Raw genomic sequence first — 72089 nt, forward strand, 5'->3', positions numbered from 1 at the left:
AAGTACTTTTGGATCATGAGTGCAATTGGCTGAATAGACCGGGGTTAATCGGAGGGGGACAGGTTTGCCTGTGCCCACTAAAGCAGAGCCCCTGGCAGCCACTTGCTCCCACAATCCTAAATCGCTGCCATACCCCAGGCCTGACTCCACTGTCTCAGGACAGACTTTACCAAGATACAATTTGTTGAAAATTCTGTTATGTGGGTTTTGTGACTGAAATCTTCAGGCTTTCTCAGAGTTGGGATGGACTACCTCCCTCACTTGTCAATACACATGGAAGCACTGGCAGCCACTCCCATGAACCAACTCCAGTGCCACCCTGTAAGCTCTATTATCGGCCTGTCTTCAGAGACCCATAAATAAATTTTGAAAGAGATCAAAAGCCACAGTTAAATTCGAATCCACACATAGCAGAACAGACTGGGGTAAATCAGAGGGAAGGCAGGTTGGCCTGTGTGCACTCAATCAGAGCCCCCAGCAGCCACCAGCTTTCACAATCCAAAATCACCACCATACCCCTGGACTGACTCCACTGTCTCAGGACGGACCTCGGTTACCTGCTAAAAATTTTGGTATGCAGGTTTTGAGACTGAAATCCCCAGACTTTCTTGGGGTAGATATGGGCTACCTCTCCTCAATTCCCTATACTTCCAGAAGCCTAGGCAGTCACATCCACACTCCAAAGCTGCCACCCAATTGAAAAGCTACCCTAGCCTTACCATCCCCGTAAAAATACCAAATGCCCTGAACAAACACCATGACCTCTTAGCACCTGTATTGCAAACCATAATGCATAAAAGGAAAAGGAGGGAGATCAGGAAGAAAAGTGCCTCCCTTAGAGGGAGGCTGAGGGGGGTGAGGGGGTGGGGAAACAAGGACATTGATGGTAGGAAATTACACTGTAGAGGGATGGGTGCTGGATCATTTTATGACTGAAACCCAATTATTAACAGCTTTGTTATGATCTATCTCATGGATATTCAATTTAAAAGAATTTGATAAAGAAGTAACATGGAGTTCATGAATAGTTCAATCAGCTAAATCAATGGCTGAATAAATAGCAGTATTCCTACATTTAAAAAATGCTTACATATGCTCTTATAAGGGTTTTTGAGATGATTGATTATGTTTATATGTAAATGAGGTTTGTAAAATAACCAATCAGATCTCTTATCCACTTATAAGGACTTGCAAGATGGTCTCATACACCCTTGTATAATTAAGGTTTGTAAGATGATGAAGCAGATTTCTTTTAAAGTTTGGTTCCTCCCCTACCAAAAAAAAAAAAAGAAAAAAATTAGGGGCTGGAGTGATAGCACAGCGGGTAGGGCGTTTGCCTTGCACGCGGCCGACCTGGGTTCTAATCCCAGCACCCCATATGGTCCCCTGAGCACCGCCAGGGGTAATTCCTGAGTGAAGAGCCAGGAGTAAGCCCTGTGCATCGCTGGGTGTGACCCAAAAACCAAAAAAATAAAAAAAGAAGTTTGGTTCCTGTTGGGGACTGCTCAGGACCCTGAACAAAAGAGGACCCCGAAACCTTTACCCTGGACAAACTGGAAAATTCCATTACTAGCTTTGCATGACCTGAGGCAAAGGTGCCCTTGTGACAAAGGAAATAGCCAAACTCAAGAGGTAAAAGTAGTCCAGGGCAGTTAACTAAGAGACGCCATAAAGCCCTAAAGTAGAATGCTCCTGCCAGATAAACCCTTGCCTTCCTCTCCCCACTATTTCTCAATCTACTCTTGAAGAATGTTGTAAGCCCACCTAATACACCCCGAACCTTTCCTTATTTGGTCTGAGAAGACACTTCCCTGATGATTGACAACTTATGTACCAACCCCCTGCTAAGAAAAGTATAAAACCAGCGTGGCAGTTAATAAAGTTGCCATTGATCGGCATGTGTCGTCTTGGGCCCCCTGTTTACTAACCTCACTAGTCTTATTTCAGGTCGGGACCCTCACAGAATCCACCCAATTAGGAGCGCTTTCCACTGTTGTATCTCCGCGGGCCGGAGAGATCTCTGGGGGAACACGCAGGTTCCTCCTTTCTTATGTAGTCCCTTCCTTCTCATTTCCTTTGTAATACAGGCTGGAGTCTCACAATGGTGGTGCGCAAGGGAACATGCAGTGCCAAGAATTGAACGCATTCAGCTACACGCATCACAAGTGCTCTGACCCATGTACCATCTCTCTAGCCCCTGGATTTCTGATTTCTTAAAGAAGATTGTTCCATTTTGAGATATAGTTCACCAATTTTGGGGGCTTGCTCAGCTTTTTTCTTAGAACTTCCCACACCTTGGAGAAAGACACAGGGGACACTTGCTCCAGTCTTTAAAAGAACAGGCCCAAGAAAACCGCCAGAACAAGAATGTCAGTCACTTCATCAGATTCATGATTCACTTTTAAAGTGGTTCATAACACTCCATTCTTCTTTTGGTGCTAAATGAATGATACATTTATTTTGTCATAAAGTAAAAAACTTCCAATAAGACCGTATTGTTATTTTGTACAGTTGGCTTAGGTTTTCATGGCATGGTCCCTGTAACAAAGGATAAAAATTAGTGTATTTTTGATATTCCAGAAAATAGTTGGGTTTAATTCTTCTTAACAATTTAAAATTATACCTTTAATTGATAGCAGAGCCTGGCAAGCTACCAATGGCATATTTGATATGCCAAAAATGGTAACAACAAGTCTACAATACGGAGACATTACTGGTGCCCGCTCAAGCAAATCAATGAACAACAGGATAACAGTGCTACAGTGCAGTGCTACCTTTTATTGAGGTTGCAAGAAGGGAAAATATTTGATTTTCCTTAACAGACAACAGTGTGTAAGCTTAATATTGGTTAAGAATATAGTTATGACACTCTTGGTATGCCTTCCTCAACACTGAGTTACAACAGCAGTTATTAAGGATTGAAGGTATAATTTATTCCAACAGCATAGTCTTCATTTGGGTGATTACTTCTCATTTATCAGTCAATTTTTTACATTCCCCCCAAAATTATTTTATAGGTATTGGTATAATAAACATGCAGAAGACAGGAAAGCATGTCTGTAATATACCAAATATTTTTAATGAAAAAGAACATTGCATATATTCTTGTCTATGTAACCCTACATCCATCCCAGACTATCTGTGAGAAATTGAATTTGGGTACTCTACAAATATATATGAAACAAAACAATTTCCTAAAGTAGTGTTTTGTGGGCTGGAGTGATAGCACAGCCGTTGGGCATTAGCCTTTCACGCGGCTGACCCAAGTTCAATTCCTCTGCTCCTCTCCTAGAGCATGGCAAGCTACCAAGAGTATGGAGCCCGTGCCGCAGAGCCTGACAAGCGACCCGTGTGTATTGGATATGCCAAAAACAGTAACAATAAGTCTCTCAATGAGAGACGTTACTGGTGCCCACTCAAACAAATCAATGAGCAAGGGGATGACAGTGACAGTGACAGTGTTTTGTAGTTTTCTTTGTACAGTTCTTTCACCTCTTTAGTTAAGCTGATTCCAAGGTATTTGATTTTTGAAGGCATTATTGTGAACACGACTGTTTTTTTTTTAATGTCTCTTTCTTCTCTTTCATTATTTGTATGGAAAGCCATGAACTTTTGGGTGTTGATTTTGTAATCTGCAACTTTACTATAGAAACCAATTGTTTCTAGGAGTTTTTCTGTAGATTTTTTAGGATTTTCTAAATATAGTGTCATGTCATCTGCAAATAGTGATAAGTTGACCTCTTCCTTGCCTATCTGGATGCCCTTGATATCTTTTTCTTATCTAACTGCCATGACAAGTACATCCACAATATAGTACTGGATTATATACATATATATGCTATATATTCTATATACTGAGTATTTGTATTCAATATAGAATACGAGTAGGAGAGTGGGCAACCTTGTTTTGTACCCAATTTCAGAGGCAAGGTTTTTAGTTTTTACCGACTGAGAATAATGCCTGCTGTGGGCTTGTGGTAGATGGAATTGACCATACTGAGAAAATCTCCTTCAATTACCATTTTGTTGAGAATTTTTATCATGAATGGGTGCTGGATCTTGTCAATGCTTTCTCTGCAATTATTGATATTATTATATGGCTTTTATCTATTCTTTTATTGATATGTTATATTATGTTAATTGACTTGCAAATGTTAAAGCATCCTGGTATCCCTGGAATGAGTCCTACTTGGTCCTCGTGTTTGATCTTATTGATGAGTCATTGGATCCTGTATGCTAAGATTTTGCTGAGGATCTCTGCATCTGTGTTCATCAGGGATATAGGCTTATAATTATCTTTTCTGATGGTGTCTCTCTTTGCTTTTGGTATCAGGGTGATATTTGCCTCAGAGAAACATGAAATAAAAGAGGGGACAAGAAAATGGAGATATATCCCCCTGCTTATAGGTAGGGAGGATTAACATTGTCAAAATGACAATATTCCACAAAGCATTATACAGATTCAATATTGTCCCTATAAGGATACCCATGACAGTTATCAAAGAAATAGACAAAACACTCCCAAAATTTATATAGAACAATAAACCCCCCAAGAATAGCTAAAGCAATCCTTTATTCGTGGGGGAAAAAGAAAATGGGTTGCATCACCTTCCTTAACTTCAAACTCTACTACAAAGCAATAGTAATTAAAACAGCATGGTATTGGAGTAGAAACAGACAAGCAAACCACTGGGATAGAGTTGAATATCCTGACACAGATCCTCAAATATACGATCACTTATTATTTGATAAAGGAGCAAAAAATGTGAAGTGCGGTAAGGAAAGCCACTTCAACAAGTGGTGCTGAGATAACTCTATAGCTACATGCAAAAAAAAAATGAACTCAGACTGTGTCCAATGCCAGGTACAAAAGTCAGACCAAAATTAATGAAAGACCCCAATATCACACCTGATTCCACAAGGTACCTGGAGGGAAATGTAGGCAGAACCCTCCATGACATTGAAGATAAAAGTATCTTTAAGGGTGAAACACCATTGACCAAGCAAATGGAAACATACATAAACAAATGGAACTACATTAAACTAAGAAGCTTCTGCACCTCCAAAGAAATGGAGGTGCTTCTGCACCTCCAAAGAAATACAGAGACAGCCCATAGAATGGGAAGAATTATTTAACTAATACCCATCAGATAAGGGGTTACTTTCCAAGACATATAAGACTCTGGTAGAACTTTAAAAGAAAAAACCTCCAACCCCATCAAAAAAATGCAGAGAGGAAATATAGAGAAACTACCACAAAAAAAGAAATACAAATGGCCTAAGGCACATGAAAAAATGCTCCATATAGCTAATCATCAGGGAGATGCAAATCAAAACAACAATGAGATATCATACACCACAGAGACTGGCACACATCAAAAAGAAGAAAAACAACCAGTGCTGGTATGAATGCAGGGAGAAAGGGACTCTTCTTCATTGATAGTGGGATTGCTGACTGGTCCAACTTTATGGAAAACAACACAGGCATTCCCTAAAAAACTATAAATGGGCTTTCATATGAACCAGCAATACCACTCCTGGGAATATACCCCAGGCGTGCAAAAAAAAAAAAACAGTAGAAATGACACCTGCACTTGTATGTTCATTGAAGCACTGTTCACAATAACCAGAATATGAAAACAATCTGAGTACCTGAGAACAGATGACTCATTAAAGAGACTTTGGTACATCTACATAATGGACTACTTTGTAGCTGTTAGAAAAAATGAAGTCATAAAATTTGCTTATAAGTGGAAGGACATGGAGAGTATCTTGCTAAGTGAAATGAGTCAGAAAGAGAGGGAGACATAGAATGCCTGGACTCATTTGTGGAATATAAAATAAAATAGTATGAGACTAACACCCCAGGACAGTAGAGACAAGGGCCAGAAAGCTTGGTCCTTGGTTGGAAGCCTGCCTCAATTGATGGGGTAGAAGGCAGTTGGGATAGACAAGGGACCACTATGTCATTGGTGGTTGGAGGAATCACTTGGGATGTGTGATGAGTGCTGAAAGTAGACAAAGAATCAACCATGATGACATCTCAGTATCTGTATTGTAGATCATAATGCCCCAAAGTAGATAAAGAGTAAAAAGGAAAGTACCTGCCATAGAGGCAGGGGGTGGGATGTGTGGGAGTAATCAGAGGAATAATGGAGACACTGCTGGTGGGAAAGCTACACTGGGAAGGGATGGCTATTCGATCACTGTATGACTGAACCTCAATCATGCAAGCTTTGTAACTATTTCACGGTGATTCAATAAAAAAAAAATTTAAAAACTAAGAACAATTTACAAAATCCAGTGCCAGGGTTTTAAGATAAAAATGTTATCTATATCTTTATGACAGAAAATTACAGAATTTAACTTATCAGAATCATATAGGATCACAAAACTTGTGGATATCTCTAAAGGATGCTACCATGTGATATGACTGACAGACATATAGAAAAGAAAAGAAGATATCCGTATGGAAATAAAATTTATAAACTAGCAACTTATTGTGAATGAAGATAGTTTAAAGTTTCCAACTATTAACATAACTATATACTTTATATTAAAGTAGCAAAGAACTCTTATGAAAAATGAAACCACAGAGAATAAGCTTGAGCAAGATGCCATAGGTCAATTAAAATAGCCTTGATATAGAGTCGCCTGTATGATTTTTACTGATTTACTAGTATGAGAATTAACAAAGATGTTAAATATGCTAAAGCATTTAAAAATGCCTTCATATCTGTGTGTAAACAATATGAAGATCATTCCCTCAAAGGCTTTGCTTTCCAACGAGTTTCCTGAATGCCTCCTTCACATCCTTGTTCCTCAGGCTATAGATGAATGGGTTAAGCATAGAGGTCATAACTGAGTAGAACACTGAAATCACCTTATCTCCCTCATTCATTTTCTTGGAATTTGGTCTCATATAGGTAAATATTGTTGATCCATAGAAAAAGATAACAACAATAAAATGAGAACCACAGGTAGAAAAGACCTTGAGTCTTCCATCCCCAGACTGGATTCGAATTACAGTGATAATAATATTCCAGTAGGAGAAGAGAATGAGAGATACAGACCAAGGATTATTAGCACGCCCATTGCAAAGATGGCCATCTCAGCTTTGTAGGTTTCTTCTGAAGCCAACTTTAGGAGTGCAGGTGGTTCACAAAAATAATGATTAATTACATTCTGGCCATGGTATGAGACACTTAATGTAAATGATGTGTCAACTAGAGATACAAGTATTCCAGTGGCCCAAGACCCTATAGCTAGCTGGACACATACCCTATGGGTCATGATGGTGGGGTAGTGAAGGGGTTTGCAGACAGCAATATAGCGATCATAGGACATCACTGCTAGGAGAGAACTCTCTGTACACCCAGCTACCAGGAAAACAATGATCTGAATTGAGCACCCAACAAAAGAAATGGCCTTTCTTATTACCAACATATGAACTAACATCTGGGGAACAATTGTTGTAGAAAAACAGAGATCAGTAAATGACAGATTTTTAAGAAAAAAGTACATTGGTGTATGAAGTCTAGAGTCAATGTGAATTAAGACCATGATGAGCATATTTCCAAACACAGTCAGTAGGTAGATGTTGAGAAATAGAACAAACAGCGGGATCTGCATATGCTGGTCTGAAGAAAGGCCCAGCAAAATGAATTCAGTCATATAGGTTTTGTTTTCTGCACCCATTGTTGTCTAATTCCCCTCCCCCCACATCAGAATAATTAGAACAATGAAAAGTTGATTATCATAGAGATCTGAGTGCAGAAAGTGAAGATCTCATTCTATTTACAAATAGAATAGACTTTAAAGTACTTGAAAATAATCACTGCACTTAATTTCTTAAAGATTCCACTCCTGTTGGAAGTATCTAAAAGTAGATTATGTAAAGGTGAAAAATATAAAGTCTTATCTTCAATAAGAAGACTCAGCTCCGTTTTTCTTCTTTTTTTGAACACTTTATATATGCTAAAATATAGAGTCACAGTTCATTTCTGAATTTTTCACTGGATCAGAGAATCAAGGCTTGATGCAATATTAATAATAAACTTTCAGACAAGGTTTTCATCATAGAGCTGAGACTGTGGAGACAAAATTCAACAAAGACAACATACATACTGTGGTTGTAGGAAAGACCATTTCAGAATTTAGCAGCTTTTTAAATAGTTGCAATGCATTACTTAGTATAATATTGTTCAACCTTACTCATGCTGCAGTTTGGAACACAATATCCAGTCACGAAGGGTAGATGAATCAGTATGACAGTATGAAATTAGGCACTGCTAGGACAAGGCATACTATCTCGAATATTCAACACAGTCTATCCTTCCTGGACTTCAGAGTTATTGCTATGCTTCAGAACAAAGGAATAATAGCTGATCTAAGTCAACAAGTTTTAAATGAGTTAGGAAAACTAATAATGTCTTGGAACAATGAATGAACTGATTTCTCTGAGAATGAAACAATATTAGAATGAAATTGTACTATCCTTGGACTTTCTGCTAAGCAGAGATGTCACAACTGAAAGTCAATCTGACTGTCAGGGCCATCCTGAGATAGGAGAAAATCAAAGATAACATACTCAAGAAGATTGGTTTTCCACATAGTCTGTTCCTGAAGCTGAAGTATAGGGAAAATGTCATTAGATTACACTGGAAGTGACCTTCCAAATCTTCCATATAAATGACACAGGAGTTTCCAAACACCACTTCACTTCAAGACCACTGGTTTCAGTGATATCTTCATGAGAAAATTTCCAGTCTATATATAATTTAAAATGGGATTAAACCTAAACATAGAGATATCAAGATTATGCACTTAGTGGGAATAGGAAGGCAGAATCATGAACTATAGAAAGAGAATTGATAAAATTAAATAGTAAATAACCTCTTCCCTTGATTGAATGCATAGCAAATATATAAGTAGTTCATTAAAAAAAATGTATCAGGAAAATATTCACTTTCTAGTTGTTTTTTGAAACTGACTTATAATACATTAGTAGATTATTAATAGATTTTAATATGTGAACCTAGAACTTACTAAACTGAAAAAGAGAAAAAATTGTCTGATAATCATGTAAGTGTGCTGCTCAGGAAATATTTTTTCAATTTTATTTAAGTGTGTGTACTATCATAGTTACAATATGAACTACACTCTTTTTTTCTGGCTTTTTTGGTCACACCCAGCGGTGTTCAGGGTTGACTCCTGGCTCTGCACTCAGGAATCACTCCTTGGCGATGCTTAGGGGACTACATGGGATTCTGGGAATCGAACCCGGGTCGGCCTCAGCCGCGTGCAAGGTAAACACCCTAACCACTGTACTATCACTCCAGCCCTGAACTACACTCTTTTGAAGAATCATATGAAAGCTATTTAAAAGAATACTGCTGTATGGAGTTCTTTGGAATCAAAACATAATAATGTACTATTAACACACTTGTTATAATTTTATATGCATTTTGTTAATTATGAAATGCATGCATTGAGCTATTCATTTTAATGTGTACATTTTTTGTGGTAACAAATATGCATAATGATACACTTTAAATGCTAAACAATTTAAATTTAATTATTTAATAATCAAAATAAAATTATATGAGTATTTGTTAATAATTTTTTTACCTTGACTAGACACAAATTTTACCAGAGAAAAAATCCTCTCAATCTAAATGTCTACATCACATATAGACATATATCGTATATTTCAGGATATACTAACTAACTTGTTTTGAAGTAGAATTTAGCATGTTTCTAAGAAGTCATAAATACTGGCTTTCTCTCTCAAGCCTGTTCTCTAGCATTGTATTTATCTGGCTTGCTCTTCCATGATTTCTCTTAAACAAGTATTACTTCTCTGCCTTCACATCTCTCCAAGTAAGTTTCATTCAATAAAAACCACCTTGATTCCCTCCCCCCCACACACATGCACACAATTTACAAATATCTTTAACTTACAAAGATGTCAAGAAACAGATTAATACTTATTAATGCAAATATTTCTTTAATCCATTCCTCAACTATGATTTTTATAATAGTGGTTATACAACCTATTCCTGCCAGTTACCATTACTATGACATGATTAAGGAAGTCTCTAAAATCAGATGAGAAATAAACTAAATTGGCTAGTCTATTTGTTATCTATAACTTTATAAAAAATGACTCCAAATGATTATAATGGCTTAAATGAACATTTACTGAACTTATAATTTTCAGGTTGTGATTTGAGCTTCTCTAGAACTGAGTCAAGCTCAGCTTTTTAGTTAGACTTGTTCCTTTGTATATATATATAATCAGGACATAGGCCAGTAGGTGGCTTTTGCTCAAACATTAATTCAGTAGCATTTGAATTAGGAATCCTTCTCTACAAAGCATTCATTGTCTAGCATGGTGGTTCTGGCTATTTCTACTGACTTCTCAGGGTTCAAAAATCAGTCATGTATAAAACTAAGCTGTAAAACTATGTATCTGATGATATCAGAGTTACAATAGTCCCACGATAGTCTCTCAAGGTCCCACAGGTCAAAGAATTAATTTTACTTCACAATAAGGAATGGAGCATATTTTTCAGCTAAAGAAATGTACTTCAAAGTTACCTAAGAGGGAACTGGATAAAGAAGATATAAGACGGTATGTCCATTTTCCCAAGGATCATAACAAACTGGAAATGTAATCATAGGTGCTCTCAGTGAGAGCTGTAGTATAATTATTCTTATATAAACTAGAGAGCAGGAAGCATGAAATACTACCTTGGATGATCAGGGATATTTAATTTAGTAAATGATGCTAAACCAAGTATAGAAATACTACTAGTTTTGAAGGAAGTTAGAGAAGGCCCATTTTTATCAGAAACTCCAGTGTTCTATGTATGAACACATGAATTAAGTGTCATAAGGAGAAAGAATAGTCCAAAACAATAAGTCATTACCTACATGATAAAATTAATGAATAAATCATTGAATATATCTAGGGATGAATAGATTCATTCACATACATACACTCAAACACTCCAAAATACTTACCATTCTAAGTTAAAGTTAGCTGGAGTACCACCACCTAGTGTGTTCCCCAGCTAACACAAAATAGTAAGTTTCTGTTTCTGGAGAGACATCTTCTTTCTTACCTGGAGGTCTAGAGTGAGTCTTTCTTTAAGAATAGGTGAAGGGATGTTACACTGACTATAGTACAGTGGAATCCAAAGTGATAGAACTTGGTATTGTATCCTCGTGATTATCTGTCCCCGCTTCTAACCAATGTGCGAGAAATGTACTTTTTCATGAACTTCATTCTAAATTTTGTTTGTTGGATTTTTCTGTATTAGTTAAGAACCTTTTTTTGAAGAAGCAATACTGAACTGAACCTTTTGGAGGAAGATTCTTGAAAGACAAGGCTCTGAGAAGTGATGCAAACAGGACATCTCTAGGGTTTTCCTTGGGCACAGCCCACTCTATTATCTACAAACACAATGAGATGCCATGGGACATTATCTGCAATCATAGATAGAGTTGTGTGAATCTTTCAATACAAACCTTTCTCAAAATAAAATGGCAAGTTTAACAGTTTGTGTAAAACTTAATAATTCATCTATACACTCTTTTTATTTGGAGCATCAAAATCAAGCATGAGCATATATTTGTAGCTTCTTTATTTAAAATCCTCAAAAAGAAAAAAACTCTTAATTTCCTCAATATGGGTTTAAATATTTTGTCTAAGATTATAGTGCGACTGTTAACTATAGTATCTGTTAATAAAAAAGTACTTTGGGATTGATAAAATTACTACAATAATCAGTAATTTTAACTATTTGTCTAATACATAGCATATTATTCTGAGAGATGGTAGGTTAGAAAAAGTAAATGCATCTTTATAAATTTTTCTTTGACCCCAATTACTCTACTGTATCTCTACCCGTTAGTTATTTCTGCTGACTGATTACATCTTCTGACATCATCAGAGTGAAAAGTACTTTTGGATCATGAGTGCAATTGGCTGAATAGACCGGGGTTAATCGGAGGGGGACAGGTTTGCCTGTGCCCACCAAAGCAGAGCCCCTGGCAGCCACTTGCTCCCACAATCCTAAATCGCTGCCGTACCCCAGGCCTGACTCCACTGTCTCAGGACAGACTTTACCAAGATACAATTTGTTGAAAATTCTGTTATGTGGGTTTTGTGACTGAAATCTTCAGGCTTTCTCAGAGTTGGGATGGACTACCTCCCCCACTTGTCAATACACATGGAAGCACTGGCAGCCACTCCCATGAACCAACTCCAGTGCCACCCTGTAAGCTCTATTATCGGCCTGTCTTCAGAGACCCATAAATAAATTTTGAAAGAGATCAAAAGCCACAGTTAAATTCGAATCCACACATAGCAGAACAGACTGGGGTAAATCAGAGGGAAGGCAGGTTGGCCTGTGTGCACTCAATCAGAGCCCCCAGCAGCCACCAGCTTTCACAATCCAAAATCACCACCATACCCCTGGACTGACTCCACTGTCTCAGGACGGACCTCGGTTATCTGCTAAAAATTTTGGTATGCAGGTTTTGCGACTGAAATCCCCAGACTTTCTTGGGATAGATATGGGCTACCTCTCCTCAATTCCCTATACTTCCAGAAGCCTAGGCAGTCACATCCACACCCCAAAGCTGCCACCCAATTGAAAAGCTACCCTAGCCTTACCATCCCCGTAAAAATACCAAATGCCCTGAACAAACACCATGACCTCTTAGCACCTGTATTGCAAACCATAATGCATAAAAGGAAAAGGAGGGAGATCAGGAAGAAAAGTGCCTCCCTTAGAGGGAGGCTGAGGGGGGTGAGGGGGTGGGGAAACAAGGACATTGGTGGTAGGAAATTACACTGTAGAGGGATGGGTGCTGGATCATTTTATGACTGAAACCCAATTATTAACAGCTTTGTTATGATCTATCTCATGGATATTCAATTTAAAAGAATTTGATAAAGAAGTAACATGGAGTTCATGAATAGTTCAATCAGCTAAATCAATGGCTGAATAAATAGCAGTATTCCTACATTTAAAAAATGCTTACATATGCTCTTATAAGGGTTTTTGAGATGATTGATTATGTTTATATGTAAATGAGGTTTGTAAAATAACCAATCAGATCTCTTATCCACTTATAAGGACTTGCAAGATGGTCTCATACACCCTTGTATAATTAAGGTTTGTAAGATGATGAAGCAGATTTCTTTTAAGGTTTGTAAGATGATCCATCAGAAGTTTGGTTCCTCCCCTACCAAAAAAAAAAAAAAGAAAAAAATTAGGGGCTGGAGTGATAGCACAGCGGGTAGGGTGTTTGCCTTGCACGCGGCCGACCTGGGTTCTAATCCCAGCACCCCATATGGTCCCCTGAGCACCGCCAGGGGTGATTCCTGAGTGAAGAGCCAGGAGTAACCCCTGTGCATCGCCGGGTGTGACGCAAAAACCAAAAAAAAATAAATAAAAAGAAGTTTGGTTCCTCCTTTCTTATGTGGTCCCTTCCTTCTCATTTCCTTTGTAATACAGGCTGGAGTCTCACAATGGAGACGTTACTGGTGCCCGGTCAAGCAAATCGATGAACAACGGAAACAACGGAATGACGGTGCTACAGTGCTATAGGCTGGAGAGCCCTATACATGTCCATTTAAGTGCAACCATTTCAACTCCTCCTTCACTACTAATGTTTCTTTATTGATTGATGAAGCCCAGTTGTTCCCCAATTACTACCAGAAGTGAACTCTGAGCACAGAGCAAGAAGCAGCCTTGAGTGTTTCCAGGTGTAACCCCCAAGCCAAAAGTCAAGCAAGCAAAAGTTATATTGTAGAGTTATTTAAGGAGTTAAGCAATATTTATTATCACTAAAGTCATAATTTAACAAATGAGTTAGCATCAGGCAAATAATTATTCAAGTGTTTTATACAAAAACAATGTCATTGCTTAAAAAGTAGCTTACAATTATTGTGATGCTCAACAATATTTGAAGCTTTTAAAAATAAATATTTCTGTACTACCCCATCTTATACGGAGAAACATTTTTAACAATCAGTCTAAGAACCATTTCAAATCATTGAGTGCAAAAGTGTGTCTGCAATATTGCATTAAAAAGGCATAAAATATTGCTCATTTAATAAATTTTATCTTCATTTTTATCAATTGCAATAAATTCTCAAGTATTCATCATTTTTATAATCATGATCAATCAGATAATTATTTAGATTTTAATTTAAAGATCTCTCTACAATCTTGTCTTTTCAATTTCTATATTACTTTTTTCTAATGTCATATTATAAAGAAAAATTCTGTTTGATATTTCTTACATGTAATATTTTATAATTCCACAAACTGTGAAATTTAGAATTTAAAGCCATGTTAGAAATAACATACCATGAAGACTGTATATATCTGTATATCTTTTATGTACTATTTGTTCAGACTATATTTGATGAGTGTATAAAACATCAAAGAAAACTGAGGGACTAATAAAGGGCTTAGGGCACATGTCTTGTATGTACCCAATACACATTCAATCCCTGGCACCACTTGGCCTCTCCAACATGCTATGTCCTAGAGATCTCTGGACTATGCCCGGGTAGCCCAGATAGTCCTTGGCACCATAGAATCTGATCAGCACTGCATCTTCTGACCCTAGCACTGAAATACTACCTTGATTGGCTAAGTACAGCCATGAGTGGTCCTGGGTCCTTTATTCTCTAAGCATTACTTAGGAGACACCCTCTTCCCACAAAAGAATGAAATAAATTACTGCCAGACACTTATTCTTAAATTTATATTTTATTATTTTTTCCCTGTGTGGTAGTCATGGGTGGGGGGAAGGGGGGTGTTTACAAACAGCTATCAGGGGACCCTTAGATGTAACTTGGTTCTTGTTGGGTACTGGTGGTTAAATTTGGGTCCTCAGGCATGCAAAGCATATATGTATCTAACTCTTTGAACTTGATCCCTTTTGTTTACTTGGCACTTCAGTTTTCACTATACACATACAAATGTAAATGCACATATAATTTCATTATTAATTTTTATATTCTTGGAGAGTAGTGACTGTGTTGACTCACCTATCTTCATTCTGTTTCACTCTGTATTTCACTCTTTCCATTTGCCCTCCTATATTGCCCTCTCTCTTTGTTCTTTCTTATCATTCATTTCTCTCTTTCCCTTTTACTTTCCATCTGTATCACTGTATCACTGTCATCCCCTTGCTCATCAATTTGCTCAAGTGGGCACCAGTAAAGTCTCCATTGTGAGACTTATTGTTACTGTTTTTGGCATATTGAATACGCCACGGGTAGTTTGCCAGGCTCTGCCATGAGGGCGAAATACTCTCGGTAGCTTGCCAGGCTCTCCAAGAGAAGCCAAGAAATTGAACCTGGGTTGGCTACGTGCAAAGCGAATGCCCTACCCACTGTACTATCGCTCCAGCTCTCCCTTTACTTTCCTTAAAAAAATATTCTTTCTGTATCCCACCTGTGTATATCAAGGTGTCTTGCTTTCATTGGGCATTGAGAAAACTAGAAAAGAAAACCAGAACTTGAATGGGGGAAAACGTAAAGTAACAAGATGAAAATAAGGAAAGTTTACAAGAAAATCACTCTCTTCTACATCCTTAAAGTTATCATAAGCATTTCCTCCCACAACTGAAAGACTTATTTTGCTATCAATTTCCTGAGAGCCCCTTTTACATCCTTATTCCTCAGACTGTAAATGATGGGATTCAGCATTGGTGTCACCAATGAGTAAAAGACAGAGATTGTTTTATCCCTTTCACTCATTTCCTTGGAGTTTGGCCTCATGTAGGCGAATATCCCTGACCCATAGAAAAGGACAACAACAATGAGGTGGGAGCCGCAAGTGGAGAAAACCTTGAGTCTTCCTTCCCCTGACTGCATCCGAATCACGGTGGAGATAATGCGCCAGTAGGTGACAAGGATCAGGGAAACAGGCGCTAAAAGAATAATCACTCCCATGGCAAAGATGGTCATTTCTGTGCTGTAAGTGTCTGCAGAAGCCAGCTTCAGGAGGGCAGGAGGTTCACAAAAAAAGTGGTTAATGACATTGTGTCCTCGGTAGGGCAGGAGCAAGGTGAAGGTGGTATCCACCGCTGATATAAGTACTCCACTGATCCAGGACCCTAAGGCCATCAGTACACACACCCCATGAGTCATGATGGTGGTGTAGTGCAGGGGTTTGCACACAGCCACATACCGATCATAGGACATAACAGCCAGCAGGGCACACTCTGTACATCCAACCAGAAGCAGAACAACTATCTGTGTTGAGCATCCAATAAAGGAAATGCTTTTCTTTTTTGCCAGGAAGTGGACCATCACCTGGGGGACTGTAGTAGTAGAAAAGCAGAGGTCAGCGAAGGACAAGTTCCTAAGGAAAAAGTACATGGGTGTGTGGAGTTTGGAGTCTATGTGAATGAGCACAATGATGAGCAGATTTCCCAACACAGTTAACACGTAGATGATCAGAAAAATAACAAAGAGCAAGACTTGTGTCCGTGGATCCTGTGACAGGCCCAGGAGGATAAATTCAGTCACATAGGATTGGTTTTCTTCTCCCATGAATCTTTATAACTGGTTATGTCTTTGCACCAAGAAAAAAACATACAGAGGTCAGTTATTAAAAGTATTTAGCACAGCTTCTTAGGAATTACGTTAATAAGTATCTATGGATTTCTGTATCTTCACAGTTTTTAGATGTCTTAAACATAATTATATTTTTTCAATACTTCCACACTTGAAATCATTTCTGATTATTTTCTTCATCAGAAAGAAATCATCAGGAATATCACCAAACCTTGACTGGAATATTTATAGTCCCTAGGAGGCTATAGTAATGATTATGGTGCATATTTTCTTCATGTCGTTTTAGAAAACAAATTGACATAATTTTAAACCAGTTCAATTTCACACTACAAACTCATAACATTTACAAAGTCTAATTATTTTTCATTGTGTTTTCAAAAATACCTTGGGGTCAGAGTGAAAGTGCAGCACGCAGGGTGCTTTCATTGCCTATGGCTTATGAGTCAGTTCATTCCCAGGCATCATATATATAGTCTCGCAAACCCTGTCAGGAGTGATCCCTAACAGAACCAGGTGTAAGTCCTGAGCACTTCTGGGTGTGACCCAAACAAAGAAAATACCAAACAAAAATCCCAAAGAAGCTTCTGCATTGCGAAGGTAAAATAAATATTTTATTTATAGTTATATAAATATGTAAATAGTTCAATATTTTATATTTAGCTTATTTTCCTACCCTTTAAACAACTTTTTTTTGTCACTTATTTTCCAGAATGAGGAGGATGGTCAGAAATATCAGGAAAAATAGTGTTCACACTGTTTAATGCATTCAGAACACTTTTAAAATATGCCAAATGGATCAACATGGAAAGTATCATGTTAAGTGGAATGAGTCAGAAGGAAAGAGACAGACATAGAAAGATCAGACTCATCTGTGGAATATAAAATAACAGAGTGGGAGACTAACACCCAAGAATAATAGAAATAAGGACCTGGAGGTCTGCCTCACAGCTTGGAAACTGGCCTCACATGCTGGGGGAAAAGGCAGCTCAGATAGAGAAGGGAACACCAAGTAGAGGATGTTGGGAGGACCCATTCGGGTTGGAAGATGTGAACTGTAAGTAGACTATAGACCAACATGAAGGCCACTCAATACCTCTGTTGCAAACTACAACACCTAAAAGGAGAGAGAACAAAAGGGAATGCCCTGCTGCAGAGGCAGGGTGGGGTGGGGGGGGATGGGGTGGGGGTGGTGAGAGGGATACTGGGATCATTGGTGGAGGTGAATGGGCACTGGTGAAGGGATGGGTAAACGATCATTGTATGAGTGAAATACAAATACAAAAGTTTATAAGTTTGTAACTGTACATCACAGTGATTCTCTAATAAATATTTTTTTAAAAAATATGCTCTGTTCTACACACATATTTTATATTTCTTTGTGCAAACTCCTTGGGGAAAATGTTAATTGTAAAATTATTGCTAGTTGTTATTAATAGTTTAGTTATTCATTTTCTGTTTTAAATTTTCTATAAATGTTATGATTTGGTTATTATTATGTCCAGTAAGCAGGCAATGGAAAGAAGATTCAGAGAAATTTTCAGAAGGGTTCCTCTAAGATGCCACATTTTTTCTGATTCCTGGAAGTTTTTTTCTTTCTTACTTAAAACTATTCATGTAAAATACTCAGTTTGCCCTATTTTTTGTGTTGAGCCTCTAGTTTCTTGACCTGAACTCAAGTCCATAGGTCTGCTCCACTTTAAATTACTTTGTACTAATCCACTATCACAGCTTTCTGTAAGTGTGTGTGTATGGGGTGGGGGGGGGGGAGTCAGGAATATTTTAACACATATTTTTCATCCTAAGTTCTAATGATTAATGATTGGATACAGAAACTCCACAGACAAAAGAAAATAGGATTGAATGAACAAAGAGAGAGAGAATAGCATTGAATATTAAAGAAAGTTTTGCCATTAGTGACACAATGTATGTACCCAGTCCCAAGTGAAATCTATACTCAGAATAGGTAAACAAAAGCTACATCATCTTCTTTAACATCAAATCTGAAAAAGTTTAATTAATAAAAGAAAGCAGAATGGTGGTAGCCAGAACAAGGGATGGGGGAGGGGCGGCAATATTGGTACAATCACTAAATGGTTAGTGGCAAAAGAATACAATGACTCCGTTTTGCAGATTGATTTCTGATGATCTCTTATACAGCATGGTAATTATAGTTAATAAAACATCTTGGAAATCTGCAAAGAGAATAGATTGTCTGGACAAAAAAGAATAATTAATTGTTTCAGGTGATGGCTGTTAATAGACCTGAAGAAATAATCATCACATAATGTGCACATATCAAAAGCTGTGAATAATATGCACTGTGGGAGGGATGACTGTTTAATTATTGTATGACTGAAACTCAACCATGAAAGCTTTATAACTGAATACCACTCCAATTCATAATAAAGAAATAAATAATAAATAAATAATTCTTTTTTTAAAAAATCTGTGAATAAGTCTGTACATATTCACAAGGAATTATTTGAAGATAAAAACATTGGTGTGAACTACAATACACACGGCAGATTAAGAAGTAATATCTTTAGCATAGAAAGTACAATGATTAATTAGAAGCTAAATTGTAAACATGACAAAAGAAAGGTGTGTATATAAATTTTTAATTCATAATTAATATTTTAACCTCAGTAAAATTATCAAAGGAAAAATCAAAAGTAGATGTCTGCTTATCAGTTGGTATGACTTTTAAAACAATAATGTTTAATGGTAATAAGACTTTTGTTTTATTGAAAATAAAGTTTGTCAACTGCCAAATGAGGGATCTGAGAGGTAATATAGGAATTAAGGCACTTGCCTTGTACTGCAATGTTAGCTTCATGTAGCCCAAAGCAAAGCCAGGAGTGACCACTGAGCACAGCCAGGAATAAGTCCTGTGGTCCCCAACCTCCCAAAATAAATAAGTAAAGGAGGGTTCAATTTATTCAAAGAACAGTGTACTTTAATAAACTAATTTCAATGATTTTATCACGGCATAAATAAATGCAATAATATTTTTTCAAAAACTAATATGGTATTTGATAAATAAAGGACCAGGATGATAACTCAAAGCACTGGAGAACATATCCAGTATATTCAAAGTCCCAGATTAGAGCCCTAATTTTGCGTGGCATCCTGATACTACGAATATGCTGTTGGGGAGGTCCACCCCCTACCCCAAATCAGACTGAGACTTAAGGAAACATGACATTTAAATAATGGAATACTATGTAATATCTAAAAAGTGTAAATATATCTTGTTCTCAAAAAGGTTTTATAATATTTAAGATATAAAATTGAATTATAAAAACAACTGCATGGTGGGGGGCATCCCATATGGTCCCCTGAGAACCGCCAGGAATAATTCCTGAGTGCAGAGCCAGGAGTAACCCCTGTGCATCGCCAGGTGTGACCCAAAAAGCAAAAAAAAAAAAAAAACTGCATGGAAATTCTATTTTAAATTGTATCACTTCAAAATTTATGTATTTTCATACATATGGGATAAATGATCTTTCTACTACATCTATAATTTTAGTCTAAAAACGCTCCTTACCAAGAATATACTTTCTCATAATCAGAAAATAAAGAGTAGGGGCTGGAGCAATAGCACAGCGGGTAGGACGTTTGCCTTGCATGCGGCCTACCCAGGTTTGCTTTCCAGGATCCCATATGGTCCCCTGAGCACCGCCAGGGGTAACTCCTGAGTGCAAGCCAGGAGTAACCCCTATGCATGGCAGAAAGTGAGAAAGAAAGAAAGTGAGAAAGAAAGAAAGAAAGAAAGAAAGAAAGAAAGAAAGAAAGAAAGAAAGAAAGAAAGAAAGAAAGAAAGAAAGAAAGAAAGAAAGAAAGAAAGAAAGAAAGAAAGAAAGAAAGAAAGAAAGAAAGAAAGAAAGAAAGAAAGAAAGAAAGAGAGAAAGTGAGAAAGAAAGAAAGAAAGAAAGAAAGAAAGAAAGAAAGAAAGAAAGAAAGAAAGAAAGAAAGAAAGAAAGAAAGAAAGAAAGAAAGAAAGAAAGAAAGAAAGAAAGGAAGAAAGGAAGGAAGGAAGGAAGGAAAGAAGGAAGGAAGGAAGGAAGGAAGGAAGGAAGGAAGGAAGGAAGGAAGGAAGGAAGGAAGGAAGGAAGGAAGGAAGGAAGAGAGAAAGAGAGAAAGAAAGAGAGAAAGAAAGAAAGAAAAGAAAGAAAGAGAAAAAGAAAGAGTAATCTTACTATATCTGACACCTTCAACTTCTTCACATTCAGTTCATTTTGCCTCTTCCAAGCCTCCAAATTTATATTCTGGAATATTATGGAACACTATAAATATCCTTTAATATGTTACAATTCTTCAAGAGATGCTGCATTAAGCTTTGTAAGTTTTATCTCATTTAATCTTTACAATGATCCCATACCAAACATATTCTTTAATTCAAGAAATGACTTTTTCTCATCCTGCTCAATCTTTAGGAAGTTTGGCACAATTTAACAATCATGCTTCATAGAACATCTCTTCTATTATTGCTGGGCACAGTATCTTATTGTTCTTTTTTTGTACTCTATTGAATTTTAGTTATGTCCTCTATGCCTCTCTCACACCCCACAAGTGATTACTCTGATTTTGTTTCTGGTTATCTATATCCCACCTAGAAAAACAAATCCCACAAAATTGAAAATTGGAAAGTATACACAAAGCTGTGCAACTTAATCAGCTTCTTCCTACTAATAAAAATATTTTGTGATGGTTGTCATTCATCTGTCCCACCAACATGCACATCATAATATTTCATCTTTTATATAACCCTTAATTATTTTCATGTGTTAAGAAAAGTAATTGTAGTTTTTTAAATGTCTCATTTTTCACAAAGCATTCTACTCTGCCTGATTTTAACAACTGCAAATTATTGAGAGTCAGCTTTAATGTAATCACTGTCCTAAATTCTTTTACTCAACCTACAAGGAAGAGTTGACTCTTTTCTTCACTATGTCTAAAAAAATACACATAGACGTCTTTTCATGGATTTGTAATATGCAGTCTCTGCACTGATCTAGTTCTTCAAGGAAATAATATATACCTCTTATCTCTACAATTTATTATTAACATTACCGGATACAAAGCAGGGGTTTAATAATGAGTCCAATGAACTGATTCAATAGATTTCTGCAGAAATACCAAGTCTACATATTAGCATATCAACACATTCAGTCTCTTAAGAGAAATGGGAGGAGTGAGGGTGTTGATAGCCCTGACCTGGGATTAGGAGGTGTTGTCTTTAAAATTCTAAGCCTGAATCATGATGCATAATAGAGTAAATGAACTAGCAGCTTCATTCAGTGGATTGAGGGTAGTATGACAGAAGACAAAATACTACAATCTATGTAGATAAACACACAGCTTTGTGTGGCCATTCCATGGATATCTGGTCACTAGAAGGTCCTATCTGTGTCTCCTTGGATCTATCTTAAGGATCTATCCTAAACTAAACTATGCCCAGTGTCCAAACATAAATGGCTAAAGAGAATTAGGATGGACCTACTAAGGAGAGCACTGACATAGCACCAGGTAGAGAAGATTTTGAAGTTTAATGTTTGGTACATTGGAGAGATAATGAATGTCCACAGACTTAACGTTTACTCTTGTTACCCTGAAAAATAGTTTGATCATCTGCAGAGGTGTTAAAGAGAAATATTTATGAGGTAACTACTGATAAGTTTTTTAAAAAATCATTTCTTCATAGATGAAAATAGACAGTTATTTTCTCAGAAATTTATGATCAGAGATTCCTGGGGGGGGGGGGGATCAGTAGATATCAACTTAGTGGATTCTCCAGCTTCCACAGTAAAGACTTTGGTTTTATATCATTTGCACAAGTACAATATTCTCAACAGAAGAGAAAATCAGGGGACTGGAGCGATAGCACAGTGGATAGGACATTTGCCTTGCACATGGCAGACCCATGTTCGATTCCCAGAATCCCATGTGGTCCCCTGAGCACCTCCAGGAGTTAATTCCTGACTGCATGAGCCAGGAGTAACCCCTGTGCATCGCCAGGTGTGACCCAAAAAGCCAAAAAAAAAAAAGAAGAGAAAAATCATATTTAAAATATCAGTTTAAGAAGAGAAAGAAAAAAATTGTCTTTAGATTTTTTTATGAAAATTCCAAGATAATTAATGAACAAAAGGATATATTTGGACATCAGAGGTGTCAGGCAGGAAATACTCTAGGTGTGAGAACATGTAATTCGAGATTCTTCTACATAGATATGTTTGAAAGATGACTGACCCAGATGTCAATAGTCTATTTTGTAAGAATTTTTCAGCAGGTTAGTGGGGTTGTGGCAGGGCTTTCATAGTTCATAAAAGAAAGGATTTTAGTCCTCTTTAATCTAACTAGAAGGCCGGAGTGATAGATAGTACAGCGGGTATGGCTTTTGCCTTGTACGCAAGCTGACCTGGGTTCAATCCACGGGTCTCCCAAGCACTGCCAGGTGTAACTCCCGAGTGCAGAGCCAGGAGTAATCCCTGTACATCACTGGGTGTGACCCTAAAAGATAGAAAAAAATCCTAACTAGAATAGGAACCTCTGCAAACACTATATCTGCCCAAATCTCATTCCACAGTACTCAGGAGAAACCGGTGTGTGTGTGTGTGTGTGTGTGTGTGTGTGTGTGTGTGTGTGTGTGTGTGTTTTCTAGAAAAATGGAAAAGAAAAAGTCAAGGAAAATGAAAGCAAAAGTCACCTCTAACTAATATAATGGAGATCAGACTCCCTGAAAGAATGTTTTCCATTGTCATCCAATCCACTCTTACCTGGAAGACTGTCAGGAAACAAACAGGGCAGTGAGATTGTGAGAAAGAGAAAAATTAATGAAGATGCAAAGGTGTAGTTCTTGTAGTCTGCTAATCCATGTTTTAGAAACAATCTTCACTGCACTGACTGAGTATCCTAAACACTGGGAAATCATCTGGATTGAGTTTTAATCTGTCTTGACAAAGAATGACCCAGTTTTTTAAAATTCCAAATTTACTAAGGAAACAGTCAGCTGGATTTTACTGGAAGGAAGTTATTAACCTGAAGGCCTAAGAGCAAATGTAAACAAGGCATTCCCTGGAGCAATCAGTGCTGTTAACATTTTTTTAAACCTTTCTACAAGGAGACATACCCTGGGGTTTTTTTGTTTTGTTTTGTTTTCTTTTATTATTATAGTCAGAAAGCAAAATACCTGAGTCTCCTCATTTGATATTAGGAATTGTAGGACCATCCCTTAAACTAATAAATTCCTCTCTGGTATCTAATGTGTTTGTCACAATTGTAAAAATAGAAGTTTTAATTATCACGTAACATAAAAGCAGCTGACATGAGCAGATGATGCAGAATTCTGTGATTGTGTTATTTTGGTGATGCTCAGGTCAAACAAGAATTGTCAGGGGATTTCAAAACACACATCCTCCTCATTTTATTTTGCATTTTTATTCAAAATGTAGGATATTCTATTACTGAAGTTAAAGTGGAGACAATGTGGTACAGTCTGAGATGCCATTGCTCATTGTTGTTGTGGCCATGTGCACATGGGAAGGTCAGGACAGGTAAAAGAAGTCAATCCCAGTATATTCAACCAGGCTCAGGACTTACAACCTAAAAACCATCTCCAGAGAAAAATACAATAAAGTAAAAACACTGTTTACTAGGAAATATTGATGTAGGCAGGCAGGCAGATAGGGAAGGCCCTTCACAAGGCAATAGCAGTAAATTTCCTGGGAAATAAGAGCTCTGAAGTTGCAAAGGCCAACCTTGCAGAATCCAGGAACTAAGGCCTGATAAGACCCTCACCAATCTACAGCAACAGTCCCCTCTTTGGCAGAAGTTCCAGCAGGAACAAAAGGCCAGGAAAGGAATTTTTTTTTCCTTTTTTTTTTTTTAGAAATTCTTTTATTGATTCACCATGTGGAAAGTTACAAAGCTTTCAGGTTTAAGTCTCAGTTATACAATGCTCAAACACCCATCCCTTCACCAGTGCACATATTCCACCACCAAGAATCACGATATACCTCCTCCCTTCCCCCCACCTCCCCAGCCCCCCACCCTCATGTGTAACTGGTAAATTTCACTTTACTTTCACTTTACTTTGATTACATTCAATATTTAAACAAAAAAATTCACTATTATTGATTTGGAGTTTCTCCCCCCTAAAGTCGATCTGCTGAAAAGAAAGCATTTGGTAATTTGTTTTCCATTGCTGAGAATGAAGAGATATGAGGTCAGGAGGCCGCACTAGCAGCAGCATAGTTTTGGATTTCTGTATTTTAGTATTTTAGTAACTAAGTCCAGAGAAATGTCTGCCAGGAATCGCAACATTGTAAGCTTGTACCTCTCAGCTACTTTATATTCCACATATGAGTGCAATCTTTCTATGTCTGTCTCTTTCTTTCTGACTCATTTCACTCAGACCAGGAAAGGAATTTCAAAAGAAGACTATCACCATTCCTAACTCCCTTGGTAACCTCCTTAGAAAGGGACTTGGACCAGGTAGAAGCCCCACTTGAGAGCAGATTGAAGAAACCCTATAAAAGCCACTTGAACAAAAGAAGCACATGCACAAGCTGCCTGAGCCCTTGTGCTGCTTACACACATGTGGCCGAGCAAGTGTGGTGCCTGAGCACGTGTGTCACCCAAGCACTTGTGTCACTTCGATCTGATGTCGGTGGGCCCCATGGGTGACTTACATGAAGTGGGGAGGAGAAAGACGGTCACTTTCTCCCCAACCGCCTCTACCACCCAGGACCCAGAGTTACTAGGTTCTTGTCTCACTCGCGGAAAAGTATTTCAGGAGTAGAGAAGCAGTGAAGTAAATAGACTTTATTTAGAGGTTTCTGAGGGAAGGAGGAAGGGATAAGTGGGAGAGAGAATAGTAAGAATAACGCGCTCAAGAGAGAGCGAGGGCTTCTCCAAGGGTGGAGGAAGCCCCTACACATAACCGAGCTTTAGACACAAAAGTATAAAAGCATGAAAGTACACATCTAAAGAGAAAAGATGTGGGCGACCCATGTACTTGGCCACGTGGGCGCAAGCAGCACATGGGCCCAGGTAGCCTATGCACGCCCTTCCTTTGTTCAAGGTGTCTTTTATAGGGTTTCTTCAACCTGCCCCATGTGGTTGCTAAGGAGGTAAAAGTCTGTTGCTAAGGAGGTTACCATGGAGGTTGGGAGTAATGATGGTCTTATTTAGGCTGGATCACATTTTAATCAGATTAAAGGAGAGGTCCAGAGGGAATTCGAGGAACTTCATGGGGAGGGGTCCAACCTCCTCAGGCTCTGCTGAAGGTCTTATCAGGTCCGTTTTCTGTATCCACAGGTAGGTCAGTCTCAGGATTCTCCTTCCCAGAGAATCTAAGTTTCATTGCTAAGGGCCTTTCCCTATCTACCTGCCTACATCAAATCTACCTTCTTGAGATCTATAGTTTCATGTCGAATGCTGGATGCATGCAGGGACTCTCTCTGTCCTTGGAGAAGCCCGGGTTCTCTCTTAAGCACATTACTCTCCACTCTCTCCCACTTTCTCTTCCTCCTTCCCTTCAAAACCTCCAAACAAAATCTGTTTTACTTTACTGCTTCTTTACTCTTGAACCCGGTAACCCTGGGCCCCAGATGACAGAGTCAGATGGGGAGAAAGTGACCATCTTTCTCCTCCTCATTTCACATGAGCCACTGGTGGGCCCCACCAACATCAAGCCTTCTCTGTCCTGCTTAGACTTGTTAGGGCACGGATCAAGATCTCCCTATAACGACAAAGAGACTCCAGAGACTGCAAACAGCAAGCAGGGTTTATTGTAAGACTGGCTGGCCAGGGTCCAGCTGCCTACGTGGACACGCAGGTCCAGCAGGTTGGGCAAAAGACCCCGAGCTTCTCCCAAGGAGATCTTATATAGGCCTTCCCCGGGCGTTACAGCAGAGCCCGTGCATTTCATAGACAATAGATTTGTAATATTACAAACTTTCTTAACCAATCCATTTAAAAGGAAATCACTCCTTAGCCTATGGTTTTATTCATGCCAATATTCAGGAATGCCCCGGTTCTGGGGGCAGTCCTGGGTCTTGTGATATGGGTCTGGTTATCTGGTCTGACCACCACCCTTCTTGCGACCCAGGGTGCGTATATCCGAATTCCTTGCTCAGGGGCAGAAAATCAAGTTATTCTGCCATGTGGGCTCCAGTAAAGAGTCTTGAGAAAGCTCAATTGATTCCTGTGGTCTGTTCTGGGCCAGTTCCTCACAGACTGAGGTCAAAGGGAGTTCTCAAGGAGAAAGACTTAGTCTGGGGGGTTGCTTGTTCCTCACAGTCCTCTCAGAACATTAGTTCTGGTCATTAGTGATTGACATCTTGCAGAACTCTTAAGCAAGAGAGCAAGAGACCAAGACACCAGAGCTTTCTCAGAAGCAGCTTTATTAAAGTGAACAAGGGCTCCAGAAAACTCTTATCCAAAGTCCAAGCCACAAAAACAAAAGGCAAGCAGTTTAAATAATCATAGCCCCCTGCAATCTGGTTAGAAAAGCAGGAAGCAGGGTTATACTAAAGGCATTCCTTCCCCACTAGTTGGTCAAGGAGATTTTTGCACCAGGGAATGTATGGTGCCCGCTTCAGGGAAGGATGCCTCCCCACTGCCCTCTCACAACACTGCCCCACATCCCCACATTCCACACACCTACAGATTCCTGCCACAGGAGGACAGAAACTGGTTTTCATCCTGAGAAGGAAGGAACACACAGCTTTTTTACTACCAAAGAACCCCTCCTTGACAGCCTCCCTCATTATGACTTAAATGGTTCAAAGGAAGGCTTTAGTGTGTCTGTTCAAATGCAGAAGATTGTCTGAGAACTAAATCTGCATATCACAGAGTCTGATAAAGAAGTCCTCCAAAGAAAGCTTGACTTTTGTCACTAAGCCCACATTTTGAGTCCCCCATCCTTCCCCCCCCCCATTGTCCACAACAGTACAAAATTAAAAACATTTGGTGAGCTATCATTCATTCTTTTTTTATTCTACTCATCCTATCACTTATCAACTCATCTGTCTAACCACTACAGCAGCTCTAAATCAAACCATCATCTTTCCCCTTGAGATCTAAGATAAATATCAGTTTTACTGATAACTTTTCTTGCTTCAGTGTTCATTCACTTACAACCTATTATCCATTTAATACTCAAAATAATCTTTTAAAAGCAGTATCTTTATACTTTTCCAACATTGTAATTGTTGAAATTGTGTTAACCAAAAATGCATTAATTGCTTAAGAGAAGGGATGGATAAGAGATTGGAGGAGTCAGAGTCAGTTTGCTAAACATACCATTCATAAGAGCCTTCACATTGCCCTGGGCCATGAGATACTAACTTATTATCATTTTTGGGTAGATATCTTTTTGTTTTTGTTTCAGGACACACCAGCTCAGGGGTTACTCCTGGCTCTATGCTCAGGAATCACTACTATTGGACGGACCATATAGGATGCCAGTGACTAAACCCAGGTGGGTTGTATGCAAGGCAAGAGCGCAACCTGCCACTTGGTAGATGTCTTAAGAGAAGTTCATAAAGAAGAAAAGAATTCCATTTTGAAATTTCATTCAATAAAATTTAAAATGCCTCTATAACCTTCCCATTTTTTCTAAAGAGGATATTATTCTTTTTCATATAATAAGAATTCCTACAGATGGTTCCATCATGAGGATGTGGGATGAGTTTGAAAATAAATAAAATTCTGGCAAGTGAAAGAAATGGGTATATTTGTATTTATATGTTTTTGATATAATACTGATCTTGTCAATCCAAGATATTTTTGTGTATGCATTTACATTATAATGACTCTGAGTAATAGAAGGTGTGTATCCTTGAGATAAGGCAAGATGAATTATGGTACAGTAGAGATGAAGGGATATCTATTATGAATTAAAAGCAACAATTTTTTTTTTAATTGGGGAGGCTGCATCTGGCTGTGCTCAGGGCTTACTCATGGCTCTTGCTCAGAGCTCACTCCTGGTGGTGCTCAGAAGACCTGATATGGTGCACGACACTGAACTTAGGTTTTCTGCTTCCAAGGAATGTAACTGACCTGCTATTTTACCTTACTATTTCTCTCACACGACTACTCGTTTATGAAGATGCTGGTAAGCATGTGTCAAAGAAAGATAACAACCTGGCTGAGTAAATAAAAGAGTACATGTCTAAATTAAAATCAAAAGGTGGCCCTGATAACATACATTGAAAAATGATTTAAAAGGAAAAAACCCTGTAGTTTTAATAACATTGTTGCAATTGTTTTAAAGGTTGTAAGTTCATTGCATTAAATCATTACATGTACCAAAGTACCAGAGACCCTTAGGCCAGACGCTATTCACTTGAAGAATGAATAAGCAAAGGCTCCCAGAGGAAAAAAAGATTTACCTCACACATAGGAATTTTCACATAGGCACTCATACACTCCAAAGTACTAACTGATCTATGCTGTATATCATATTATATACTCACTTATATATTAAAGATTCACATATTTTAACTAATAGTAAAAATATCAGACATTTAAATCTAATAAAGAATTTCTCTTCAGTTTTATCCTCCTCTCTCTGCTAATGTTTACATGATTCTTTCACACCATTAATCATCTATAAATAACCATTTCCTCTTCACTATGGATAGGCATAATTTCAATAGTCATAATTTCAAAATTTCCATTTGACATAAATATTCTCATAAATTTAATAGTTATGTTAAACTTTGCACTTTGTTTTTTTTTAGTATGCTGCATATTTTCTTGTTTTAGTATATATACAACTGCATGGATGTACAATTGCTTGTCTACTTTTCAAATGTCTTTATTGGCTTGTATGGGCTTCAAGAGAAGAAACTGTTTACAACCTACATTTCTCTATTCATTATTCATTCCTCTGCAATTTCTTCTTTATTCTCCTTGATCTCTCCTTTCTTCTGAATTTTTCTTCCCTGAAAAACTTCTTGTTGTTCCTGTGCCAACCAAGTTTCTTTGCTTTGATTGGGCAGTTTGTTCAATTATTCGATTTAAATATTTGTATATAAAAATAAAGAAAAGACACAAGAATGCAATGAACATTTTCAAAAGTTTATTAGACAAATGGTTTTCTCTATGTCTCTAAAATTATCAAGATATTCAGAGATTTTGCCTTTAAGAATATCTTGCAATCAGTTTCCTGAGAGCACCCTTGACATCCTTATTCCTCAGACTATAAATGAGGGGATTCAACATGGGTGTAATTGTTGAGTAGAAGACAGAGATCATTTTATCCCTCTCTTTCATCGTCTTGGAGTTTGGTCTCATGTATGTAAATATGGCTGATCCATAGAAAAGAATAACGACAACAAGATGGGAGCCACAGGTAGAGAAAACCTTGAGTCTCCCCTCCCCTGACTGCATCCGAATCACAGTGCAGATAATGTTCCAGTAAGAGACCAGGATCAGGGACACAGGGGCTAAAAGGATGCCCACACCCATGCCAAAGATGGTCATTTCTGTACTATAAGTATCTGCAGAAGCCAGCTGCAGAAGGGTTGGGGGTTCACAAAAAAAATGGTTAATAGTATTCTTGTCCCTGTAGGGCAGGCTTAATGTGAATGAGGTATCTATCAGAGACACAAATGCTCCACTGCCCCAGGAACCGAAGGCCATCAGGGCACACACCCCTTGAGTCATGATGGTGGAGTAATGCAGGGGCTTGCACACAGCCACATACCGATCATAGGACATCACAGCCAGCAGGGCACATTCTGTGCCCCCAAGCAGAAGAAAAACAAATATTTGTGTTGAGCATCCAGCAAAGGAAATGCTTTTCTTTTTTGCAAGCAAGTGGATCAGCAACTGGGGAACAGTGGTAGTCGAAAAGCAGAGATCAGCAAAGGACAAGTTCCTAAGGAAAAAGTACATGGGTGTGTGGAGTTTGGAGTCTATGTGAATGAGCACGATGATGAGCAGATTTCCCAGTACAGTTAGCACGTAGGTGACCAGAAAAAGGAAGAAGAGCAGGACTTCGGTCTGTGGATCCTGTGACAGGCCCAGGAGGATAAATTCAGTCACATAGGATTGGTTTTCTTCTCCCATGAATCTTTATTATATCTATGGATCAGTGCCAAAAAAAGAAACACCCAATGGTCAGTTACTGGAAAAAAGAGCTCAGTTACTTAGCTATTATAGTAATCAGTATCCTAACTGTGCATGTATTTCCGTATTTTAATAATTTCCCTATGTCAGAATATAGAATAATAATTTTGTTCAATGGTTGAGATCAACTCACACTTGAAAATATTTTTTTATCGATTTTTTTGAAATATTTTTGGGAATACCACCAGGAACTAGTATGAATATGATACCTCACCAAACTTTGCTAGAATTCTTATAATTCTTAGGAAACTATGTAGAATTCTTATGATTCTTAGGAAACTATGGTAGAAGTGGTAATCATAGTGCATCTGTCTATCTTGGTGTTTGGAAGTAAATAACAGCTACAAACCAGTTAGAATTTAATACTGCATACTAATACAACTAGTCAAGGACATTTTTTGTTCATTATGTTTGCAAAATAATCCCAAAGAACTCTAAAAATGGAAATTAATAGAAGAAATTACAGATACTGGCCCTTAAAGAATTTCCCTTGAGGAGGGTGGTAAGAAAGAACAATTAAAAAAAAAGTTTCATTGACTCAATACCCATCTATAACTTTGTACAATGAATATTAGACAAAAGAATATTATTAAAATGCTGTCTCCAGTATATAGTCAAATAGTAACTTAATATCTTTATACTTAGCTTCTACTTTAAAATCCCCCCTTTTTTAAAGCTTTTTTTGGTCATACCCGACAATGCTCAGGGGTTACTACTGGCTCTGCACTCAGGAATTCCCCCTGACTGTGCTCAAGGGATGATATGGGATACTGGGAATCGAACCCGGGTCAGCTGTGTGCAAGGCAAATGCCTTGCCCGCTATGCTATCACTCCAGCCCCTAAAATCCCTCTTAAGACTTATGAGGTGGTTATTAATATATCCAGTAAGCAGACAATACTCAAAAGAAATCTTCAAATTGCCTCTACTATGACTTCAGATTGTGTATCCTGGAATCCATTTTTTTCTTATTTGCTGCATACTAAGTTTTTTAGAAAAAGACCCAGCTTTTCTTTATTCTTTGTGCCTAGTTTTTATGTCTACTGCCCACAAGCTTTTTCCTTTTTTAAGGATTTTTTGTCCTATTCAATTCTACTAGGTATTACTTATTTCTGTAAATATAAAAATAAGAGCCAGGAACATTTCACACAAAGTGGAGTTTTGAACAGTTTATGATCTTTTCCAAAGAACTATAGAAAAAATTAAGTGAACAAATATTACATAATCTTAAAAGATTATTTGCATATTTAAATTGCATATTTAATATATTCAAAGAGGAGTCAATTCAAGTCTATGATTTTGGTAAGAAAAGAGGTCAATAAAAGATGAATTACTTAGCATTATTATACCACTGTATCACTGTCACTGTCATCCTGTTGTTCATCGATTTGCTTGAGCAGGCACCAGTAACATCTCCATTGTGAGACTTGTTATTGTTTTTGGCATATCAGAGAATGTACCCATGAGTACACCATGGGTAGCTTGCCAGGCTCTGCTGATTGCATTATTATATAACATAAAAGGATTACATTTTTATATCACTGTATCACTGTCATCCCATTGCTCATCGATTTGCTTGAGCAGGCACCAGTAACATCTCCATTGTGAAACTTATTGTTAGTGTGTTTGGCATATTGAATATGCCACAGGTAGCTTGCCAGGCTCTGCTGTGTGAACGAGATACTCTTGGTATCTTACCAGGCTCTCAACTTAGAGTAAACTAAGACTCTTCAAAAAGGCTAAAGTGAAAGTGTGCACTTTAGAAATGTTTGATACTTGTTTGAAGAAAACTATAAAACCTGGTATCTGAAAAAAATAATCTGTTTGATATTATAGTTCTTTTTTGAACACTTTATTTAAATAAAATGCTTTGGTTTATTTGAGAGTAATGAGAATTGTAAAATAAAACCTCAAACACCTAAGCATAATATTCAATTTGTTACAGTCTTGATCAGTTGCTCATTTAATTTGTTGAAGTTTGATTAGAAGAAAGTATATCTAAATCTACTTAACTAGGAACATCCCATATTTTGAAAATCAAATGGAAATTAACATTGCCATATAAGATTGAAATTATGCCCAAATATCCCAAAATTGTAAAGCATTGAAAAAAAACCCATATGCTTGGATTTCTAGGAAATCTATTGAGCAAGAAGAACTATTTGAGATATTTATGGTTTATTAAGATGTACTGAAAAAACTTTTAGTATGTAGTATCCCCTTGGAAGTGGGGTTACAGTTGGAACAGAACATGGACAAACATTTTTTCTTTCTTTGTACCTTACCTGTATGATTTGATTTATTGAACAGTTTAGTCCACAATTCCTAAATAAATAATAAATTAATACTATTTATAATGAATTAAAAAACTATACACTAAGAATAGTAATATAAAACATTCCACTTAGAATGAAGTTATTAAAATGTATAGCAGGTAAGGTATTTGCCTTGCACATGGCAGACCTGGGTTTAGTTCCAACACCACATACCCAAGAATAAGTAAATAAATAGTCTGTGAACTGTGCAATGAAGACATTAGAAAAGTACCAAATAGGAAATAAAATCATTCAACTTAATAAAAATCTATGAACAGCAAAAGCTCTTGTAAGAATTACATAAATACTTCCAATAAGTCAGAAAAGTGCCTATTGAATCAATATGACAATTAACTAAAATCAACTATGACAATTAACTAAAAACAAACAAATGAAGTGTGTGTACATGCTTTATCAGATAAGGACACACATGTATTTGATTATATATACATAACTTTAAATGCTTAAAATCAAAGTGATTTATCATTGAACTCGTGTTGAGACTTTTCTGAGCATGAAAATAAAGGAACACACTATAGAGGAACTATTAATCCATTTGGCTACAGTCATTTTAAATCTACATAACTATTCAAACAACATAGCAGGAAGAAAATAAACTAATTAAAAGTAGACAGAGAAATTAAACAAATATTTATTAAAAGATACATGAAAAGGTGCTCAACATCACTAAACACTAGGAAAATGCAAGTGAAAACCACAATGAAAAAGCAAGTCAAAACCACAATGACATCTGTTCTGTAGTATTCTTAAACAAGAAATAAGATAACATATATTGATGAGGACATGGAGAAAGGGGAATTCTATTCAATTGGTGGAAAGAAATTGCTACTGTCATTCTAGAAATCAGTATGAAGTTTCCTCCCCCCAAATCTAGACAGAATGATTGCTATTCTAGCAATCTTACTTCTTGGTTTACATTCAAGGGAATTAATGTATCTTAAGGAGATATGCTCTTCTATATTTGCTCAGCATTTTTCATAACAGTAAGAAAATGGAAAAATCCTAAATGCCCACTGCTGGGTGAACGGATATAGAAACTAGAGGAAGAAAAAGACAGAGACAATAGAGAATTAAAATGCAATTGCATTGAACTTTAAATAAAAAGGAAAATTTGCCATTAGTTGCAAAATATAAGTGACAGGAGATCATTAGACTAATGAAATACAGGACATTATCTAATGTCAGATCTGAGAAATTGAAAGTTAGAAGAAAAGGATACAATGATAGTTCCTAGGGACTGGTGATGATGGAATGAGAAAATTTTATTGAAATTTCTATTATGCAGGATTTCAGCAGATCTCATGGTAAATATAGTTACTAAAATGTATACCTGAAGTCTGTTAAAGGTAGGTGTAACAAAAAAGTTAAGGGTATTAAGTGATATTAACCTAAAGTAGTAATTTTCTCACAATGTATACATATACCAAAACACTACAATATAAACTTAAAACATCTAATTTTTATGTCATTTATGAATCAGTAAAACTGAATATGTATAAATCTGTACACATTCACAAAAAACATAGAAAACAACACCATACATAGCAGATACTTGAGTAATGAGCTTACTATATAAAGTAGTGACAAATTAAAAGGAAACTAAATACTTTTGGACTAAGGTATTCATGGTAACTGAACATAACAGATTTTCATGTTAATATATTTATGAAGGGAAAATAAAGAGTAGATGTCTACTTATCACATTGGTGTGAATTTTTAAAATTTTTTGCTATTCAATGATAAAGAATTATTTGACTGGAGACGTGCTACTAATAGCTAATTGGGGCTAGTTATCTCAAATAACCATATACTCTAGTATAAAGTAAATAATATTATTCAATATTTATTCAAAAACTGGACAAAATGAGTCTGAGATCATTGATTACAATACTGTGATTACAGCTTTTATTTAAAAAAGTATAGAACTAAATAATAAAATTCTATGAAGTATCTGAAACATTTCATTAATTAAAAGTCTACAAAATATTTTATTAATAATTAGATGTTAAAATTCTTATAATTCACATTTAAATTTTGTCTTTTAAAATATATATGCATATCTTTATGATAAATAAGCTATGATCTTTTTTCTTTATACAATTTTATAGTTTCTAAATGCTTCTTATAAAAATGCATATTCTTTCTAAATTAGAAAATGGAGTAATCTATTCTTTGCCACCAGAGACCTACTACATCTTTACATTCATCTCTTTTTGCTTCTTCTTACTCTCTAAGTTTAGAACATTCCAGAACATTATAAATGTCCATTTGTAAAAATGCTATTCATCAAGAGATGCTGCATTAGCCCTATAAGTTTTATTACATTTAATCTTTAGAAGTGGCATCTTATTATCCTGTATTATTTTTAGTCTTTAAGGAATTTAGCATAATTAACAATAAAATCTCACAGAATGTTTCTTCTTTTATGATGGTTGGACACAGTATCTTACAGCTTTTCTTCTTTCATTCAACTCTAGTGCATTTTAATAACACATTAATAGCATTCTCTAAACCTCCTTCTAAGTGGTTACTACAGATTCTTCTTCTGGTTGTCTATATCTCATCTAGGATAACAAATTACAGAAAGTTGAAAACAATATTTGTACAAAATTGAAGGGCTGGAGCGATAGTGCAGTGGGTATGCATTCACCTTGCACACGGCAGACCAGGGTTCGATTTCTCAGCCCCTCTTGGAGAGCCCGGCAAGCTGCCGAGAGTATCTCGCCACATGGCAGAGCCTGGCAAGCTACCCATGGCATATTCGATAAGCCAAAAACAATAAGAAGTCTCACAATAAAGATGTTACTGGTGCCCGCTCAAGCAAATCGATGAGCAATGGGATGACAGTGACAGTGACAAAATTGAAACCTGTTCTAAGCTTTTTCCTAGTCATAAGTTCTTTTCAAGTTTATTGAGTAACAGCACTAGCTAACTTACACTTTGTAATTTTTCACCTTTTTACTAATCTCTGCTTTGATAGAGTTAACAGTAACAACAAAACAGCAGCAACAGCAACCTGCAGTTTTACAAATGTCATATTTCATCACAGGAACATTATAATCCACCTGATTTTAGCCACCTATGCTTTGCCTAGAGAAAGACTTAATACTATCACTATCCTAAATTCTCTACTGTATCTAAAAGGAAGAGTTGAGTGCTTCTTTTCCAAAAATATCCTCACAGACTTCTTTTCATGCAGTCATTGTATACATTTTAAAACAAGTATACTTCATCTCTTTCCATTTATTTGGTTCTTAGAAGAAATAAAACATATCCTTTTCCCCTATCATTTGTTTTGAACATTGACAGTAGGGGATTAAAAGCAGGGTCAATGAACCAATTCAATAGACTCACGTAGAAAACTCGCACGCACATCAATGTATTCAATCTCTTAAGAGAAATATGAGAAATAAGAAGTGTTGACTGTTGAGAACTTCATTTAAAATTTGGGATTGGGAAAGTGTTTTCTAAAAACACCTCTAAGGATGGTCACTTTGTAAAAGTGAATGATGAAGATACTAAACACGTAAAAAGATATAAAAAATTAATAACCCCTTAAAATGCAGTGAGGACATGAATATACCCTTCTCTGAAGATGACATAAGAATGGTTGTTGGAATATAAAAATGTTAAATAATTATCAGAAAAAAATATAAATAACAACAATTATGAAATATTGTTTCATGCCAGTGAGAGTGGCATATATCAAAAAGATGGAAAACTAATATTGGTTAGGATGTGATTTTAAAAAGGACCCTTATTAACCATGGAAGATATATATGATTCAGTTTCCATAGGAAATTCTTCAAAAAAGTAATAGAGCTCCCTTATGACCCCATGATTCTACTTCTCGTCATCTAATCCAAAGTTAGATCCAAAAATTCAAAAAGTTACATGCACACTGGTATTTATTGCAGCAGTTAGTACAATAGCCAGGAAGTAACTCTAATGCCCATTGACAAATAAATAGGTGAAGAATAGATACATATAGATACAATGGAATATTATGCAGTAGTTAAAAGATCAAACCATGCAGTTTAATGCAACTAGGTTGAAACTGGAAAGTATCACATTAAGCAAAATAAGTCTGAGTGAGGACAAATAGCAGAAATGGGTGGAATATAGACATTACAAGGATATAGACCATATTGAACCATGCAAAAGTAAGTATTGGATTATCAAACAGTGGAGGAAGGCATGTCAAGGAACAAAAAACAGACCAGAGATGACACAGTGAAAGCAGTAAAGAATTTGAGCACAATGGGTACAGTAGCTTTGTACATCAATACCATAAATTTTAGCACCATTGTTACCATATTATCTAAACTACAATAAAATATTATGAAAGAAAATGAATGAGTTTTCAGTACATTTAAATAAAATGAGTACAATGTGATAGTTGATAATATACTAAGATGTGTGGGTTTCTAGAAACAGATAAACAAATAAAGCTTTCAGTGGCCCTCCAAGGACATTTGACTACTAGAAGTACCTACCTGACTACCAGGACAAGATCAGACAGTATCCTGAGCCATCTATTTCCAGTGTCCAACCATAAATGGCTAAAATGAACTAGAACAGCGGTGAGAAAGCAATAAGCAGAGAAGAATCTGAAGTTTAAATTTGGTATATTGGAGAGGCAATTGGTGTCCACAGACCTTACATTCACTCTAATTACACTAAACAATAATTTGTCTTCCTAGAGGAGTTACAGAACAAAATTTATGAGGTTACTATTGTAAACTAAAAGAACCCATTCCTACTTGAATGAAAACAGAGATTTTTCTCAGAAATTTAAGTTCAGATCTTCCTGGGGCAAGAGGTTAACATTTGCTTAGTGGTTTATCTACTTTCCCTAATAGAGACTTTGGTTTTATACCCTATAGGCAAGCAGAATTTTCCCAATAGAGGTAAAACTCATAGTTCAAGTAAAAGTTGAGAAAAAGAATTTGGGCTTTTTGTCTTCTTTTGTTTTGTTTTCTTATAGCACATCCAGGACGCAGGTTCCTGCCTTCAGACAGTCAATATTGAAAGCAGAGGACTAGAGACCAGATGACTGAATACAATTAATTTGAGTCAAGGAAGGGGAAGGCAAAGATATCTAAATATCTTTTTATATTTTCTTAATAGAGAGATGGGTAAGAACTCTATACTAAGTTTAAGGCATGCAATAGAGCAAGATAAAGATGTTGGGTAAGAGTAGATGTTTGAGACGCTTATCTCCTGTGTATCCTGGGTGCATATAAGGAACAAGTTTGGGGCAATATTTTCTTTGGTGGCACTTTGTAATATAACTGTACCCATTTCCCTCCTGTCCCTATACCATTATGTCATTGGGATGGGTTCTTGGCTGTTCCAAGACCTGGCTGGAAATAAAAAGCATTTGGATTTTGGAGGTCTGAGGCACGAAATTTTCTGACTATGAAGAAATTTAATTCAATTAATAATTATTCCATTTTTATAAATAAAATAGAAGGATACTTAGTCCAGTTGTCAGTAGTCTATGTTGGCAGATGACCTCAACTCAGTGGGTGGGGTTATGCAGGACTTTCATAGCTCAAAAAAGGAAGGACTTCATTTTTATAACCAACCACCATAGAAATCTTTGCAAAAACCATCTCTGCCATGCCATACTATTTGGGAGATGTTGTAAGTTGAGGAACATGGGGAAAATGGGAAAGAGAATTTATTCTTTCTAGAAGGCAGATGGAATATGGAGAGGCCTGGAAAATTAAAACAAAGTCTACCCCAAGGAATATAATAGAGATATAAAACTCCTTAAAAGAATACATTTTCTATAATTATCCTAGCCACTCTTACCTGGGAAATTGGCAGTAAATACTGGGCAGTGAGGTTGTGATAAGGAGATAAGTGAAGTGAGGAAGTTGTGGTTTCTGTAGCTGGCTAATCAATATCTTAGAAGAGATTGTCCCTGCAGTAAACTAGATATCCTAAAAATTGGGATATCATCTGGGTTAAATCTTAATCTATCCTAACAAAGGAATCCTGGTTTATTAAAATTCCAAATTTACTGAGGCACTACTCTGCTAGATTTTTTTCTGAAAGGATATTATTATCCTGAAATCCTAATAACAAACGTAAACAAGGCATTCCCTGGAGCAATCAGTGCTGTTAACATTTTTAAACTTTTCTACAAGGAGACATACCCTGGGGTTTTTTATTAATGTTACTATTATAGTCATAAACTGAATACCTCAATTTCATCATCTGATACTAGAAATTGCCAGACTGTTTTCAATGTTATTGTCACAATTTTAAAAATAGAAGTTTCAATGATCATGTAACATAAAAGGCAGTTGATAGGTATATAGATACAGATAGAGACTCTGTACCATTGGGATGAGGTCCTGTCTTCCTCGTCTAAGTATGGGCTGTCAAGGGATTTAAGAATCTCTTTCTACTTTTGTACTGATAATGCATTGTATCTATCTAAAGGGAGCTAATGTGGAATTACAGGATATTACCTAAATTGCTATGCCTCTCCAATAATAATGCTTCCCAAGAAACATCCCTAATTTTGAGCCTTCCCCAACAACCACAGTTCTCAGATATAAGACTTAGTGTGCTACCATTCCTCTAAGTGTTCTCATATATCCCCATCTCTCCATTTTTCTTACTATCTCATCTGCCGCTGTGACAATCTAGTAGAGCACGATCTGTTCTCTTGATAAGATAGAGTTCAATCTTACAATTTTTCATCCTCCCATGTGTGTCCACCTTTAACCCTTTCCCTAATGCTGAAGGATCTATCAAAAATATAATGTTGGAACGATCTACTATTAACATAAAATAAAATTAACATCTTCTCATTCTTTATGTAGTAGTAATTCAATGAATTGTGTTGACCAAAAACAAGACGTTGACATGAAACTGCAGTAGACGGAAATCAGTGTACAAACTTGACTTTTTTCAGAGGCTTCTGTTTTTTCTGGGCTATCCGATTATCAAATACAATTATTTTGTTAGCATATATTTTAAGGGAAATCCATGAATTTAAGCAGAATTCTTATTCAGATTGCTTTGACAAGAACCCCTAGATGATGATCATTGTCTTGTAGTGATGTGGCATGAATCATATGATGAAGATCTGGCAAGTAGATTACAAAGAAAGGGATATGTTTCTGTTATGTGTATCATTGCAGTATTACTCTGTCAAATCAAGATTCCATGTGTTTTGGTATCATAATGGCCATTACTGGTTAAAGGTAGGGGATCATTGAAATAGAGAAGCAACAAGAGGAAAGGTAGAAGAAATAGAGATGGCATGGCTTCTGTTTTCAGTTAAAAGAAACAACCTGTTTATGCTGAAGCTGATGAGAAGATATGTGAAAAGCAAAGATAGATTAAAAACAGGAATCTTCCAGGGCTCCAACAAAAATTGAAATTAACAGGAGATCCTGAAAATTTACTTTTGAAATCAGACTAAAACTAGGTATTGAATTGTGCCAGTGCAAGATGCCTTCTAATTCCATACCTACTATGATTTATTTTGTACTAGTGTATTTATTTCCTCTATAATAGTTATTTAAAAAATTATCGTCTGAGACTTCTAATTACCATGACATTTAAATGAATTTCTGAAAACATTTTTCCCCACATTATTCTGACTCTAATTTCATTTTGTATTTTATTTGTGCATTTACTTTGTATTTCCCCTATGAGGCACTTAAGTTCTTGATGTGAAGATTAGTTTATACTTCAGGATGTCAGTTGTGTGTGGAGAAAAGGATTGATCTGTAAGAAGATTATTTCAATTACTGTTGAAAGCTCAACTTGGGAATGTAGTCCCCTCTTATTTTCATCTGTTGTAACCAAATTATTCTTTATCTCAGCTCAACAGAGCTTTCTTTTTTTATTGTACTTATTTGGAAGAGGAGTAGTTGGGATATACTTGGCAGTATTTGGAAACTACTATGGACTTTGTGCTCCAGGGTCACTCTTGGTGGTGCTCACAGTTGCTGAGCTGCCAGGGATTGAACCTGGGTCTCCCATAATCAACACATCAGCTCAGCTTGTGCTATGTCTCTGGTTCCTAACAGTTCTTTCTTCTAGGCCCAGATATAGGTGTCTCTTTATTGTTGGTGAAGTATTAACTAGAGTAGAAATTTTCCCATTCATCTCACATTTTAAGCTGAGGAAGTTTTGAATGATACTGGGCATATAAAATACATGTAAAGTAAAACATTTAATGATGATCATAAATTTATTCATCAACACATTTTTCATGACTCAATCAGTTGGTTAGCAACCCATAGTCGCAAGCCATAAGAAGCTAGGCTTTAGAGATAAAATTCTTTGGATTTCCAAAATAGTAGAGAGGAGTTTTAACCATTTCTACTTTAAAATGTACTCCTGAGCCACAAAGTTTGTTTTGTAGCCCAAAATACTGATAGTAGGATGTATTTCTCAATTTTGGCATGTGAGAAAGAGGTTCTCCTGCTAGCTATATCTGCTGAAAGCATTGGGATTTTTGTCTCACTGCATGTTCTCAGATGAGGGATCTTTGTTAAATAGGGACATATGGGAAGACAAAATTTCCAGTGATTTTCGTAGACATAGTTAGCAAGGACGGAAAAATCCTTCTCTTTTCAATGAAGGAATGCACTAGGGGGCAGATAGTTGGTTGTGTGTTCCCACTGTCCATGCACTTTCCTTGTTTGACTCACAAACCAAAGTAGCAAGACTAATACCATTCCCCTGGACCTGGAGACCCAAGTCTGACTTGCAGTCTTAACAAGTCTGATGGCAGGGAGGAAGGGATATCTGAATGCAGGCCTACATAAACTGTTTTGGTTTTTAGTATAGTCATAGCACCCAAGCTGGGATAGACCACTTTGTTTTTCCTTTCTCATGGTCCAGTATGGGCTGGAGCAATAGCACAGCAGGTAGGGTGTTCGCCTTGCACGTGGCCAACCCAGGTTCGATTCCTTCGCCCCCTCGGAAAGCCCGCCAAACTACCGAGAGTATCTCGCCTGCCCAGAGCATATTTGGTATGCCAAAAACAGTAACAACAAGTCTCACGATGGAGACATTACTGGTGCCCGCTTGAGCAAATGAATGAGCAATGGGATGACAGTGACAGTGATGGTACAGTACTGAGGTACTAATTGTCTCCTCAGCCTTCGCCCCTCCCATTTTGGTATTCTTTCCAGGGTACCTCCAACATCCTGTACCAAGGCCGAAATGGAGCTCCTATTTCCTTCTCCCAACATCCCTCACCTTTCAATATACAGGTACTTAAAATTGATCAAATATCCTTCTGTGGTAAAGTGGTATAAACTGTATAGGATATATAATAGATATCTGACTAAAGGATGGAATTGGACCACACCCAGCAATGTTCAAGGGCTATTGTGGGATCTGTTCTTAGTGATTATTGGTGGTGCGCAAGGGAACATGCAGTGCCAAGAATTGAATGCATTCAGCTACACGCATCACAAGTGCTCTGACCCATGTACTATCTCTCTATCCCCTGGATTTCTGATTTCTTAAAGAAGATTGTTCCATTTTGAGATATAGTTCACCAATTTTGGGGGCTTGCTCAGCTTTTTTCTTAGAACTTCCCACATCTTGGAGAAAGTCACAGGGGACACTTGCTCCAGTCTTTAAAAGAACAGGCCCAAGAAAACCGCCAGAACAAGAATGTCAGTCACTTCATCAGATTCATGATTCACTTTTAAAGTGGTTCATAACACTCCATTCTTCTTTTGGTGCTAAATGCATTTATTTTGTCATAAAGTAAAAAACTTCCAATAAGACCGTATTGTTATTTTGTACAGTTGGCTTAGGTTTTCATGGAATGGTCCCTGTAACAAAGGATAAAAATTAGTGTATTTTTGATATTCCAGAAAATAGTTGGGTTTAATTCTTCTTAACATTTAAAATTATACCTTTAATTGATGGCAGAGCCTGGCAAGCTACCAATGGCATATTCGATATGCCAAAAATGGTAACAACAAGTCCACAATACGGAGACATTACTGGTGCCCGCTCAAGCAAATCAATGAACAACAGGATAACAGTGCTACAGTGCAGTGCTACCTTTTATTGAGGTTGCAAGAAGGGAAAATATTTGATTTTCCTTAACAGACAACAGTGTGTAAGCTTAATATTGGTTAAGAATATAGTTATGACACTCTTGGTATGCCTTCTTCAACACTGAGCTACAACAGCAGTTATTAAGGATTGAAGGTATAATTTAATCCAAGAGCATAGTCTTCATTTGGGTGATTACTTCTCATTTATCAGTCAATTTTTTACATTCCCCCAAAAATTATTTTATAGGTATTGGTATAATAAACATGCAGAAGACAGGAAAGCATGTCTGTAATATACCAAATATTTCTAATGAAAAAGAACATTGCATATATTCTTGTCTATGTAACCCTACATCCATCCCAGACTATCTGTGAGAAATTGAATTTGGGTACTCTACAAATATATATGAAACAAAACAATTTCCTAAAGTAGTGTTTTGTGGGCTGGAGCGATAGCACAGCCGTTGGGCATTAGCCTTTCACGCGGCCGACCCAAGTTCAATTCCTGTGCTCCTTTCGGAGAACCTGGCAAGCTACCGAGAGTATGGAGCCCGTGCGGCAGAGCCTGACAAGCGACCCGTGTGTATTGGATATGCCAAAAACAGTAACAATAAGTCTCTCAATGAGAGATGTTACTGGTGCCCACTCGAACAAATCAATGAGCAACGGGATGACAGTGACAGTGACAGTGTTTTGTAGTTTTCTTTGTACAGGTCTTTCACCTCTTTAGTTAAGCTGATTCCAAGGTATTTGATTTTTGAAGGCATTATTGTGAACAGGACTGTTTTTTTAATGTCTCTTTCTTCTCTTTCATTATTTGTATGGAAAGCCATGAACTTTTGGGTGTTGATTTTGTAATCTGCAACTTTACTATAGAAACCAATTGTTTCTAGGAGTTTTTCTGTAGATTTTTTAGGATTTTCTAAATATAGTATCATGTCATCTGCAAATAGTGATAAGTTGACCTCTTCCTTGCCTATCTGGATGCCCTTGATATCTTTTTCTTATCTAACTGCCATGACAAGTACATCCACTATATAGTACTGGATTATATACATATATATGCTGTATATTCTATATACTGAGTATTTGTATTCAATATAGAATATGAGTAGGAGAGTGGGCAAGCTTGTTTTGTCCCCAATCTCAGAGGCAAGGCTTTTAGTCTTTATCGACTGAGAATAATGCCTGCTGTGGGCTTGTGGTAGATGGAATTGACCATACTGAGAAAATCTCCTTCAATTACCATTTTGTTGAGAATTTTTATCAGGAATGGGTGCTGGATCTTGTCAATGCTTTCTCTGCAATTATTGATATTATTATATGGCTTTTATCTATTCTTTTATTGATATGTTGTATTATGTTAATTGACTTGCAAATGTTAAAGCATCCTGATATCCCTGGAATGAGTCCTACTTGGTCATCGTGTTTGATCTTATTGATGAGTCATTGGATCCTGTATGGTAGGATTTTGCTGAGGATCTCTGCATCTGTGTTCATCAGGGATATAGGCTTATAATTATCTTTTCTGATGGTGTCTCTCTTTGCTTTTGGTATCAGGGTGATATTTGCCTCAGAGAAACATGAAATAAAAGAGGGGACAAGAAAATGGAGATACATCCCCCTGCTGATAGGTAGAGAGGATTAACATTGTCAAAATGAAAATATTCCACAAAGCATTATACAGATTCAATATGGTCCCTATAAAGATACCATGACAGTTATCAAAGAAATAGACAAAACACTCCCGAAATTTATATAGAACAATAAACCCCCCACAAATAGCTAAAGCAATCCTTTATTCGTGGGGGAAAAAGAAAATGGGTTGCATCACCTTCCTTAACTTCAAACTCTACTACAAAGCAATAGTAATTAAAACAGCATGGTATTGGAGTAGAAACAGACAAGCAAACCACTGGAATAGAGTTGAATATCCTGACACAGATCCTCAAATATACTATCACTTATTATTTGATAAAGGAGCAAAAAATGTGGTGCGGTAAGGAAAGCCTCTTCAACAAGTGGTGCTGAGATAACTGTATAGCTACATGCAAAAAAAAAAAAAATGAACTCAGACTGTGTCCAATGCCAGGTACAAAAGACAGACCAAAATTAATGAAAGACCCCAATATCACACCTGATTCCATAAGGTACCTGGAGGGAAATGTAGGCAGAACCCTCCATGACATTGAAGCTGAAAGTATCTTTAAGGGTGAAACACCATTGACCAAGCAAACGGAAACATACATAAACAAATGGAACTACATTAAACTAACAAGCTTCTGCACCTCCAAAGAAATGGTGATCAAAATACAGAGACAGCCCATAAAATGGGAAGAATTATTTAACTAATACCCATCAGATAAGGGGTTACTTTCCAAGACATATAAGACTCTGGTAGAACTTTAAAAGAAAAAAACCTCCAACCCCATCAAAAAAATGCAGAGAGGAAATATAGAGAAACTACCACAAAAAAAGAAATACAAATGGCCTAAGGCACATGAAAAAATGCTCCATATAGCTAATCATCAGGGAGATGCAAATCAAAACAACAATGAGATATCATACACCACAGAGACTGGCACACATCAAAAAGAACAAAAACAACCAGTGCTGGTATGAATGCAGGGAGAAAGGGACTCTTCTTCATTGATAGTGGGATTGCTGACTTTATGGAAAACAACACAGGCATTCTCTAAAAAACTATAAATTGGGCTTTCATATGAACCAGCAATACCACTTCTGGGAATATACCCCAGGCGTGCAAAAAAAACAGTAGAAATGACACCTGCACTTGTATGTTCATTGCAGCACTGTTCACAATAACCAGAATATGAAAACAATCTGAGTACCTGAGAACAAATGACTCACTAAAGAGACTTTGGTACATCTACATAATGGACTACTTTGTAGCTGTTAGAAAAAATGAAGTCATAAAATTTGCTTATAAGTGGAAGGACATGGAGAGTATCTTGCTAAGTGAAATGAGTCAGAAAGAGAGGGACAGACATAGAATGCCTGGACTCATTTGTGGAATATAATATAAAATAGTATGAGACTAACACCCCAGGACAGTAGAGACAAGGGCCAGAAAGCTTGGTCCTTGGTTGGAAGCCTGCCTCAATTGATGGGGTAGAAGGCAGTTGGGATAGAGAAGGGACCACTATGTCATTGGTGGTTGGAGGAATCACTTGGGATGTGTGATGAGTGCTGAAAGTAGACAAAGAATCAAACATGATGACATCTCAGTATCTGTATTGTAGATCATAATGCTCCAAAGTAGATAAAGAGTAAAAAGGAAAGTACCTGCCATAGAGGCAGGGGGTGGGATGCGTGGGAGTAATCAGAGGAATAATGGAGACACTGCTGGTGGGAAAGCTACACTGGGAAGGGATGGCTATTCGATCACTGTATGACTGAAACTCAATCATGCAAGCTTTGTAACTATTTCACCATGATTCAATAAAAAAAATTTAAAAACTAAGAACAATTTACAAAATCCAGTACCAGGGTCTTAAGATAAAAATGTTATCTATATCTTTATGACAGAAAATTACAGAATTTAGCTTATCAGAATCATATAGGATCACCAAACTTGTGGATATCTCTAAAGGATGCTACCATGTGATATGACTGACAGACATATAGAAAAGAAAAGAAGATATCCGTATGGAAATAAAATTTATAAACTAGCAACTTATTGTGAATGAAGATAGTTTAAAGTTTCCAACTATTAACATAACTATATATTTTATATTAAAGTAGCAAAGAACTCTTATGAAAAATGAAACCACAGAGAATAAGCTTGAGCAAGATGCCATAGGTCAATTAAAATAGCCTTGATATAGAGTCGCCTGTATGATTTTTACTGATTTACTAGTATGAGAATTAACAAAGATGTTAAATATACTAAAGCATTTAAAAATACCTTTATATCTGTGTGTAAACAATATGAAGATCATTCCCTCAAAGGCTTTGCTTTCCAACGAGTTTCCTGAATGCCTCCTTCACATCCTTGTTCCTCAGGCTATAGATGAATGGGTTTAGCATAGAGGTCATAACTGAGTAGAACACTGAAATCACCTTATCTCCCTCATTCATTTTCTTGGAATTTGGTCTCATATAGGTAAATATTGTTGATCCATAGAAAAAGATAACAACAATAAAATGAGAACCACAGGTAGAAAAGACCTTGAGTCTTCCATCCCCAGACTGGATTCGAATTACAGTGATAATAATATTCCAGTAGGAGAAGAGAATGAGAGATACAGGACCAAGGAGAATTAGCACGCCCATTGCAAAGATGGCCATCTCAGCTTTGTAGGTTTCTTCTGAAGCCAACTTTAGGAGTGCAGGTGGTTCACAAAAATAATGATTAATTACATTCTGGCCATGGTATGAGACACTTAATGTAAATGATGTGTCAACTAGAGATACAAGTATTCCACTGGCCCAAGACCCTATAGCTAGCTGGACACATACCCTATGGGTCATGATGGTGGGGTAGTGAAGGGGTTTGCAGACAGCAATATAGCGATCATAGGACATCACTGCTAGGAGAGAACTCTCTGTACACCCAGCTACCAGGAAAACAATGATCTGAATTGAGCACCCAACAAAAGAAATGGCCTTTCTTATTACCAACATATGAACTAACATCTGGGGAACAATTGTTGTAGAAAAACAAAGATCAGTAAATGACAGATTTTTAAGAAAAAAGTACATTGGTGTATGAAGTCTAGAGTCAATGTGAATTAAGACCATGATGAGCATATTTCCAAACACAGTCAGAAGGTAGATGTTGAGAAATAGAACAAACAGCAGGATCTGCATATGCTGGTCTGAAGAAAGGCCCAGCAAAATGAATTCAGTAATATAGGTTTTGTTTTCTGCACCCATTGTTGTCTATTTCCCCTCCCCCCACATCAGAATAATTAGAACAATGAAAAGTTGATTATCATAGAGATCTGAGTGCAGAAAGTGAAGATCCAATTCTATTTACAAATAGAATAGACTTTAAAGTACTTGAAAATAATCACTGCACTTAATTTCTTAAAGATTCCACTCCTGTTGGAAGTATCTAAAAGTAGATTATGTAAAGGTGAAAAATACAAAGTCTTATCTTCAATAAGAAGACTCAGCTCCGTTTTTCTTCTTTTTTTGAACACTTTATATATGTTAAAATATAGAGTCACAGTTCATTTCTGAATTTTTCACTGGATCAGAGAATCAAGGCTTGATGCAATATTAATAATAAACTTTCACCCAAGGTTTTCATCATAGAGCTGAGACTGTGGAGACAAAATTCAACAAAGACAACATACATACTGTGGTTGTAGGAAAGACCATTTCAGAATTTAGCAGCTTTTTAAATAGTTGCAATGCATTACTTAGTATAATATTGTTCAACCTTACTCATGCTGCAGTTTGGAACACAATATCCAGTCACGAAGGGTAGATGAATCAGTATGACAGTATCAAATTAGGCACTGCTAGGACAAGGCATACTATCTCGAATATTCAACACAGTCTATCCTTCCTGGACTTCAGAGTTATTGCTATGCTTCAGAACAAAGGAATAATAGCTGATCTAAGTCAACAAGTTTTAAATGAGTTAGGAAAAATAATAATGTCTTGGAACAATGAATCAACTGATTTCTCTGAGAATGAAACAATATTAGAATGAAATTGTACTATCCTTGGACTTTCTGCTAAGCAGAGATGTCACAACTGAAAGTCAATCTGACTGTCAGGGCCATCCTGAGATAGGAGAAAATCAAAGATAACATACTCAAGAAGATTGGTTTTCCACATAGTCTGTTCCTGAAGCTGAAGTATAGGGAAAATGTCATTAGATTACACTGGAAGTGACCTTCCAAATCTTCCATAGAAATGACACAGGAGTTTCCAAACACCACTTCACTTCAAGACCACTGGTTTCAGTGATATCTTCATGAGAAAATTTCCAGTCTATATATAATTTAAAATGGGATTAAACCTAAACATAGAGATATCAAGATTATGCACTTAGTGAGAATAGGAAGGCAAATCATGAACTATAGAAAGAGAATTGATAAAATTAAATAGCAAATAACCTCTTCCCTTGATTGAATGCATAGCAAATATATAAGCAGTTCATTAAAAAAATATATCAGGAAAATATTCACTTTCTAGTTGTTTTTTGAAACTGACTTATAATACATTAGTAGATTATTAATAGATTTTAATATGTGAACCTAGAACTTACTAAACTGAAAAAGAGAAAAAATTGTCTGATAATCATGTAAGTGTGCTGCTCAGGAAATATTTTTTCAATTTTATTTAAGTGTGTGTACTATTATATTTACAATATGAACTACACTCTTTTTTTCTGGCTTTTTTGGTCACACCCAGCAGTGTTCAGGGTTGACTCCTGGCTCTGCACTCAGGAATCACTCCTTGGCGGTGCTTAGGGGACTACATGGGATTCTGGGAATCGAACCCGGGTCGGCCTCAGCCGCGTGCAAGGTAAACACCCTAACCACTGTACTATCACTCCAGCCCTGAACTACACTCTTTTGAAGAATCATATGAAAGCTATTTAAAAGAATACTGCTGTGGAGTTCTTTGGAATCAAAACATAATAGTGTACTATTAACACACTTGTTATAATTTTATATGCATTTTGTTAATTATGAAATGCATGCATTGAGCTATTCATTTTAATGTGTACATTTTTTGTGGTAACAAATATGCATAATGATACACTTTAAATGCTAAACAATTTAAATTTAATTATTTAATAATCAAAATAAAATTATATGAGTATTTGTTTATAATTTTTTCACCTTGACTAGACACAAATTTTACCAGAGAAAAAAAATCCTCTCAATCTAAATGTCTACATCACATATAGACATATATCGTATATTTCAGGATATACTAACTAACTTGTTTTGAAGTAGAATTTAGCATGTTTCTAAGAAGTCATAAATACTGGCTTTCTCTCTCAAGCCTGTTCTCTAGCATTGTATTTATCTGGCTTGCTCTTCCATGATTTCTCTTAAACAAGTATTACTTCTCTGCCTTCACATCTCTCCAAGTAAGTTTCATTCAATAAAAACCACCTTGATTCCCTCCCCCCAACACACACATGCACACAATTTACAAATATCTTTAACTTACAAAGATGTCAAGAAACAGATTAATACTTATTAATGCAAATATTTCTTTAATCCATTCCTCAACTATGATTTTTATAATAGTGGTTATACAACCTATTCCTGCCAGTTACCATTACTATGACATGATGAAGGAAGTCTCTAAAATCAGATGAGAAATAAACTAAATTGGCTAGTCTATTTGTTATCTGTAACTTTATAAAAAATGACTCCAAATGATTATAATGGCTTAAATGAACATTTACTGAACTTATAATTTTCAGGTTGTGATTTGAGCTTCTCTAGAACTGAGTCAAGCTCAGCTTTTTAGTTAGACCTGCTCCTTTGTATATATATATAATCAGGACATAGGCCAGTAGGTGGCTTTTGCTCAAACATTAATTCAGTAGCATTTGAATTAGGAATCCTTCTCTACAAAGCATTCATTGTCTAGCATGGTGGTTCTGGCTATTTCTACTGACTTCTCAGGGTTCAAAAATCAGTCATGTATAAAACTAAGCTGTAAAACTATGTATCTGATGATATCAGAGTTACAATAGTCCCACGATAGTCTCTCAAGGTCCCACAGGTCAAAGAATTAATTTTACTTCACAATAAGGAATGGAGCATATTTTTCAGCTAAAGAAATGTACTTCAAAGTTACCTAAGAGGGAACTGGATAAAGAAGATATAAGACGGTATGTCCATTTTCCCAAGCGATCATAACAAACTGGAAATGTAATCATAGGTGCTCTCAGTGAGAGCTGTAGTATAATTATTCTTATATAAACTAGAGAGCAGGGAGCATGAAATTCTACCTTGGATGATCAGGGATATTTAATTCAGTAAATGATGCTAAACCTAGTATAGAAATACTACTAGTTTTGAAGGAGGTTAGAGAAGGCCCATTTTTATCAGAAACTCCAGTGTTCTATGTATGAACACATGAATTAAGTGTCATAAGGAGAAAGAATAGTCCAAAACAATAAGTCATTACCTACATGATAAAATTAATGAATAAATCATTGAATATATCTAGGGATGAATAGATTCATTCACATACATACACTCAAACACTCCAAAATACTTACCATTCTAAGTTAAAGTTAGCTGGAGTACCACCACCTAGTGTGTTCCCCAGCTAACACAAAATAGTAAGTTTCTGTTTCTGGAGAGACATCTTCTTTCTTACCTGGAGGTCTAGAGTGAGTCTTTCTTTAAGAATAGGTGAAGGGATGTTACACTGAGTATAGTACAGTGGAATCCAAAGTGATAGAACTTGGTATTGTATCCTCGTGATTATCTGTCCCCTCTTCTAACCAATGTGCGAGAACTGTACTTTTTCATGAACTTCATTCTAAATTTTGTTTTTTGGATTTTTCCGTATTAGTTAAGAACCTTTTTTTTGAAGAACGAATACTGAACTGAACCTTTTGGAGGAAGATTCTTGAAAGACAAGGCTCTGAGAAGTGATGCAAACAGGACATCTCTAGGGTTTTCCTTGGGCACAGCCCACTCTATTATCTACAAACACAATGAGATGCCATGGGACATTATCTGCAATCATAGATAGAGTTGTGTGAATCTTTAAATACAAACCTTTCTCAAAATAAAATGGCAAGTTTAACGGTTTGTGTAAAACTTAATCATTCATCTATACACGCTTTTTATTTGGAGCATCAAAATCAAGCATGAGCATATATTTGTAGCTTCTTTATTTAAAATCCTCAAAATGAAAAAAACTCTTAATTTCCTCAATATGGGTTTAAATATTTTGTCTAAGATTATAGTGCGACTGTGAACTACAGTATCTGTTAATAAAAAAGTACTTTGGGATTGATAAAATTACTACAATAATCAGTAATTTTAACTCTTTGTCTAATACGTAGCATATTATTCTGAGAGATGGTAGGTTAGAAAAAGTAAATGCATCTTTATAATTTTTTCTTTTTCATGTGAAAAATATTGTAATCCTTATTCATATTGGCTTCTAAATTTTCTGTATCTACTTTTACTTAATTGTAGCACTAGAGTAATTTTCCATTTATTGCTCAACTGAAAGTGTTTTTTCTGTCTATTTTTCCATATTTTCTGTTGACAAATTTCCATTTAATTTTATCTATATTCTTTAAGTATGGCTATCTGACAAAAATTAAGCATCTTTATTGTAGTATTTTGGGCTTTATTCCACATCTTTATTTTTATATGAAATGAGTAAAGATTTCAAATATAACAGAGAAAAAAATAAGGTAGTCACTATTCCAAATGTGTCAATACTTTTTACTTTCCTATTTTTGTTAACTTGTGAGAGAGAGAGTACATGGAATTTAACCCTCTTGGGACATATTGACCCGGAGTACAGGTAAATTTTTATCAAATTTGGTTCATATATTACTACATATTTATTAAAATACCACTTATCCTGTGTCTCTTCTGTACTTTTATACTATTACTAAATTCACAACACACCTAACAGAGGAGTTGAGGGGATTTAACAACCAAATTATTCATTTTTTTGATACAAGATACATTCTTACTTAACTCAGTCTGACACTCATCTAGAAAAACACCATATTCATGGATTAAGGGTTCAGTATCATGATATTGCTTCTTATCTCCGATGACAATCACAATACTAGGTCTTCAGGTGACATACAAATTCTGCCTCACTATGCTATAATTTAAATGTTTCCATGACTTCTTCTACTTCAGATGAAGCTTTTTAAAAAAGCTTAAATCTAATTAAAGAACTGTGATTTACAAAGTTACTTACTGATGGTTGAGTTTTAGTCATATAATGTTTCAAAACCAATTTGACCACCAGTATCAACTTCCCTCCTCCAGTGTCACTATATTCCACCCTTATCTCCAACTCTCACCTTGTCCGCCACCTGTCAACTTAATAGGCACATTACAAAGTTCCTCAGGTTGCAGCTTAGATCTAATGGTTTCAATATTGCTGAGTTATATTGTTGAGTTATTTTGGGTATATGGCTATATCACTCAACCATCTCACCAGCAAAAACAAAACCCTGAACCCTGTTCAATCATTATTTCCAATTTTCTTCTTTACCCCTTGATTTCTTTCCTCTTCTGTCCTTCTCTCTAAATAATAGGGTCAAGGGTAACCTAGGCTTCTCCTCTTAAACATATTTCCTCATCCAGTAATCTATATACCACAGATAATTGTGACCATTTTGCATTTATTTTTCTTCTTCTGGCTTACTTCACTCAACAGGAATCTTTCAGTTCCAACCAGTTTACAGAAAATTTCATAATTTTGTCCCTTGCATCTGTATAGAACTCCATACACCATATCTTCCTCATCTATCCATCTGTTGCTGGACACCTTGGTTAATTCAAAACCTTAGCTATTGCACTAAATACAACAATGAATAATGGTGTGCATATGTCCTTTTAAAAGAGTGTTTTATGTCCTGAGGCTAGAAGCCGAAAAGTGGAATTGCTGCATCATATGACAGTTCAATTCTAAGTTTACTGAAAACCCTTCAGTGTTTTTTTCTACCGGGATTGTACCAGACAACTACTTATTCTTCTTATCTTGAAAGTATTAGGATTTCAAAGGATATTTATTTTGCCTAAAATCCTGAAACTATAAGAAAGTTACACTTTCTTTAAGTATTATTACTTTTGTCTTGCTGGCAGTTCTTTCTATTGTCTTCTCAGTATGCATATTTTTGTGATGCAACCTGTCACATGTTAGAGGCTTGCAAGATAAGGAAATGAAAACAATTGTTTGTCAAAACCTACTAGCAATAATCTCTGAAAGAACATGATGCTACTGAATCTCACCAGACAGACCAGTGAAGCTTATAACTACACACCTGACATTCTCCTCTCCAACATAGATATGGCCCAGCTCCACAATTAAACCTCATCAAGCTGCCAAACCACCAAATAATTCCAGCCTTATAGCTCCTTTATACCTCCAAATTTCATTTGGGGGACCATTTATGAACCAGTAGGACCCCAGCAAATCTGATGGAAAAATTGTGCAGAAGACCACCAAGTTCAATGAGTGAAAACAATAATATAGAAGGCTCAACTGGCATCAATCAAGTCAGTAAATCTTCAAATAATGACTTTAGTAACACCCTTGTGAGATATAATAATAATTATGAAAAGATAACTTATTATTTTTTTTGATAATTCCATTTGCTTTTGTGCTAACAAATAGTCTGAAGTAAATTTTCTTGTGTTGCTAAGGGGTTAGGCTTGGGGAATGGCTTGGAAATCAGAGACATCAGTGAAGGAAAGGTCACCCTGATAGTGAGATTGATGTTGAAGCATTGAATGACTGAAACAATTGTATTATAAACAACTTGTAAATCATGACGTTATAACAAACATATTTTTTAAATAAGACAGGTGGAGATATAATATAGGGGTTTAGAATCTTGCCTTGCACACAGCTGACCTTGTTTGAATTCCTACCATACCCAGGGAGTACCACCCTGGTATCTCCATTGTTCAATAAACATCACCAGGAATACATGATCCTTGAGTACAGAATCAGGAATAAGCCCTGAGCACAGCTTACTGTGAGTCCTCGTTTCCCTCTATCCTTCCATCTCACCTCCCCATAGCCCCTGGAAAAATAAAACCCAGAAAACTTTATGTTTAATTTCTTGTAGCTTTTGGTTTTGTTTTGGGGGCTATACCCAGAAGTACTTAGGGCTTACTCCTGGTTCTGTGCTCAGGTATTACTTCTGGTGCTGTTCAGGGGACCAGAAAAAGTATTTTAAAAGCCCAGGTGTTTTCACGTAATCTTTATTTTCTTTGGATAAAAACAAGTCCAAATTTCTTTTATGTAAATATACTGAAAGTCCCCAGAATGCTTCAGAATACCATGAATCCTAGGAAGTGAGGTTTGGCTAAATAATTTGTTATATATTAGATACTGGAGAACAATATAGGCCAACTTCAAAGTATAAAAGACTTTGTGAACGAATAAGGAAAGGTAATATGTGGGACACAGGACTCAAAAACAATGCTCTACTCACTATTTTATAGAAAAAAATAAAAGGCATTAAAAAATTAACCCAAAACATAAGTCTATTTATATATTATCCGAAGATTGCTACATGGTAGGTAAATTTCAAAGCAAACATTAAATTTGAACAGATAACATTGCACGAACCTGAATTTTTTTTAAGATACAGGGGAGTCAGTATGACTTTATTGATATCTGTGACTGATATTAGAGAAGATGTTATTAGTGTTTAATACTATAGGAGTCATGCATGTTCCTGCACTTGCATCAGCTTAGAGATTCTCTTTCTGAGATCTCTATCTTCCAAACACCTTCCTAAATGCTTCCTTTACATCTTTGTTCCTCAGGCTATAAATGAATGGATTTAGCATAGAGGTTATGACTGAATAGAACACGGAGACCATTTTATCCCATTTATTTTTTTTCTTTGTATTAGGCTGCATGTAGGTATATATCGTTGACCCATAGATTAAGACGACAACGATGAGATGAGTACCACAGGTAGAAAAGACTTTGAGCCTACGTTGCCCTGACTTCATCAGCACTACTGTGGAGATAACATTCCAATAGGAGAAGAGGATGAGAGAGACGGGGCCAAGGAGTATTAGCACACCCATTGCAAAGATGGCCATCTCAGCTTTGTAGGTTTCCTCTGAAGCCAACTTCAGGAGTGCAGGAGGTTCACAGAAATAATGATTAATTACGTTCTGCTCCCGGTATGGGACACATAAAGTAAATGCCGTATCCACTACAGACACAAGCGCGCCACAGGCCCAGGATCCTAGTACTAGATGGACACAAACTCTCTGGTTCAGGAGGGTAGAATAGTGCAGAGGTTTGCAGACAGCTACATAGCGATCATAGGACATCACTGCTAGGAGAGAACTCTCTGTACACCCAACTAAAAGGAAAAAAAACATCTGAGCTGAACATCTAGTAAAGGTAATACTTTTTCTCATTGACAGCAGATGAAATAACATCTGGGGGACAATTACTGTAGAGAAACAGAGGTCGACAAACGATAGGTTTTTAAGAAAAAAGTACATTGGTATATGAAGTCGAGAGTCGAAGTGAAGTAGCACCATGATGAGCAGATTTCCAAGAATAGTCAATAGGTAGATGATGAGAAATAACACAAACAACAGGACCTGGGTGTGCTGATCTGAAGAAAGTCCCAGCAAGATGAATTCAGTCAGGTAGGTTTGGTTTTCTGCGCCCATAGATGTCTATTATTCTTGATGAATCAGCATAAGTAGAGAACGCATTACTTGACTATGATGAAGTATTACACCCTGAAAGTAAAGACTTCACTGGAACAACTAAAAAATATTTTTAAAAATCCTGAAAATACAAACACAATTTTCTGAAGATTACATCCTTGTATTCTTGATGAAATCATTTAATTTGCAGTATAGAAAAATCTGGAATGTGCTTTTTTGGAGATCTTAGTGTCAGGACACTATCAATAATATAGCAGTAGATCAAAGATTATGTTAATACTTATTTATTTATTTTTGCTTTTTGGGTCACACCCAGTGATGTTCAGGGGTTACTCCTGGCTCTGCACACAGAAATCACTCCTGTCGATGCTCAGGAGACCATATGGGATGCTGGGAATCAAACCTGGGTCGGCCTGCATGCAACGCAAACGCTCTACTCACTGTGCTATCTCTCCAGGCTCTATACATTAATAATTAGATGTGTCATATAGAAAAATACATGATATGTCTGATCAAAAAAAAAAAGAATTTTTTTTTTTGCTTTTTGGGTCACACCGGCAATGCACAGGTGTTTCTCCTGGCTCTACACTCAGGAATTACTCCTGGCGGTGCTCAGGGGACCATATGGGATGCTGGGAATCAAACCTGGTTGGCAAGCCAAATGCCCTACCCACTGTGCTATCATTCCAGTCCTCCCCAAAAGGATTTTTTTAACGGATTATAGAGATCTGAAAAAATAAAGGGTTCTAACTTCAATAGAATGTTTACATTTCAGATTAACAGATTATAGGGACCTGAAAAAGTAAAAGGATTTTTAACATCAGTAGAAAACTTACATTTTTTTCTTTCCTTCTTTCTTTTTCACTTACCAGTCAGCTCATTGTTTTTCACATTTCTTTTATGCTTTTAAGGAATCCTTTATCATCCTGGTAGCAAGGGAAATTAAGAAACCATTTTAGATTATTGCAATCCATAGTCCTGATATTTCCTAAAACCATTATGGTTTGTTTTTCCAGATAAAACTGAATATGGTGGAGGAAGTACAGGAGAAATCCTGCACAATTTTTTATGGTTTGATTGAAGGCTCATAAGATGCCAAGTATAACTTGATTTCAAGGTTAGTGGAGACCAGGGTTTTGACTCAACCTGTCAGAGCATTTACCTTGCATATATGAATTTCTAGATTCCATCCCTGTCACTGCTTGAAAACAAAAGAAAAGAAAAAGAAAAAGCAACTGGGTAATAGTGGGATTTCTATTTCTGAATTTCTCTCTAGATTGTATTCAAAACTAGATTCCTTCTGAAGAGATGATCCACTGACTCCGCAGGATTATTAATCAAAGTTTATTCTGCAAACAAAATCAAAGAAATATCTTTTTTTGATAGTGTGAAATAGAATACACAGAAAGATCAAGAAAAAAGCCTCAGGCAACAACAACTTGCTTGCTTAATTCATCAGTTTTTTTGACACTGTGATTTATGACATCATAGTAGGATATGAGTTGATTAATTAGTGCCAACAGACTAAAAAGACTGAAATAAAAAGAACCTTCATTTATGAAGATCCTGAAGGCAGTAGTTATGAAACCCAGTGGGCACACTGGTGATTCTCATTCAAACTGGTTTTTGGTTCCAATCAAGGGCAGGAGATGAGCTGCTGAGAGGAAAAGCCTTATAATTCCCAAGATCCCTGGGCCCTGAAGTGGTACTGGGGATCTCCAGAGCCATACCCATTAGTGCCCTGGAGTCTCGAATCTGCACCAGACAAGTCTTGGAGGACCATGTAGTCCCAGGAATATATCTCACAGCTCTGAAATTAAAATCTTCGGTAATACACAATTCAGAAAATGTGTTTCAGTCAAATTTAAGTGTGTATGTATGTGTTCTCATTATTAAGTGTGTACTAGTTTATATTAGAAAATAAATTCTAGGGCTGGAGTCATAGCACAGCGGGTAGGGCATTTGCCTTGCACGTGGCCGACCTGGGTTTGATTCCCAGCATCCCATATGGTCCCCTGAGCATTGCCAGGAGTAATTCCGGAGTGCCAAGCCAGGAGTACTCCTGTACATTGCCGGGTGTGACCCAAAAAGAAAAAAAGAAAAAGAAAAAAGAAAATAAATTCCTTCCTGTGGACCATTATATAAATATTCTAAAATAAAATTTTCTAAGGAAAAAGTTCTTAACAACTTAGACTAACAAACCACTGATACAATTTTCTAGTAACATTTTTGGCCTGAGGTTTTTTAACAAGCTATTCTCAAAAAGTCCTGGAGCCCTGGAGGCCCTGGCCAGTGTTCCCAGACAACTGAGCTTGCAGTTCAACCAACACTAGAGCCTGAGGGTCTGGAGTTACTATGCCAAGAATTACCAGAGCCATCACTAATGTACTCCTGAGGCCTCCAGGGCCACAGTAGGTGGGATACAGAAGACTCCAGAACAGCACCCTGCAATGCTTAGGGGACTATGTGGTACCCAGGGATCAAAGCAGAATCAGCGTATGCTTTAGCCCTGGTATTACATTTATGTTCCCTCTCTGTAATTTTATATGCATTTTCACTCCTTAGTTATGAAACACAGCAATGAATGGCTCATTTTCACATGTACTGTTCTATTAATATTGACTTGTATTTCATAATAGCTATGGTTATATGGACTACTGATATGGTTGAGACTGTAGTTGTTCTAGTATAAATAGGAACAGACCCTCAACAATCAATTCTTCTTCTCTTTCTCTTTCAGAACCCCAAGGTACATTTCTGCAAGGTTGCAGCAACCTAGCTAGTAGCATACTGGGGCAGAAAGGTACCTACACACCCATGTTAGTCTTCTGTAAGCTCATGCTATTTCCCATTTTCCAGATAATGAGTAGAAAAAGGCAAGAAGCTCTGCACTGTATCCTGGTAGTGCTTGAGATTCAAGTGAGAATCACTAACAAAGAGTGTGGGAAAAGCAAAAAGTGAGCAAATATCTTCAATAACAGGAATAAAATTTCAAGATGCTGAAAAGTTTTGTTGCTGAAAAAGTACCTAATGGGCCTGATGTTTAGCTAGTGGGTAAGATGTTTGCCTTGGATATGACTGCCTGGGGTTCAAGCCCCAGCACCACATGTGGTCCCCCAAGTACCACCATGTGTGACTCCTGAAGCAGAACCCAGGGCTAAGCCTTGAACACCCCTTGCTTTGGACCAAAAGTCAAAATACTCAAATAAAGGGTAGCTAATAGCTAATACAATAGGTCACATTTGTTTTGTTTCTTTTACTCTTAGGCACACAATGTAACCCCATCAGTAGGTTCCTAGTAGTAATATTTATAGGTCTAAAGAATCTAAAGAGGGGCTGGAGCGATAGCACAGCGGGTAGGGCGTTTGCCTTGCACACGGCCGACCAGGGTTCGAATCCCGGCATCCCATATGGTCCCCTGAGCATGGCCAGGGGTGATTCCTGAGTGCAGAGCCAGGAGTAACCCCTGTGCATCGCCAGGTGTGACCCCAAAAACCAAAAAAAAAATAATAAAGAATCTAAAGAGAGGAAAGGGCAAATCCCCTCTCTCATGTGTACTGCAGGTTATAAAAATGTAGATAATAACACAGCAGGTAGGCATTTGCCTTGCACGTGGCTGCCACAGGTTCAACTCCTCTGTCCCTCTTGAAGAGCCCAGCAAGCAACCAAGAGTGTTTCGTCTGCACTGCAGAGCCTGGCAAGCTACCCATGGTGTATTCTATATGCCAAAAACAGTAACAACAAGTCTCACAATGGAAACATTACTGGTGCCCGCTTGAGCGAATCGATGAACAACAGGAGGACGGTGCTACAGTGCTACAGTTTTTCTCCATGACAGACATTGAAAAATAAAAAGGTTCTGGAAAGACTTATTCTTTTCAGAACCTTCCTTTTGCTTACCTGGAGGCCTGAGATATGTTTGTTCTTGTGACAAGGAAGGACAGGTGAAAGGGAGTCACACTGAGAACAGTAAAACGAAATCCAGAGGTTCAAGTTGCAGATCTAGAATTCAATATTGTATCCTGGTGACTCTCAGTTCTCTTTCCTAGCAGCTGGGCCTTCACCAGACATCTGGTCGGCTCCATTCCACCTTATTCTGATTATACCCTCAATTGATTTTAAGTCTTCTGTGTTTTTGAGAACTAACACTGAACTGAATCTATTTGTAAGAGGATTCTTGAAAGATGAGGTCCTGAGAGATTATGCAAACAGGACATTCCCCAGGGCTCTCCTTGGGCACAGTTCACTCTATTTTCTCTGCACACAATGAGATACCATGGGACGTTTTGTAATTCTGCTGTAAACACATACACAATTCTATGAATAGCCTTAATTCCCAATTTCATATCAACAAAGAAAAAAGTCTGTAAGTTTTGTGTTGAGAAGAAATCAAGTCATCCACACTGTTCTTTCTTCTTGATAACAGGATCAAGATTAGAAAGCATTAGAATGCTTGCTTTAGTTTAAGTCTCCTCATGAGTGGAGAGGCACTGTCCCTCAGTATTTCTCCATTGAAAAGTTTCAAATATTGTTCATTTGAGGCGGTTGTGGCAGTCATTTAAGAATTAACTTTGAGCCTAAAAAGATACTTGAAACAATGATCTATTTGATCTAAACTTGGCTTTTTGAAAGTACTGAATAATGATTTAGATCACAATTTTATTTTTTCCAGTTTTCTTAAATTAGCAGTAACATTATGTAATTACCATCTTCATATAAGTTGCTATAATAGAAAGGAAAATATTTCTCACAAGCATCTAGCAATGAATAAACTGATGAAAGTGGAGTTTTATTCTTGGAGCAGAAAGAAGCATGTAGTAAAACATTTATTATTCCACATGGCTTCTGTAAACTTCTAAAAAATCTTAGTATGATGCTCAAGTAAAGATTTATTGATTTTAAATAATCTCTAAAAACATAAATAAAATATTAAATTTGAAATAAATAAAAATTAAGCTTGAAAAATAAAAGATTAGAAAATGTCTTTAATAATCTACTATTTGGACCATATAGAATACAAGGACAAATTCACATGTCAAGGAAATGCAGTTATATTTTTATGTAGTTTTGCTGCTATAATTACAATAACTCAATGCTTTAATAAATTTTATTTTTTTCACATTTTAAAACATTCTAACAGAGTGTCATTTAAATCCATTGTTCAATAGTAATATAGACATTAGAAAATATTTCTATATTTCCCATTGAAATTTCTTTATTGAATCCACACTTTGTTCATTCTATTATATATCCTTGATAAATTTTTTTGTTTGGAACTTTCACCATTTTTCCTTCTGGCCTTTTCAAAAAAGTCAATAATTTTTGTTTTTATATTTAATGTGACTCATTATCATTACTCATATTTTTAAAATAAAATAAAATGGTATGCATTAAGTGACTTATTTAAGATCAATTGGAGTAGAACTAAGCTAATACTCTAACTTTGATCTAGTACTAAAACTATCTCTCTTACCTTCTCTGGAATCATTTTCTAATTTGTAACCCTGGTTCCACACAACTATTATGAGAAAAATAAGTACTCTGCTGATTTGGCTGGAAAATAAGAATTGCAATTTGTTTTGCTTAACATAGAAGAACGATAAAAAATTAACCATCTACAGAGCTTTAAAAAGCAAGTGAAACTAGAGTTTGTGGAATAAAATTCTTTGCTCCTTCATGTTTTTGTTGTTGTCAAGAGAGAAAATGGTTCTTTTTTAAGCTGTGCTATAATCAATTAAGTTTTTTCCTTTGGAACCTTAGTCATATCCCAGATTTAGAATAATCCTATTTGTCTAAATATATATATAATCTAAAATATAATATCTGAAAGAAGACTTTAATGCCCAATTCTCAAGTGGTATGACAGATATTTAATACCTGTCAGCTCACTATTGACTTGTATTACTCTATCAGGTGTAAGGTTCATTGTTCAGTTTTAAGACCACTGTAGGATAGCTCAAACATTGGGAGAAGCTTACAAAACATGCATTTATAAGAATAAAGAAATGTCCGGGTTTCCAGAGAACCCTTAATTTCTACTATGGAATAACTACATGGACCATGTGAAAAATCTAGCCCTATGGGTCAGGATATTGTCACATAAATATAGAAAATTACTAAAAAAGGAATGGTGAGTTTTCACAAAGTTTCATATCATTTTATTCCCCTATTTATTTTTAGTAATATAAGAGATGGTGTTGAATTGAGACTTGACTTTAATGAGGCACAGTCACCTTTGTCATTATTAAATGTATGTCAGATACAAAACTGGTATTATTTCCCATGATACTACTATCTTTTGTACAAGAGCTAGAAAACATTTGGGAATAATATAAAAAAATTATATGAGTTCTCTCCTTTCCTCATAGACATCACTTGTATCACTTGTCATCCCCTTGTTCATCAATTTGCTCATGCGGGCGTCAGTAAAGTCTCTAATTGTCCCTGTTGCATGCTAGTATAGGCTAATGGTGTCTGCTTACTCCAGGAACAGGAAGAGACTCAAACTGTTCATTTAGGGTCTTGATAAAAAAGTATGATCATCTTGTAGGTGGGTGGCCACGCATTCTTTTGACATCCCGTGGAATTCAGTCAGTAACAGCTCTAGTCCAGTGGTCATCTCTAAATCGCATTATGTGTCCTGCCACTCTGATTTTCAACGTCTTGCCAAATGAAACAGCATCCCTGATTCTTGATCGTCAACAGAGGTCAGAACTCTGGATTCCTTCTCTCATGTGAGTGAAAAGTGTCACTCCAAGCATAGCTCTTTCTATTCCTCTTTGGGATACCTGACTAGCGTTCTCATCCTGTTTTCATAGGGCCAAGGTCTCTGAGGCATATGTAAGTGCAGAAAGAATGGTGGAGTCTAAAAGATGTGCCCAGAACAAGAGGTTCTTCATCCTCTTAACCACTTCTTTGACTCTCTTGCAGGCATTCCAAGCCACTCTCTTCCTCATGTGTAGTTCAGATGCCAGGTCATTTGTCATGTTGAATTCTCAACCCAGGTACACATAGCTGCTGCATTTGGAGATGTTCGTTCCATAGAGGGCAAATGGAACATCAGGAACTAGTTTGTTTTTCATGAACATTTTCTTTGTGAGATTCAGCTGCATCATGTTTCACTCAAGTGAGAGAAGGAAACTTCATTGACGATCAAGAATCAGGGACACTGCCTTGTTTGCCAAGGTGTCGAAAATCAGATGGGAGGGACACATAATGCGATTTAGAGACGACTGCTGGACTAGAGCTGTTACCGACTGGATTCCATGGGAGGTCAAAAGACCATGTGGCTGCCCACAATAAAACCTATATTTTCTTTTAAACATACATAAAACATTTGCAAATCTTTTTACAAACACTCAATAAATATCTATGAAATTTAAAAATACTAACTATAGATACATACATATATATGATATACATATGCATAGATATATATGGAATGGGAGAGAACAGAGACAGTAATATAAGCTAAATTTGTCTAAACATTGTTTGATTTTTTTCAAACAGGTTAATATTCTATATGATTGTAAAAATGAATTAGAACTTAAAATGGGCCCCCAAAAATAAGAGAAAGAAAAATAAAGCAAAAATGTATAGCTATCATTTATATGTATATAAGATTAAAAGTGTACTTTAAAAAAATTGTTCTGTTTTGGGGCCACATTAAGCATTGTTCATGTATTACTCCATGGCTCTGTGGTTAAAGATCAATCCTGGAAGTGCTCAGAAAACCATGGGTGTTGTCAAGAATTGAACTCATGCAGGCCATATGCAGGGCAAGTGTCTATACCTCTGTACTGTCTGACTCCTGAGGTTTTTGTTGTTGTAGTTCAAAAAAACATGTTAAAAATTGGGTTTCTTCTAGATTGACTCTTCAAAGTTATAGCCCTTTGTAAGCCAGAACTAGTTTTTCAGTCTACTATATAAAATTATGTTCTTTCATTCATAAAAAAATCACCAAATAGGTACTTACCACATTTTAAGAGCACATATCATCCCCACTTCTAATATTTCCCTTAATATCAGCTGACTCCTTTGTGAAATAATCTTAGATTTGTCTCTGCTTTATAGTTTTACTTCTTCTGAAAGATGGGGTATAACTTAATCAATGGAAAAAGAAAAAAGAGAAAACAGTGCAATCTATGCAATCTCTTTCTCTGCCATTGTCTTCTGAAGCTGCAGTACCTTTGAGGAAACTTAATATATAGTCTCACACTTTCTTCCACTCAAACTTTTGAACTCGTTAAGAAAACTAGTATCTGTATGGCAAAATAGAATTCTATACTTCTTAAGGTGAAAATGAAAGAATATACCTTATAAATCAGTGGGTAACTTCCACGTAATGACCAAGTCAATTACAGTGATGCAAGACTAAGTTAGTTCTTCGTGCAAAAAAAAAAAGAGATACATAAAACAAGGGAACAATCTATTATACCTTCCAAAAACAGATAGTATTTTTCTCTCCTCATATTTCAGTTTGATTATTCCTTCTCTTCCACTAAAACTAGAAATGATGAGAGAATAGACACCAGGTTCTTTTATTATTGTTTACTTGACAGAGAAAATCTTGAGATAGAAAATTAACCATTTTTTCTCATGTCTATTGAATAGAAGGCACTTTATAGGAGAGTATAGGAAAGTATAGAATTTATAGAGTTTATGACAACATTTAGCTATAAATAGTATATGAGGTATATAGCCAGCATATTGTAAGAAGCTTATCAAAATAGATATAATTACAAATTTGAAATGTACAAATTGTAAAATTGTGAAATTTGTAACCGAAATTACAAATCTAAAGGACAGCAATTTTATAAATTGGTAATTAATACTGTCTTTCTGAAAAATAAATGGCTGTTATTTATTCAGCCATTGATTAAGTTGATTGAATTGGGCATGAACTCCACATTACTTTTTTTTATTGAATCACCATGAGATACAGTTACAAAGCTTTCATGTTTGAGATTCAGCCATATAATCATTGAACACCCATTCCTCCACCAGTGAACACTTTCCACCACCGGTGTCCCCAGTATACCCCCTATCCCAGTTCTTACCCTGCCTCCATGGCAGGAAATTTCCCCAATACTATCTCTTTACTTTTGGGCATTAAGTTTTGCTCAAATTTCCCCATCACCATTCAACCCTCCCTGCCAGGGGATTATGCTACATCATTTATTGTCCACTATTCATTTTGAACATCATGGGTGCCATGGCCCTACGCTTCTGGAATCTTAGGTTGTAAATGGTTGGGTTCCAGAGATGTTTCTGTAGGGCACTAATCCATTTTGGGATTCAACTGGGCATCTCTGGACCAGAGCTGTTGGTGCAGTAAGATGGCACCTGAAGGCATATTGTGGGTGTGATGGCCAGGCAGATGAGAGGGCGGGGAATCAGTGAGGATAGCGCTAAACCTCTGCTGCCACGCAGCATGGAGATTTAGTCCTGGAACCCACATACCTGGGCCTTGCTGTGGAAGCTTTTGGTTGCCGGGATTCCATCTGGAGTAGGTGGGGACACAGCACCTGCTCCATCTGGGGTGCCCCAGTGAAATTGGCTCAGTATGGGGCCTGGAGAGATCTCCTGCACTGTGGTGACTTCTGGGGACTCACTGTTGTGTCTCTGACTTTTGATCTCTTTTGAGATTTATTTATGGGTATCTGAAGCAAGGCCAATAGTAGAGCTTACCGGGTGGCACTGGAGTTGGTTTGTGGGGGTGACTGCCTGTGTTTCCATGTGTATTGGGGAGTGGGGGAGGTAGTCTACCCGAACTCTGAGAAAGCTTGGAGGTTTCCATCACAAAACCCACATGCTAGAATTTTCAGCAGAGTATATCTTGGTGAGGTTTGTCCTGAGATGGTGGAGTCAGGCCAGGAGTATGGCTGTGATTTTGGATTGTGGAAGCAAGTGGCTGCTGGGGGCTCTGCTTGGGTAGGCACAGGCCAACCCGCCACCCTCTGATTTACCCCTGTCTGTTCAGCCATGCGCAGGTCTGAGCTTAACTGCGGCTTTTGATCTCTTTCAAGATTTATCTATGGGCCTCTGAAATAAGGCCAATAAATGAGCTTGTATAGCTGAGCCAGAGGTGGCTTATGGGCACAACTTCCCCCATACTTAACTTTTAATAATTTAATTTCTTGGTAAACTTGGTCCCAAGTTGTTGGGGTTCGGACAAAGACACAGCGGCAACTTTGGGGTGTCAGGAAGCCTGAAGGCACCATCAGGCTGATGATGCACTCACTCCGCAGGTACAGGTTGACCTGCTGGTGGCACCATATCCCCAAAACACAATTTTTAACTCAGTTATAGAGGATGGGCATGCATTATCTGAAGGAACTGTGAAGAAAATCCAAATAAAGAATATAATATATACGAGTCTCTAATTAAAAAGGATCATACTTTCTCAGAAAATAAAAGAGTCTAATGCAGTAGGAACTAATTAAGATAAATTGGAGAGAGAAGCAGGTTCTAAAATCATGCAGGCTTCTTACGGTATATGTAACACAATTAAAAATAATAACATACAAGTGTGATACAAGCAGCTCTTGTTTTCAAGAGAACTTTGTGGTTATATGAAGGGATTATACAAGATGACCAAGAGTAAGAGTGAAAACAGGAAGATAAGTGTAGAGAGGTGCAATTGTCGTTATTCAAATGAGGTGGAATATGAAAATGGCAAAGTTGTGACTTAGGATACTTGTTGGAAGAATTTAAAAAATGCTGATCAACTAGATATTTGAGTGGAAATTAGTCAGAAGAAGCTATTTTAGAAGTTGATGAATAACATTTTCAAGGAACTGAAAATTTCAAGAGAATGAAGAGTTTGTTTTTAGAAAGAAAGCAGTAGGATGCTTGAAAAAGATTTTGCCTTGCTGAAATTCAAGAACCATTTTCTCTCACAAAAAGTATAGCACTGTAGCACTGTTGTCCCATTGTTCATCAGTTTGCTCGAGCGGACACCAGCAACGTCTCCATTGTGAGACTTGTTATTACTGTTTTTGGCATATCCAAAATGCCACGGATAGCTTGCCAGGCTCTCCAAGAGGGACTGAGGAATCAAACCCAGGTCAGACGCATACAAGGCAAATGCCCTACCCGATGTGCTATTGCTCCTCCTCCTCACAAAAAGTATACCTTTATAATTACTTATCACTATGTCATACTCATTGCTACCATTTTGCTTTCCTTTTTATTTTTGTTGAGTCTGTAATCATTATTAATATCTCATCATATGATGCCAAGTATTATCTATGTTGCTTCGAATAAGAACAACACAGGTGGTTAAAGTTCCTGGAGCTGGATTATATCTTCCCACAGATCACATGACTTTATAGAACATTTAAAACTCAATTTTTTCACCTATAAAATGGCAATGATATTAGTCCTATATGGCTGTTTCATAATGAGAAATAGTTTATTATAATAATTAATTGCGATAAATTATCTTGACAAATTTTATAAGAAATTCATAAGTTCTACCCAACTTTCATACTTACATACTTATCTTTCCCTTTAAACTGCAAGTTTCTTCCTTCCTTCCTTCCTTCCTTCCTTCCTTGCTTCTTTCTTTCTTTCTCTCTCTCTTTCTTTTCTTTTCTTTCTTTCTTTCTTTCTTTCTTTCTTTCTTTCTTTCTTTCTTTCTTTCTTTCTTTCTTTCTTTCTTCCTTCCTTCCTTCCTTCCTTTCTTTCTTTCTTTCTTTCTCTCCTTCCCTCCTTCCTTCTCTTTCTTTCTTTCTTTCTTTCTTTCTTTCTTTCTTTCTTTCTTTCTTTCTTTCTTTCTTTCTTTCTTTCTCTCCTTCCCTCTTTCCTTCCTTTCTTTCTTTCCTTTCTTTCTTTCTTTCTTTCTTTCTTTCTTTCTTTCTTTCTTTCTTTCTTTCTTTCTTTCTTTCTTTCTTTCTTTCTTTCTTTCTTTCTTTCATTTCTTTTCTTCCTTCCTTCCTTCCTTCCTTCCTTCCTTCCTTCCTTCCTTTCTTTCTTTTTTTCTTTCTTCTCTTCCTTCCTTCCTTCCTTCCTTCCTTCCTTCCTTCCTTCCTTCCTTCCTTCCTTTCTTCTTTCTTTCTTTCTTTCTTTCTTTCTTTCTTTCTTTCTTTCTTTCTTTCTTTCTTTCTTTCTTTCTTCTTTCTTTCTTTCTTTCTTTCTTTCTTTCTTTCTTTCTTTCTTTCTTTCTTTCTTTCTTTCTTTCTTTCTTTCTTTCTTTCCTTCCTTCCTTCCTTCTTTATTTCTTTCTTTGCAATATAGACACTGAGAGGTTATCATGTTTGTTCCTTTACATATTTTCATTCAGCATGCAATTCTTATCAAGAGTAATCATTTCCAATTCTTTGTCAGAGAGGTTACTTTTCTATCCCTATACTTTTTTCCACAACACTGTGGCAGGCTTCCAACCGTGAACCAAAAATAGTTACCCTTTTCTCTACTGTCCAGTTATTAGTCTCATATTGTGTTTTTCCTACAAATGAGTCCACCTATTTTATATCCCTCTCTTTCTGACTAATTTCATTCAACATGATATTCTCCATGTCCACCCATTTATCAGCAAATTTCATGACTTCATTTTTTCTAAGAGCTGGGTAGTATTCCATTGTGTAGAAGACCTGAGGAAATGGTAACATATTATCCTGCTCATGGATTGGGAGGGTTAACATTGCCAAAATGGTAATATTCCCCAAAGCATTATACAGATTCAATGTAGTCCCTATAAGGATACCCATGACATTTTTCAAAGAAATAGTTCAAACACTCTTGAAACTCATATAGAAAAACAAAACTCATGAATAGCTAGAGCTAAATCCTTGGGAGAAAAGAAGATGGGAGGCATCACCTTCCCCAACTTCAAACTCTACTACAAAGCGGTATTAATCAAAACAGCATGGTATTATTCAGACAGGCCTGAATATTAGTGGAACAAAGTTAAATATCCTGACACCAACCCTCAAATATATGATCACCTAATTTTTGGTAAAGGGGCAAGACCAGTCTCCAGAGGGTTCATTGAAAGGTCATTGACTGAATTGGAAAATCCTAGTATTCAAGCTGCTGCCTCCAGGTAGGTGATAATGAGAAGATCACATCTAATTTATCTATAAGCATCAAGGAAACAGCACATGCTCCAGGTGATGATGAGAGTATGTCCGTGGCCTGTAGCAGGGTCTCTATACCTATTCCCTAACTGGAGGGACTAAGCACTACTAGAGCAGGCTTAGGGACTTCTGCAATAAGAGTTGATCAAGCATCTCTGAATCTATTCTATTCCTGCACCACCAAAAGTGATCCCTGAGCACAGAACCAGGAGTAAGCTCTGAGTATAGTCTGTTATAACAGAAAAGATTAGAAATACTGGCTAATAACAAGATGAGAAAAGGAAAGCAAGGTAAACTTTTATATATTTTTTTAATTGTGTTTTTATGTAAACATTCAACAATAACTTTTTTTTTATTTTTGGGTCACACCCGGCGATGCACAGGGGTTACTCCTGGCTCTGCACTCAGGAATTACCCCTGACGGTGCTCAGGGGACCATATGGGATGCTGGGATTAGAATCCGGGTCGGCCGCGTGCAAGGCAAACGCTCTACCCCTCTACCCGCTGTGCTATCGCTCCAGCCCCCAAACTTTTATATTTTTATGAAAATATATTTTGAAAATATTTACTCTATTTTCAGAATGAGGGATATATTTAAGATTTATAAAATGAGAATAAAAGTATATAGAGGTTGGGTAGAGTAGATTCATACCAAAAATGTCAAAGTAAAGGTAGGAAGTGTATTCAAGGATTGCATAGTAGTTGACCTTAGTATTATGGAACTTCTATTCTCAGACTTCTCAAACAGTTTTACACTAAAGGCAGGAGTGAGGATGGATGTAAATATTTATGAAGCAATAGGAAGAACAAGATCAGAAGAAGATGGTGACATAGTGCTGGTAGATATGAGAGTGGTTACACCTGATCTCAATTCTCAAATTGAAAATAATTATCAACATGATTGTCAACACTGAGAAAGCTAGATTTCTGGAGAGAAGCTTTGAATGTTGCATGAGATTAGCTCTTATCTAATGAGTAAAATCAGATTGATTTATTGGTAAAACTGAATACATGGAAAAGGTAAAGAGGAAGAAGCAACAATTTGGGTGTTGTGAGCAGATAGTTTTTCTTCAACTTAGAATAAGAATGTATCACTTGTCTTGAGTTGGGGGGGTTCCAAAGAGATTGTGTGAGAGATTAGAGGTGCACCTGGGTAACAAAGAATTAGTGAGAGAAACTGTTGACATATGGTTCCCTAAGTTCGTCTAGGAGTAATTTCTGAACACAGAAACAGAACAAAGCCCTAAGCCCTGCTGGGTGTACCCCCAAATCCACAAATAAAGAGTTCAAATTCAGGTAGTTCAAGGAAAAGTCACTGTAGCACTATAGCAGTGTCGTCCCATTGTTCATAGATTTGCTCGAGCAGGCACCAGTAACCTCTCCATTGTGAGACTTCTTGTAACTGTTTTTGGCATATTGAATATGCCACGGGTAGCTTGCCAGGCTCTGCCGTGTGGGTGGGATACTCTCAGTAGCTTGCCGGGCTCTCCGAGAGGTATGTATATGTCGGTTACTGTATTTGGGATATGAATATGCCACAGGGAGCTTCTCTTGCTTCCTGAGTGGGTAATAGACTCTCAGTAGCTTGTCAGGTTCTCCAAGAGGGAGAACTGGGCTATTAGATGTCGGGCGGCCACATTGCAGCTGCCGCTTCTGGAAGCTTGGTTTTATAGTCTCTGGATGTTGGCTGTTGATGCAATTACATGGCACAGTTTCTAGGTGTGACTGCCTAGCTATTGGAAAATGGGGGATTTTGGGGTGGAAAAGGCCCAGTCTCGATCCAAGCAGCCTTGGAGATATTGGTCCCAGGTCCCACACACCTGGGTTCCTCTGCTGGTTCTTCATGTGTGAGGCTCATTCGAATGTGTGGAGAGTGACCCTGAGCATGGCCATAGCTGGGTACTGGAGGTCCTCAACTGTTGAGGCTCTGCTCAGGGCAGGGAGGGAAAAGCAACCCAGGAAGTAATTACTTCATAGATTACAATACTCAGAGACTCTTATCCTAGTTCTTAAATTGTATTATACCTGCAATGTTTGCTCAATATAGGATAGTACTTGACTTTAAAATAACCTTAATTGTTGGTTGTGACAGGGATAATACCAACATTACTGAGGTATTTAAAATAAAGATTTATAACATAGGTAACATTTCTTATGCAGCCACATTTAATAAGGATTTAGTCATATTTCTCTTTACATATAGGCATTTCATCATATTTCCCCAAAATAGATAAATTCCTACTTCAGATTGACAGGAATATGGCTGATAAATTTTATCACTATATAGAAAGAAAGAAAGAAAGAAAGAAAGAAAGAAAGAAAGAAAGAAAGAAAGAAAGAAAGGTAGTTGAGGAAGGCCTAAAAATTACAAATAAAAATTTGTGAGTAAATAAAATATCTCACACCATATTGGAAAGAGGTGAAGAGATTCATGAGTTAGGATCCTTCCATTCTCCTAGTTCTGGTGGCCTACTCAAAATGGAAA

The 72089-nt window shown here is 36.8% G+C and overlaps 4 protein-coding genes and 1 pseudogene across 4 annotated transcripts; all 5 read right to left on the reverse strand.

The window, feature by feature from the left end:
* Positions 1-6766: 6766 nt before the first annotated feature.
* On the reverse strand, positions 6767-7698 carry LOC129405931 (olfactory receptor 2D3-like; annotated as a pseudogene).
* A 7969-nt stretch (positions 7699-15667) lies between these two features.
* On the reverse strand, positions 15668-16591 carry LOC101551770 (olfactory receptor 2D3-like). The gene has a single exon (XM_012933849.2). It carries the CDS (start codon positions 16589-16591, stop codon positions 15668-15670), a length of 924 nt encoding a protein of 307 aa, XP_012789303.2.
* Positions 16592-29767: 13176 nt separating this feature from the next.
* Positions 29768-30697, reverse strand: LOC101544011 (olfactory receptor 2D3-like). Its single transcript, XM_012933848.2, has one exon. The coding sequence runs from the start codon at positions 30695-30697 to the stop codon at positions 29768-29770; it is 930 nt and encodes a 309-aa protein (XP_012789302.1).
* A 16418-nt stretch (positions 30698-47115) lies between these two features.
* LOC101543762 (olfactory receptor 2D3-like) lies at positions 47116-48048 on the reverse strand. The gene has a single exon (XM_004613698.2). The coding sequence runs from the start codon at positions 48046-48048 to the stop codon at positions 47116-47118; it is 933 nt and encodes a 310-aa protein (XP_004613755.2).
* Positions 48049-55598: 7550 nt separating this feature from the next.
* On the reverse strand, positions 55599-56522 carry LOC101551501 (olfactory receptor 2D3-like). The gene has a single exon (XM_004613650.2). The coding sequence runs from the start codon at positions 56520-56522 to the stop codon at positions 55599-55601; it is 924 nt and encodes a 307-aa protein (XP_004613707.2).
* Between the last annotated feature and the right edge of the window lie 15567 nt (positions 56523-72089).

This window comes from Sorex araneus, chromosome 6 (assembly GCF_027595985.1).
Source record: "Sorex araneus isolate mSorAra2 chromosome 6, mSorAra2.pri, whole genome shotgun sequence".
Taxonomy (NCBI): domain Eukaryota; kingdom Metazoa; phylum Chordata; class Mammalia; order Eulipotyphla; family Soricidae; genus Sorex; species Sorex araneus.

What these genes read in the sequence shown, in the direction of transcription:
- LOC101551770 (XM_012933849.2), bottom strand. Translation starts at nt 16,591, where the DNA reads ATGGGAGAAGAAAACCAATCCTATGTGACTGAATTTATCCTCCTGGGC.
- LOC101544011 (XM_012933848.2), bottom strand. Translation starts at nt 30,697, where the DNA reads ATGGGAGAAGAAAACCAATCCTATGTGACTGAATTTATCCTCCTGGGC.
- LOC101543762 (XM_004613698.2), bottom strand. Translation starts at nt 48,048, where the DNA reads ATGGGTGCAGAAAACAAAACCTATATTACTGAATTCATTTTGCTGGGC.
- LOC101551501 (XM_004613650.2), bottom strand. Translation starts at nt 56,522, where the DNA reads ATGGGCGCAGAAAACCAAACCTACCTGACTGAATTCATCTTGCTGGGA.